The 72,089-nt window shown below is 38.4% G+C and overlaps 1 protein-coding gene across 1 annotated transcript; it reads left to right on the top strand.

Annotated features, from left to right (window-relative positions):
- The first annotated feature begins 8,403 nt into the window (after window positions 1-8,403).
- Window positions 8,404-59,682, top strand: LOC109408266 (uncharacterized). The gene is made up of 5 exons (XM_019681529.3): window positions 8,404-8,862; window positions 8,941-9,004; window positions 26,208-26,318; window positions 58,669-58,979; window positions 59,064-59,682. The coding sequence occupies exons 3-5, from the start codon at window positions 26,249-26,251 to the stop codon at window positions 59,178-59,180; spliced, it is 498 nt and encodes a 165-aa protein (XP_019537074.2). The 5' UTR covers window positions 8,404-8,862; window positions 8,941-9,004; window positions 26,208-26,248; the 3' UTR covers window positions 59,181-59,682.
- The last annotated feature ends 12,407 nt before the right edge of the window (window positions 59,683-72,089 follow it).

Raw genomic sequence — 72,089 nt, forward strand, 5'->3', positions numbered from 1 at the left:
TAGAATACTAGAAGACTAGAAGACTAGAAGACTAGAAGACTAGAAGACTAGAAGACTAGAAAAATAGAATACTAGAAGACTAGAAGACTAGAAGACTAGAAGATTAGAAGACTAGAAGTCTAGAAGACTAGAAGACTAGAAGACTAGAAGACTAACTAGAAGACTAGAAGACTAGAAGAATAGAAGACTAGAAGACTAACTAGAAGACTAGAAGACTAGAAGACTAGAAGACTAGAAGCCTAGAAGACTAGAAGCCTAGAAGACTAGAAGACTAGAAGACTAGAAGACTAGAAGACTAGAAGACTAGAAGACTAGAAGACTAGAAGACTAGAAGACTAGAAGACTAGAAGACTAGAAGACTAGAAGACTAGAAGACTAGAAGACTAGAAGACTAGAAGACTAGAAGACTAGAAGACTAGAAGACTAGAAGACTAGAAGACTAGAAGTCAAGAAGACTAGAAGACTAGAAGACTAGAAGACTAGAAGACTAACTAGAAGACTAGAAGACTAGAAGACTAGAAGACTAGAAGACTAGAAGACTAGAAGACTAGAAGACTAGAAGACTAGAAGACTAGAAGACTAGAAGACTAGAAGACTAGAAGACTAGAAGACTAGAAGACTAGAAGACTAGAAGACTAGAAGACTAGAAGACTAGAAGACTAGAAGACTAGAAGACTAGAAGACTAGAAGACTAGAAGACTAGAAGACTAGAAGACTAGAAGACTAGAAGACTAGAAGACTAGAAGACTAGAAGACTAGAAGACTAGAAGACTAGAAGACTAGAAGACTAGAAGACTAGAAGACTAGAAGACTAGAAGACTAGAAGACTAGAAGAATAGAAGACTAGAAGACTAGAAGACTAGAAGACTAGAAGAATAGAAGACTAGAAGACTAGAAGACTAGAAGACTAGAAGTCTAGAAGACTAGAAGACTAGAAGACTAGAAGACTAGAAGACTAACTAGAAGACTAGAAGACTAGAAGACTAGAAGACTAGAAGACTAACTAGAAGACTAACTAGAAGACTAGAAGACTAGAAGACTAGAAGACTAGAAGACTAGAAGCCTAGAAGACTAGAAGCCTAGAAGACTAGAAGAATAGAAGACTAGAAGACTAGAAGACTAGAAGACTAGAAGACTAGAAGACTAGAAGACTAGAAGACTAGAAGACTAGAAGACTAGAAGACTAGAAGACTAGAAGACTAGAAGACTAGAAGTCTAGAAGACTAGAAGACTAGAAGACTAGAAGACTAGAAGACTAGAAGACTAGAAGACTAACTAGAAGACTAAAAAACTAGAAGACTAGAAGACTAGAAGACTAGAAGACTAGAAGACTAGAAGACTAGAAGACTAGAAGACTAGAAGACTAGAAGACTAGAAAACTAGAAGACTAGAAAACTAGAAGACTAGAAGACTAGAAGACTAGAAGACTAGAAGACTAGAAGACTAGAAGACTAGAAGACTAGAAGTCTAGAAGACTAGAAGACTAGAAGACTAGAAGACTAGAAGACTAGAAGACTAGAAGACTAGAAGACTAGAAGACTAGAAGACTAGAAGACTAGAAGACTAGAAGACAAGAAGACAAGAAGACTAGAAGACTAGAAGACTAGAAGACTAGAAGACTAGAAGACTAGAAGACTAGAAGACTAGAAGACTAGAAGACTAGAAGACTAGAAGACTAGAAGACTAGAAGACTAGAAGACTAGAAGACTAGAAGACTAGAAGACTAGAAGACTAGAAGACTAGAAGACTAGAAAACTAGAAGACTAGAAGACTAGAAGACTAGAAGACTAGAAGACTAGAAGACTAGAAGACTAGAAGACTAGAAGACTAGAAGACTAGAAGACTAGAAGACTAGAAGACTAGAAGACTAGAAGACTAGAAGACTAGAAGACTAGAAGACTAGAAGACTAGAAGACTAGAAGACTAGACTAGAAGACTAGAAGACTAGAAGACTAGAAGACTAGACTAGAAGACTAGAAGACTAGAAGACTAGAAGACTAGAAGACTAGAAGACTAGAAGACTAGAAGACTAGAAGACTAGAAGACTAGAAGACTAGAAGACTAGAAGACTAGAAGACTAGAAGACTAGAAGACTAGAAGACTAGAAGACTAGAAGACTAGAAGACTAGAAGACTAGAAGACTAGAAGACTAGAAGACTAGAAGACTAGAAGACTAGAAGACTAGAAGACTAGAAGACTAGAAGACTAGAAGACTAGAAGACTAGAAGACTAGAAGACTAGAAGACTAGAAGACTAGAAGGCTAGAAGACTAGAAGACTAGAAGACTAGAAGACTAGAAGACTAGAAGACTAGAAGACTAGAAGACTAGAAGACTAGAAGACTAGAAGACTAGAAGACTAGAAGACTAGAAGACTAGAAGACTAGAAGACTAGAAGACTGGAAGACTAGAAGACTAGAAGACTAGAAGACTAGAAGACTAGAAGACTAGAAGACTAGAAGACTAGAAGACTAGAAGACTAGAAGACTAGAAGACTAGAAGACTAGAAGCCTAGAAGCCTAGAAGACTAGAAGACTAGAAGACTAGAAGACTAGAAGACTAGAAGACTAGAAGACTAGAAGACTAGAAGACTAGAAGACTAGAAGACTAGAAGACTAGAAGACTAGAAGACTAGAAGACTAGAAGACTAGAAGACTAGAAGACTAGAAGACTAGAAGACTAGAAGACTAGAAGACTAGAAGACTAGAAGACTAGAAGACTAGAAGACTAGAAGACTAGAAGACTAGAAGACTAGAAGTCAAGAAGACTAGAAGTCAAGAAGACTAGAAGACTAGAAGACTAACTAGAAGACTAGAAGACTAGAAGACTAGAAGACTAACTAGAAGACTAGAAGACTAGAAGACTAGAAGACTAGAAGACTAGAAGACTAGAAGACTAGAAGACTAGAAGACTAGAAGACTAGAAGACTAGAAGACTAGAAGACTAGAAGACTAGAAGACTAGAAGACTAGAAGACTAGAAGACTAGAAGACTAGAAGACTAGAAGACTAGAAGACTAGAAGACTAGAAGACTAGAAGACTAGAAGACTAGAAGACTAGAAGACTAGAAGACTAGAAGACTAGAAGACTAGAAGACTAGAAGACTAGAAGAATAGAAGACTAGAAGACTAGAAGACTAGAAGACTAGAAGACTAGAAGACTAGAAGACTAGAAGTCTAGAAGACTAGAAGACTAGAAGACTAGAAGACTAGAAGACTAACTAGAAGACTAGAAGACTAGAAGACTAGAAGACTAGAAGACTAGAAGACTAGAAGACTAACTAGAAGACTAGAAGACTAGAAGACTAGAAGACTAGAAGACTAGAAGACTAGAAGACTAGAAGACTAGAAGACTAGAAGACTAGAAGACTAGAAGACTAGAAGACTAGAAGACTAGAAGTCTAGAAGACTAGAAGACTAGAAGACTAGAAGACTAGAAGACTAGAAGACTAGAAGACTAGAAGACTAGAAGACTAGAAGACTAGAAGACTAGAAGACTAGAAGACTAGAAGACTAGAAGACTAGAAGACTAGAAGACTAGAAGCCTAGAAGACTAGAAGACTAGAAGACTAGAAGACTAGAAGACTAGAAGACTAGAAGACTAGAAGACTAGAAGACTAGAAGACTAGAAGACTAGAAGACTAGAAGACTAGAAGTCTAGAAGACTAGAAGACTAGAAGACTAGAAGACAAGAAAAATAGAATACTAGAAGACTAACTAGAAGACTAGAAGACTAGAAGACTAGAAGACTAGAAGACTAGAAGACTAGAAGACTAGAAGACTAGAAGACTAGAAGACTAGAAGACTAGAAGACTAGAAGACTAGAAGACTAGAAGACTAGAAGACTAGAAGACTAGAAGACTAGAAGACTAGAAGACTAGAAGACTAGAAGACTAGAAGACTAGAAGACTAGAAGACTAGAAGACTAGAAGACTAGAAGACTAGAAGACTAGAAGACTAGAAGACTAGAAGACTAGAAGACTAGAAGACTAGAAGACTAGAAGACTAGAAGACTAGAAGACTAGAAGACTAGAAGACTAGAAGACTAGAAGACTAGAAGACTAGAAGACTAGAAGACTAGAAGACTAGAAGACTAGAAGACTAGAAGACTAGAAGACTAGAAGACTAGAAGACTAGAAGACTAGAAGACTAGAAGACTAGAAGACTAGAAGACTAGAAGACTAGAAGACTAGAAGACTAGAAGACTAGAAGACTAGAAGACTAGAAGACTAGAAGACTAGAAGACTAGAAGACTAGAAGAATAGAAGACTAGAAGACTAGAAGACTAGAAGACTAGAAGACTAGAAGACTAGAAGACTAGAAGACTAGAAGACTAGAAGACTAGAAGACTAGAAGACTAGAAGACTAGAAGACTAGAAGACTAGAATACTAGAATACTAGAAGACTAGAAGACTAGAAGACTAGAAGACTAGAAGACTAGAAAACTAGAAGACTAGAAGACTAGAAGACTAGAAGACTAGAAGACTAGAAGACTAGAAGACTAGAAGACTAGAAGACTAGAAGACTAGAAGACTAGAAGACTAGAAGACTAGAAGACTAGAAGACTAGAAGACTAGAAGACTAGAAGACTAGAAGACTAGAAGACTAGAAGACTAGAAGACTAGAAGACTAGAAGACTAGAAGACTAGAAGACTAGAAGACTAGAAGACTAGAAGACTAGAAGACTAGAAGACTAGAAGACTAGAAGACTAGAAGAATAGAAGACTAGAAGACTAGAAGACTAGAAGACTAGAAGTCTAGAAGACTAGAAGACTAGAAGACTAGAAGACTAACTAGAAGACTAGAAGACTAGAAGACTAGAAGACTAGAAGACTAACTAGAAGACTAGAAGACTAGAAGACTAGAAGACTAGAAGCCTAGAAGACTAGAAGCCTAGAAGACTAGAAGACTAGAAGACTAGAAGACTAGAAGACTAGAAGACTAGAAGACTAGAAGACTAGAAGACTAGAAGACTAGAAGACTAGAAGACTAGAAGACTAGAAGACTAGAAGACTAGAAGACTAGAAGACTAGAAGTCTAGAAGACTAGAAGACTAGAAGACTAGAAGACTAGAAGACTAGAAGACTAACTAGAAGACTAGAAGACTAGAAGACTAGAAGACTAGAAGACTAGAAGACTAGAAGACTAACTAGAAGACTAGAAGACTAGAAGACTAGAAGACTAGAAGACTAGAAGACTAGAAGACTAGAAGACTAGAAGACTAGAAGACTAGAAGACTAGAAGACTAGAAGACTAGAAGACTAGAAGACTAGAAGACTAGAAGACTAGAAGACTAGAAGACTAGAAGACTAGAAGACTAGAAGACTAGAAGACTAGAAGACTAGAAGACTAGAAGACTAGAAGACTAGAAGACTAGAAGACTAGAAGACTAGAAGACTAGAAGACTAGAAGACTAGAAGACTAGAAGACTAGAAGACTAGAAGACTAGAAGACTAGAAGACTAGAAGACTAGAAGACTAGAAGACTAGAAGACTAGAAGACTAGAAGACTAGAAGACTAGAAGACTAGAAAACTAGAAGACTAGAAGACTAGAAGACTAGAAGACTAGAAGACTAGAAGACTAGAAGACTAGAAGACTAGACTAGAAGACTACAAGACTAGAAGACTAGAAGACTAGAAGACTAGAAGACTAGAAGACTAGAAGACTAGAAGACTAGAAGTCTAGAAGACTAGAAGACTAGAAGACTAGAAGACTAGAAGACTAGAAGTCTAGAAGACTAGAAGACTAGAAGACTAGAAGACTAGAAGACTAGAAGACTAGAAGACTAGAAGTCTAGAAGACTAGAAGACTAGAAGACTAGAAGACTAGAAGACTAGAAGACTAGAAGACTAGAAGACTAGAAGACTAGAAGACTAGAAGACTAGAAGACTAGAAGACTAGAAGACTAGAAGACTAGAAGACTAGAAGACTAGAAGACTAGAAGACTAGAAGACTAGAAGACTAGAAGACTAGAAGACTAGAAGACTAGAAGACTAGAAGACTAGAAGACTAGAAGACTAGAAGACTAGAAGACTAGAAGACTAGAAGACTAGAAGACTAGAAGACTAGAAGACTAGAAGACTAGAAGACTAGAAGACTAGAAGACTAGAAGACTAGAAGACTAGAAGACTAGAAGACTAGAAGACTAGAAGACTAGAAGACTAGAAGACTAGAAGACTAGAAGACTAGAAGACTAGAAGACTAGAAGACTAGAAGACTAGAAGACTAGAAGACTAGAAGACTAGAAGACTAGAAGACTAGAAGACTAGAAGACTAGAAGACTAGAAGACTAGAAGACTAGAAGACTAGAAGACTAGAAGACTAGAAGACTAGAAGACTAGAAGACTAGAAGACTAGAAGACTAGAAGACTAGAAGACTAGAAGACTAGAAAACTAGAAGACTAGAAGACTAGAAGACTAGAAAACTAGAAGACTAGAAGACTAGAAGACTAGAAGACTAGAAGACTAGAAGACTAGAAGACTAGAAGACTAGAAGACTAGAAGACTAGAAGACTAGACTAGAAGACTAGAAGACTAGAAGACTAGACTAGAAGACTAGAAGACTAGAAGACTAGAAGACTAGAAGACTAGAAGACTAGAAGACTAGAAGACTAGAAGACTAGAAGACTAGAAGACTAGAAGACTAGAAGACTAGAAGACTAGAAGACTAGAAGACTAGAAGACTAGAAGACTAGAAGACTAGAAGACTAGAAGACTAGAAGATTAGAAGACTAGAAGACTAGAAGACTAGAAGACTAGAAGACTAGAAGACTAGAAGGCTAGAAGACTAGAAGACTAGAAGACTAGAAGTCTAGAAGACTAGAAGACTAGAAGACTAGAAGACTAGAAGACTAGAAGACTAGAAGACTAGAAGACTAGAAGACTAGAAGACTAGAAGTCTAGAAGACTAGAAGTCTAGAAGACTAGAAGACTAGAAGACTAGAAGACTAGAAGACTAGAAGACTAGAAGACTAGAAGACTAGAAGACTAGAAGACTAGAAGACTAGAAGACTAGAAGACTAGAAGACTAGAAGACTAGAAGACTAGAAGACTAGAAGACTAGAAGACTAGAAGACTAGAAGACTAGAAGACTAGAAGACTAGAAGACTAGAAGACTAGAAGACTAGAAGACTAGAAGACTAGAAGACTAGAAGACTAGAAGACTAGAAGACTAGAAGACTAGAAGACTAGAAGACTAGAAGACTAGAAGACTAGAAGACTAGAAGACTAGAAGACTAGAAGACTAGAAGACTAGAAGACTAGAAGACTAGAAGACTAGAAGACTAGAAGACTAGAAGACTAGAAGACTAGAAGACTAGAAGACTAGAAGACTAGAAGACTAGAAGACTAGAAAACTTGAAGACTAGAAGACTAGAAGACTAGAAGACTAGAAATCTTGAACAATAGAGGCTAGAAGGTAAGAAAACTAGAAGACGGAAAGACATCTCTCACTTCAGGCATCTATATTCAACTTCTGCATCTATGCTTTGATACTGTCTTCTGCTCATATCTTCTACTTCTGTCACTTATTTAACACTTGTTGTCAACATTTGCATTTGACTTCTGTTTCTGTCTTCTTTCACTGACATTTTCGCATCTGCTTGCAAGATATGCTTCAGGCTTCTGCTTCCGATGTATTCTATTTTCTTTAGGTTTCTTTGTTCTACTTTTGAACTTTTGTTGTATTTCCTAGTTTTGCTTTTGACTTCCTTCTGGCTTCGAGCTTATCGTTTGGATTTCAACTTCTGTCTTTTTTTTGCTTCTGACTTCTACTAACTTCTGCTTTTGATTTTGGCTTCTGTCTCTGTTATCCATTTCTTCTTCTGAATCTCACTTTTGTATTCCACTTTCAACTTCTGCCCTTCTGCTTTTCTATTGTTATTCTCTGACTTCTGTTTCTCCTAACGTGGTTTCTGCTTCTTGTTTCTACTTCTGATTTCTTCTTCAGACTTCAACTTCTGACTTATTTACTCGACAGTATTCGAATCTATTAAATAGTTTTTTTTCTGCATATTTATTGCTCAAAAGTTCCATTATTTCTTCTATTGATATGTAATCCCAGATAGAAGCTATATATTTTCCCACCGCATCCAATGCATCGTCAACAACCGATGACGCCACCCAACCCAACAAATCGTCCCGATAACTGGCGGCGTGTTGCATTTTCCCACCGCATCCATCGGTCCCGAGTGTTTAATATATGGCCGGCGTCAATGGTGGCGTTCACCGTCCGTCCCTCCTGTGTTGTCTCTGTTTGCGCTGGAGAGTTCATTCGGTCGCAGAAGGTTGCCAATTTGGGGAAACCTCTGTGTCTTCGGTTGTTGCTGCTGCTGCTGCTGACTGCTACTATCTGCCACCGCCACCCACCAGATAGCAGGAGCACCCCAACAACCTCGGTGCTATCATCATCGCCGTCGTCGTCGTCATCGTCATTGCGTACCAACGGCGAAAAGAGCGCCCAACCTGACTAGGGGCCACCACCGCACCGATATAAAAGGTTCAACATTGTCTTCAGGTTCAACCATTTGTTGCTCCAACGTGCTCCCGGCAGGATCCTCCCGAAATTCGGTGGTGTGCAAGGCGACCAAGGGTGTGTGATTCGTGTGTGCGCGCGCGATTTGTGTAGTGTAGTGTGCTCAGAGGAGAATTTCCAAAGGGACTAAGTGATAGCCAACTCAGACAGAACCCCGAAGAGGAGGCCGTTGGGAAATTCTGCGGTGTCGCGCGTTCGGGTAGGAGGCGCTTCTTCCGCCCGCGTTTAGTAGTTCAAGTGGCCCATAAGTGAACGGGCAGATTTATTAGGTTATCGTCGATTGGCTGCTGCGGCGGTGATTCTAAGTGCGGAAGATAGTGGCCAATAAAGTGGTAAATCTCGGTCGCATCGTGATCGATAAGTGCATTTAATGGGCGATTGAATTTTCATGAGGAACAACCTTATCCCAGCAGGAAGGCAAGGATAAACCACGTGCTCGGCTCAACAAAACCGCTGATTTCATTTTGATTGAATGTAAGTGCACCAAGATGTATGAGAAATCATCTAGATCATAACTATGCTTGTTGTGTAATGGGGTTGTGCCCTTTGGTGAACTATTAGTTTGACAGCGGTGTTGTAAACTGTGGCATAGCCGGGTATTAATATAAGCTTTTGAAAATATTCTATTGCTCTCATAATTGCTTTTATTTTTAAATATAGGATTTATAGCATTTAAGTTTATTATGATACTTATTTTAAACAACATCCAGTTCTAATAGGAAAATTAGTAGGAACCTCTGAATTTTTATATCTGGATACATTTCCTCATATTTTGAATTGTTCTTGAATAACGGAGGAATATTTTCAAAATCGGATCATGGAATATTCTGGTTTTTAAACCTGGTGGAAAATGTTTTTCAGTTTACAGAAATTATATTGAAGCAAATTAAAAAAAATGTTTCTGGAAAACTGATAAACATTTTACACCAGGAAAAACAAACACAAAATACCATGATCCTTACTCTAAATGCGTGTGGAGAACGATTTTAGCAATCTTGCTCCAGCATTTAATAAAAAAAATCTCTAAAACTAAAAAAATGAGAAAATACATCCAGTTTTGCCTTGAAAAAAATCTCAAAGGTCATTCCACAGATTTCCGCACGATTTATTTTCAGAAACCTTTTTAAAAAATTGTCTTGAGTTAAAAATAAAACTTTCTGAAAATAGGTTTTGACTGGATGGTTGTTGGTTTTTATGGAAAATTTCGGCTTGCAAGCTAACAAATTGTGTTGATTAATAACCGACACTTCGGTTCGGCTATTGGACTATCTTCAGGACCGTTACACAAATCAACAAGTCACACAATTTGTGTTTAATTTTGGCCCATTCGTTCTGGTGGTGCTGGTGCACAAATGCCTGCGATAGTCTCATATGCATCACAAGCTTGTTAGTAAACATACATGCGAGGATTTGTTTTACAAATGATTTTTTTTTAGAAAAGCTTTGATATATCCTTAGAGAAAACTTTTGTTAAAAATCCTATTTTCTGATAGACACGCTCCATATTTTTTGTTGAAAATTCATGTGAGAATCTGATATGATGCTCTGTTCAAAATTATTAAAAAATATTTATTTTGGGTATTTCTCCATTCAAGCAAAAACAAAAAATCGATAACCAAACTTGATATATTTCTTAAGGTGCCATTACACTGTTTGTCATTATGCCAAATATTTGTCATTGAAGCCCGACAGTCATTCAAGGTTTCTATGATTCACATTGTGTTGGTCATTTGTTAGGCTTGTTTGGCCAAATATTTGTCATGTCTAATGGGACCTTTATATTTGCACCACATGTTGTTTTAGTCTTGTTAGAAACAGAACTAAAGTTATCTTACTTTAAATTTATATTTTTTAGAAAAAAAAAATGAATTAGAAAACAAATTAATTTAAAACATTGTATAGTTTCAGAAACAAATTGATTATGAAAGTTTTAAAAATTGTAGTGAAATCCACATGCCATTCCCCAAAAATCCAACTTCAACTCACATTAGATATTTTCGACTCAAACACGATTCTAAAAATAAACATGAATACCGTAATTAAGCAAATTTCAGAAAAAAAACACTGGTCAAAATAAATAAAAAGGAAACGAATCCAATCTACCTTTTATATATTAACAAACTTTAACAACGTGACTTATTTATAGCAAGTTTTCATCAGCCTTACAAAAAATATCTAGACCATTGGGCTGGATTCCCTAAAAAGGCCTCCAAATGGGTTTTCCAGAAATTCTGCTCAATTAAATATATTTTCAAAATTTTGCATTTTCATATAACTCGACTTACAATCGACATTAAGGAATCAAATGCAATCATTTGGTGGAGCCTCGTGGCCGTGCGGTTTGGGTCACCAAGCTTCTAATCGCACCATGCTATGGGGTGAGGGATCGATTCCCGCTCCGGTTGATGAAACTTTTCGTGAGAATAGTTTCATCTCCGTATCCACTGGTGCATGCTCCGTGTGTCCCTTGTCTCATGTTATGTTTCATTCAGTCTGTACAGCCAAGGGCTGAAGACAATGTCCGCGTCTTTTTTTTATCTGGATGCATTTCATTCCTGATATCACACTTGCACAATTTATGCTATTTCGTCTGAATATTCTAGCACAGACAATCAATAAGGAGATTTGCGTCAGATGTATTGCGTTATAAGAAATTTACTTTCATTTTCTCAATAAATGCCACCTTGTTATCTATTTTTTTCCAATTTCAAATTGGGCTCTCCATTTAGAGACAAAATCTCATTTTTATTGTATACGATCTAAAGAGAGTCCCGACTCAAATTGCGAATTGCACGGAATATTGTGTAAAACTTTTGACTGCATGCATAAAAATGGCTGACTTTTCAACCAGCAACAGCATATTATGTGTAGATGATCCCATGTAAGCCTAACACGTGAGTATCGATATATTGTGCGCCCAATGGTCATGATAAAAAATAATTAATATAGTAAAAATTTCAACTTTAATGTGATGAAAAATCGAGCCAAAATAATCCAGAGCCATGGAGTATCACCTACTAGATAGAATCATTACACATATGTAATGATAATATAGAGAAAATTAAATTATTCATTCTATCAGACACGAAATTTATCGACCTGTTTACTTTTCAGTGGTTTGAAAATTTAAATTGTCTTCAGTTTCAGGCGCCGTCTTGTAAAGGCTAGTGACAGAAATAAAAAAAAACTTTCAATAATTTGTCAGTTAATAACTCTGATAATAACAAGATCATGGAGCGTTAAAACATTGATTGGTAAACGTCAAATGGAAGAAAATGAGGTTTGAGGTTGAAAAACATTTTCGCATTTTTTCCTGCACAAACTGTACATCTATAGAGGAGTTTCTATGGAAATTACTGGATAAATTCCTGCAAGTATACCAGTAAAAAAATGTGGAGGAATCCAAGCAAAATTTCTCGAAAGAATCCATAGGAAAATCCCTAGAGAATTTCTTGAAAAAATACACGTAGTAATTCTAGGAGGAATTTGGAGAAATCCTTAGAGAAACCTCTGGATACATTGTTGTAGGAGTTCATGCCCGAGCAAAGGCGGATAACTAAATGATATCACTTTGATAATAAACTATGTTATCGGTATTAACATCTTGTTACTTTTGTGATCATCTTTTCCAACTGATTTCAGATGATAACAAATTTAGTTATCAATAATTGTGGTCTATCACGATAACATAAAAATACTTAATAATAACAAAATATGTTATCAGTTTCAAACGCGCATTTCAAAGCTTTTCCAGAACTGAGGGTCTGGCGGACCTCGAATCTAAAAGTAGATTCCGCTTTCCATCTTCAATGCGACTGCAGTACGAAAGCGTAGCCTTCAACCACTCTCCCTCTCACTGAGTCCCGTTGGTATACGGGCTATCGGCTGTGACCGACAATCACTCGATCAGGGTTCAAGACCCGTCTGGGCGCAATAGTTGAAAACATTGTTTGTAAATTATAAGAAACTTTTTGTCTAAAAAATTTCGCTAGAAATTTGTCATAGAATTCGTTTAGGTATATTGCCATGGGTTCCTTCCAGAACTCCGCCAGGGATTGCATTAAAGAATTTTCTAGAGATTTGTTAACAAACTCCTTTGGAAATATCTGCACGGACTCGATTCATTCAGAATTTTTATACTAAGATTCCTTCGGAAATTTTTTCACTGACTAGAATAATAAATTATTCCAGTAGATTTTTTCAGAAAGTCTAGCAGAGATTCCTTCAGACATTAGTACAGGTATTCCTTCGAGAAGTTAACCAGTGATTTTTTCAGGAATTGCTTCAAGGATTCCATTAAAAATTCCCATAGGAATGTGTCCAGGATATTATTCAGGAACAGGGATGCCAGATGATTTTTTGAAAAATCTGTATCAGTTTTTTTTTTAATCTGTAACCGATACAAACATAAAATAGCTTCTCTAGATCAATAATCTGTATTTCACATAAAACGAAATCTGTACGCATGTTAAAAAATCTATATAAATTATGCAGATAAATCTGTATGGCATCCCTGTTCAGGAAGTCATCCCAAAAATCTGGCAGGAGTTCCTCCAGGAACTCCTGGAACTTTTCAGGAAATATCTCTCGGAATTCTTTCAGGAATTTCTTAAGAAAAATCACAAGAGCTTTTGCTAGGGATCCTTGCAGATACTTATTTAGGGGTTTCTCCTAGTATTCTTACAGATAATTGTATTCGACTATTTATTCAGAAATTTTCCTAAGAATTTTCCGAAGAATTTCTACAGGAAGTTTTAGGAGTAATTTCTGAGATTTCTACAGGTATTCTTCAGAAATTCCTGGTCGGATTGTATCTGGAGTGTCAGGGGTTCTTTCAAAAAGATATTCAAAAACTTTTAGAGATTTTTCCATGGATATCAGCCAAGCTTTAAAGCTCTTTTTGGGAGTTTTCAAAAATTCCTTTAGAATATTCCTAAAAAATCCAACAGTGATTTCTTTGTACTTTTTTTCCCCAATATTTCACCAATAATTTCTTGAGCAAATCCTATATGAATTCCAGCAGAAATGCCTACAAGGGTTATATTTAGAAATTGTCAATGTTGTTCCCTCAAGAATTTTCCTGTGATTCCTTCAGAACATTCCACCATAAAAAATTGATAGGGCGATATGCGTCAGAAATATTCCGCTTCAAAATATTCTCTTTCGTTTTCTCAATAAATACTGCCTTATATTACAATTTTTCCAATTTCAAATTGGGCCCTTGAATAAAAGATAAAATCTCATTTTTATTGTATACCATCTATCATGATATTCTGATGGCAACTGTACTATATCAGGAGGAATCTCTGAAGAATTTCCAGGTGGAATCCCCGAAGGACTTTCAAGAGGAATACCGAAGGATTTCCTGGAAGAATCCTTGTAAGATTTTCAGAGGAAATCTTCATAGTATTTTCAGGTCGAACCCCCGAAGGAATTCTAGGATGATTCCTCAAAGGACTTTCTAGAGGAATTCCCGAAAAGATTCCTGGAGGAATACCAAAAGGAAAACCTAGAGTATTCCCTAAAAAAAATCCTAATGGAAATCTTGTGCAACCAATTCTTTTTTGTGGACGAATATTTACGAACATCATACGACAGCGTAACTAGTCGGACATTGTCCCGAAGATGGGCAACATCGCGTCCGAAACCGGTCGACAGAATAGGTATTTTTTTAATCTTTAAAACAATAAGAGTTATGTAAGAATGTAAGAACAATAAGTGTTATGTCTTGTCTCGCGTCGCGTATTGTGAACGCTTGTAGGAACTCCTTGAGGAAATTCTGGAGATATGCCTGATTATACTCCTTAAGGAACTTAGGGAACTCCAAAAAGAATCCATGAAGGAACATCTGTAGGAGTTGTTGAGGCAACTACTAGTGAAATCTTCGATCCACTTGGAGGCATCCCTGAATCCTCCTGGAAAAATCTCCAAACGAACTCCATGTATGAATTCCTGGAGGAGTCCCTAAAGGAACTCTTTGAGAAATTCCTGTATATATGAATCTTAGAAGAAACACTTGAACTAATCCCTAAATGAAGTTCTGAAGGAATCCATGAACTAGTTTTGGGAGCTATTCTTGGAGAGTAAGGTCTGAAGGAAATCCTGGAGTTACTGCTGAAGAAACTTCTGAACGAATCCCTGAAAGAATTCCAGGTGAAATCTCTGAAAGAACTCCTGGACTTATCCCAGAATTACCTGTAGGAGTTGCTAAAAGAAACTTGTGGATGAAATCCTAATGGATTTTCTAGAGGCGTCCCTGAATCTTCCTGGAACTATTGAGGAGATCCCTGACGGAACCCATGGAGAGATCCCTGAAGGAACTACTACGCTGTAGGAATTAACGAAGGGATTCCTGGATTAATCCCTGGAGAAACTACTGTACGAATAACTGAAAGATCTCCTAGATAATTCCATAAAAGATCTCCTAAATGAAGGTATCCCGAAGGAATTCCAGAAGGGATCCTTCACAGATCGAAAAAAGAATGTAAAATTCTGTGACATATGATGCACATGATTGGAGCTTAGGATATCACAGAAGTTTACATGACATATCATGTAAGAGTCATAAAATATCATGTAAACTTCCATTATATGTCATGTAATTCAGCATGACTCTGTGTGTTTACATGACATATAAAAATATGTTAGACCAACAGGTCTTAGAAAAAAAATATTTATTTGAACTAAAACTTAATTACATTTGAACATTATAGTTTTAACTCACTAAACCGATATTGAAAAGAGTCGAACGCGTCACGATCTAGAAACTGAATGAATTATGATACCGAGTTGCCTACCAACTGTACTCAATACTCCTAACTGCTGACTAAGCTGGGTAAAGTCCACCGGTCGGATTGCTGATGTCTGCAGTGGCGCGATCGAATAAATTGGGCCATTGGTTTAGGAATGCTGAACTTGCTGTTATCCAGTGTGTAACTATATAACACAAATTTACATGATATATCATGTAAACCATCATAACACTAAGTATACATGACAAAACTGAAGCTCACATGACGTGTAAGTCTCATTATTTTTATCTGTGTTGTCGAAACTACAATTTGATGCCTTATTAGATGATTTTATTTTGTCTATATGATGGTGTTTGTAATCTCTTCGAATCTACTCGACTTAAAAATGTCACATAGGTGTTGATTTTCCAGAAGGGAACCCAGAAGGAACTCCAGGAGAGAATTCCAGGGGAAGTCCTTGACAGAATCCTGCAAAAATTACTGAAGGAGTTGCGGGGATAATTCCCGATGGAATTTCAGAAAGTATACCTATCCCTAGATTCCTTGGGATTCCCTGAGGAAATCTTGAAGAAATTCTAGGAAGCAACTCCTGTAGGAACCCTGAAGGAACTCATACAGCAATCCCTGAAAGAATGCCAGGAGAAATCACTGATTGGAATTCTGGAGGAATCCCTGAAGAAATTCCTACAGTAATCTCTGAAGGACCTCCTATGGGAATCCCTGAAGGATCTTGTATATAAATGACTGATGGATCTCCTGGAGGCATCCCCGAATCCTTTTTAAAGAATATCTAAAAAAACTCTCGGAGTAATCCCTGAAGTTAACCTGAGAGATCTTCCTAAAAAACAAATCCATGGTGTAACTCCCAAAGGCATCCCTGAATCCTCCTGGATGAATCTCTGAGGCAACTCCTGGAGAGATCTCTAAATGAACTATTGGAAAAATCTCAGATTGAAATTTTAGAGGAATATCCGAAGGACCCAGGTAACCAAAGCAGTTAAAATTGCCTTAATGCTAATCAGCCGTATATGCGCCATAAGTGCTAACTAAATGCAGGTTTCAACCCGATATACGGCTGATTAAATGCTAATCTCTCCTAACCCCCCCCCCCGCAAAATGTTAAAAAATGAAATCAAAAATTTTCCCTGCCCATTTTACGGCTTTTCCTTGCTCTTCTATTTTTTCTCACTCCTGTGGAACTTTTGCGGCTCGGAGCACGTTCTGAACTGTTGTTGTTGTTCTTTATTTTTGCTGATTTCAGCCAAATTAGGATTCAATCCCTCAATCCTCGGGTTGACGCTACACCGCGCTTCAGGGTAAGCTATAGATGATTAGATAACACTAGTCGACAAAATTGAAACTTTTTTCACGCACTTTGACCATTTGTTCCATTTCTATTGGAATTTGACCCGCTGATTTCGAATCTGACTTCAAGAATTCCTGTAACACGTACAGTTTTTGAGAAAAATAGGATTTTATTAACAAAATTTAATATGTCATAGAAAATAAAATATTGGTATTTTAACTTTAAATTTTTCATCTGCTCATTATAACTAATATTTATATTCAATAGATTTTGATCCACAGATTCTTTATCTGACTTAAGAATTTCAGTAACACGCAAAATTTTCGAGAAAATACGGTTTTATTCACAAAATTTTATATTTTCTATTTTCAATGAACTATTGTCTTTATAATTTTATTTTTTTTCATCTGCTCATCAGCAATATTAATATTTATTAGATTTTCATATTCTGACTCGAAATCTGACCTAAGAATTTCTGTAACACGTATTTTTTTTAGAGAAAAATAGGGTTTTATTCACAAAATTTCATATTTTAATACAAAACAAAATCTTGTCTTTATAATTTAGAATTTTTCATCTGCTTATCATAACCAATAGTTATACTCAATAAATTTTGATCCACTGATTCAGAATCTAACTTAAGAATTTCAATAACACGTAAAATTTTGAGAAAATAAGGATTTATTCACCATATTTCATATTTTCATGGAAAATAAAATATTGTCTTTATAATTATGTATATTTTATTTCATCTGCTGATCATAATCAATTTTTATATTAAATGGATTTTGATCCACTGATTCATAATATTCATAATAATATTGTTCATGATGAGCAGATAATAAAAAATAAAATTATAAAGACAATATTTCATTTTTTATGAAAATATGAAAATTTGTGAATTATACCCTATTTTTTTCAAAAAAAAATACGTTTTACTCAAATTCTTATGTCAGACTACGAATCAATGGATCAAAATCCAGTAAAAGTAATTATTGTTTATGATGAGCAGAGAAAAATTTAAATTATAAAGACAATATTTCATTTTTTTTAAGAAAAAATGAAATTTTGTGAATAAAATTCTATTTCGCTCAAAAACTGTATGCGTTTCAGAAATCTGAAGTCAGATTCCGAATCAGTATACGAGAACCTATTGAATATGAATATTAGTGAAGATGAGCAGATAAAAAAAATAAAACTATAAAGACAATATTTTATTTTCTATGGAAGTTTTAAATTTTCTGAATAAAAATCCCTTTTTCTCCAAAATTTTACGTGTTACAGTAATTCTTAGGTCAGATTACGAATTAGTGGATCAAAATCTATTTAATAAAAAATATTTGTTAAGATGAGTAGAAAAAAGCTTCAAATTTAAAAAGAGAATAATTTTATTTTCTCTGAAAATATGAAATTTTGTGAATAAAACCCCATTTTTCTCAAAAACTGTACGTGTTACTGAAATTCTAAGGTCAGATTCTTAATCAGGGGATCAAAATCTATCGAATATAAATATTGGTTGAGATGAGCAGATTTAAAAATAATAATATAAAGACAATAGTTTATTTTTTATGAAAATATGAAATTTTGTGAAAAAAAATCCTATTTTTCTCAAAAACTGTACGTGTTACAGCAATTCCGAAGTCAGATTCGGAATCAGCGGGCCAAAATCCATCAGAAATGGAACAAGTGGTCAAAGTGCGTTATCCACTGTCGACCAGTGTAATTTGCACTGGAATTTTGATCTATTTGAGGCTGACACCGGCAGTTGCTTCGTTATGATATGGGTTCGCCAGGTGCTGATAATAAAATCAATCATAAGGAACCACCAATGAAATTCATTTGCCAAAGCATGCTATTCCCATTGATTTCCTTCGTTGTTAGCATTACATATCATTATTAGAATTAAGCAAGTCGCACAGATTCGTAGGTGGTACAGTCTTGGACCGCTGTTATGAGGGTTGCCTCCTTCCCGTCCGTTACCAAAGCACAGAAATTTGGGGCTAATTACTGACTCTTAGACGAGATTGACACAATCCTCCAACGGTCAAGAGCTGTCCTGGCCAAGTCCTTGCGACAGCTGAGTGATGGGAAAGGAAGATTAGTTGGACACCTATGAAAGGCGTAGAGACCTCTACGTCCTCTCAGGCCTAGGTGTCACGGGAATTGGAATGTTGTTAATGGAAGGGTAAACTCCAAAGGATACGTTTGGTTAACGTTCAGGCACCCCATTTTGAAAACGATATGCAGGAACAGACTCACCAAATTATACGACTTCCAGTACTTTCAAGGCTTCCATTAGGATCTCCCGGTCATCCAGCAGCGTCGCCAAAAACCACTCACACATCATTAAATTTAAAAGCTTTAAAAGCACAACCGCCACAATCATACAATCACCCGCGAAGTAGATTTTCCCGGCAGCGGAAGTCTTCAATATAAAAGCCTATTTCTCCCCGTCGAAGCAAAAATAAAGAACATCACTGAGCTTTTTTCAGTTTCACACGAGAAAACTTTGGTAAAATCTAAATTTACTTTCTAGTAACACAAAAATTATAGACTTTTTATTTTGAAATATTAAAACTTGAGCACCCCCATTGATTTCCTTCGTTGTTACCTATGAATTGCGGTACATGCGAATGATAATGGCTTCTACAGCTGTGGGACGTACATTAGAAAGTGGAAATGTGTTGTGGTCTTAGCATCACTACTCTCTTTGAGCAGTTTTATGGCAATAAACATGCCTGGGAACCAAAACTTACCGTGCATTTGAAATGCTATGCAACTGCTGTCAGATTTTAAGTAGCATTTAAATTGTTAATATAGGGCAGTTTAGCAGTCGAACTGATGTGATACGGCAGTAATGCAGATATTAAACAGAAATACAACTTATTCAAATTCTTATTGGTTACCTGGGGAAGGATACATCGTTCGGCGTCGGCGTGGAAGATGAATGTGAATATCAATCGTTCCCGTAACTTTAATCTGAAAATGCTCGTGATTCAGGCAGCATATGCGCTTCTAATTTTGACTCTTCATCTGAGCAATCCCATGTTTTCCCAAGTAACATTTTGGTCAGGAATTAGTCTTGTAGGGACTTTGAGAACCGTCATAAAACTTATTTTATTATGGTTTTATGTGAGTTCTAAGTACCTCTTTTTTAGACTATTTGACTAAACATTTTAACTGAAAAATTGCAATGATTGATGCTTTAACCCGTTTGACCTCAGGTAAAAAATAAAAGTTCAAAAAATCGCCAACAGCCCATCTCTCAACAGAATTTAACCAAATTTTGAACACAAACTCGCACAACACCATAGTTTTGGAAGCATACGGGATCAACATTTTCTTTGACTTCAGGACGAAGTAAGGCCGGTGAGTCACTGGATCAAGTCGGGCAAAAAAAAAAAAAAGGCCACGATTTACACGCCCATAACTTTCTTCTCAACGAATTATTTCAATGGGAGTTTGCACATTCCGTTGTCTAACGATAGTTGATGTTTTTTTTTTTACTATTTCGTTTATTTCAAGGCTCACCCGCCAAATTTAGCTTAACAGAGCCGGTTTTCATTTTCTATTTTGTATAGGATAATTTACATCGTTAATAAATTTATTTTTTGATGACCCTTCTTTCTCATCCGGTGATAACGTTTGTACCGCATGATCAGCGTTTGGGGGACACTGATCAGTGCAAGCCTTTTTCGTTGCAAGCTGTGCATTGTTGCGCCTCGATCGCCGTCGCTTGTTCGATGCACTATTGTGTTCGGTGGATGAGCTCGATGCTTTGTCATCATCAGTCCAGTCGTCGTCATCAGTCTTCTGTTGGTTTGTTGTTTCTCTGCGTGCTGTTTTGTTCACGTGAACGGGTGATGATGGCGTTTGCCACTCTTCGTTTATCGGTGGGAAATCATCACAATTGAATAACCCGCCGAATGACTTTGACGTCGTCGAAGTTGGTGTTCTCACATTTTGAGGGGAAGAAACGACGTTCGAGTCCGGGCATTTTCCGCCAGAGTGAGACGGTTGGCCGCAGTGGCGACATGATTTCGGTTGATCGATGTAAGAAACCATGGTTTCGTGAGTTTCGATGGTAATGAACGAGGGAATGTGACGGAGTAGGTTCATTCTCAGTACTCGCACCCCGTTGGGTATACCAGGAAAGTAGTGCTTCCACTTCTCATTCCTGATGGATATTACCTCGCCATACTTTAATATATGGTCAGCGATTGTGACGTGGCTCATTGACGGGGGAAGATCGTGCACCCGTACCGTCACGGCATCACAATCCACGAAAATCGGTATGCGAAACTTTACGTCTCCACAAAGCATAACTTTCCTCCAGTTATGCTCTTTTTGATAGCGAACAGCAATTTCATGAGAAATCATCTCAATGAACACGCAGTTGCGGGTATGGTGCAACTGTATGCTCCGAATGTCCGAATATTGAAGCTTAATTTCATTCTTTAAAAAATCTCGCACTTAAGCAATTTCAGGGCGAAAGCAAGAAAGACAAAGAATTACGTCTGACGCGAGCAATGTCTGGCTAGCAACTGATAGTTGATGTTGCTACAGGTTCGAATATGAGATTTTCCGATAGGTTTCTTTTGAGTTCTTCAGATATTTAACATTTCTGAACCATCCAAGTCGTCATTTGCGTTTGTTGTTTTCAAATGAAATTAAACACGAGATATTATTCCCTTATTGACCCCATAGATCATCGGAGACATCTTTAGAACATGTGTTACCCTTGTAGTACTGTTAATATTTCCTGAATATCTCGATGGATTGTCCAAATCCGTCCTTACAAAACATGAACACTCGAAATAATCACCAAGGATTATTTTCAATTATTTTTATCGCTTTTATTTGCACCAATACTTGAACATCTGTATAATGTTTGTTATATCAACGAACAGTAGAAATTTTGGACGATCTGATTGAAGTCACGCCTTGACTACAGACAACCATAGATGGTCTACAATTGGACCTATTTGCATGCGGAAAAAAACCGTTAGCTCCAGAAACCAATACTACATCGAACAGGAGTAAGTAAAAGCCTCGACTAGAGGCAAACTCCCATTGAAAAACTTCATTAAGAAGAAAGTTGTAGGGGTGCAAAGCGTACTTGGCCTTATTTTTGCCCGACTTGACCCGGTGACCCACCGGCCTTACTCCGTCCAGAAGTCCAAGAAAATGTTGATCCCGTATATTTCCAACACTATAGTGTTGTGCGAGTTTGTGTGCAAAATTTGGTTGAATTCTGTTTAGAAATGGGCTGTTGGCGATTTTTTGAACTTTTATTTTTTACCTGAGGTCAAACGGGTTAATCAAAACTCAAACTGTAGCTAAAGCAATCTAAGTTGGAGTGAAATTTTACAAATAAATTATATATGGGCTACATTGTCAATCTAAATAAATTAGATCATTGATACATTTTTTGCGCGATTTGGTAGCGTTTTTGGCAATCGTTATTTTTTATTGTGACTGGCCATCCAGATCCAAAGATTGTTGAATAATTTCAAGAGAACCCATCTTAAAAAGTCCATCGTAAGGTTTCATGTAATTCATTACTAACACAAAACTTTTAGAAAATATAAAAAAAATTGGCCAGAAAAGAATAATTCTACTAGACAATTCTTATGCGCATTAGCCATTGTACATGATTAACTATATTGGTAATCATTAACTCATGCAAGGCCTACTGAGTGCGTCATGTTTGCATCTTAGGTTGGATTCATTTTCATAGAAGGAAGACGAACATCAAGCTGTGCAGGAAGTGCATTTCCTTGTATGTACCAAAAGGATGCCACCTTATAACAGCATGGTCCAATCTTGCACCGACAGCTACCACACACGTGAAAAGTCTTTTCGGCCATCTTCGCAAGAAGAAGTGCTAAATAATTGAGAACTCTTTTGGTATGATGCCGTCCCCCAAAGCCATCAGATTGGCAGCCAAAAACTGAAATTAAGTTTGATTAAGGAAAATGAGAAATCATGCCTGCCAGGAGAAAGAGAGAGACTATCTTGTCAAACACGTGTGGTGTAGCACGACTGGCTACTGCTGCCCGTTGGAACGTTATGATTAACGTGCGTTGGTTACGTTCTAGGATGAAGATTAGGAACCTTTTGGCACCACATCACCTCACTATATGAAGTAATGTGTGTAGTGACGTTGTTTGACGATAGGCTTATACTTGAGAAAAGTTTTCGACAAGTGAGAATGAGTACGACCTACCTACGCTAAATTCAATAGTGCCGTACCTCTTAGATTACACTAACTAAGTGAGACGAGATTAAATTTAAATTTGATTTAACTCAGGTAGTAGCTTTTGATAGTGAGATATGTGTTGAAAACGACGGTTTTGTAGTTCCAATCTCGTACTAATTGACGAACGAAGATTTTTCAAACAGTTTCAAGTAGTTTTAGCTCTTTCTAATTTTAGCCGTACTTTGTATAGTCAGCAATTAGGATAAGGCAACTGCATATACTAAATCAGCATGGAAAATTGGATCAAAGTACAAAATACTTGCGTACATTTCGGAAGAGTTTCTTCAAAACTCTCAACTTCTATTATGAAGAAACCACAACTCACGCATTCTGGTGAATATGTTATTTCAAGGTTGCGCCTGCCTAGGCTTTCAGCAGGATTAGACAAAGATGACATCGTCATAAGCGCTGGTTTTCTGCCAAGCATACACCACCAGTCTGTTCTAATTCTGATTCATAAATTCCACACATCAGAACATGACCATCTTTTTGCAGAATTTCTTCTGAAACACATTAGCTTCACCGGAACTGAATAATTAATAACGGAGAACGCTTTTATACGCGAGCTTTGGATGGCAGGAGACGTGTCTCCACAGCACTTTCAGTCAATTCCAGCCGCCAATTCATTAGACAACAGCTGAGCTGAGACCTTTTTTGTCCCTTGTCAAGAAGTCACGTCACACCAACAGCCAACCGTTCGTTGTCAGAATGTGACCCAGAATCTTCAAATCAAGATTTTTAAAGGCTCTCCGGGGAAATTTTTGCTTACGTGCAGTTGCACATTGCCTCGGTACGACCCCGGTAGACAAATGAAGGAACGAACGAACGGTGTGCTGCCAATTATTCACCTGGGACGAGAAACAAACTCGGAAAACAGCGAGAGCTACCGACATTTATGAATGGAAACAAGCGACTGGAATGCTAACACGATTTATGCAATATTAAAAACACTTTATAAAGAGTGTTTCTTTGGGCGGACTTTGAAGTTTGTGGTTGGTGCAGTGGCGTATGATGGGTGAAGATAGCACGAAGCTTCCTTCTTTTTCTTCCATCTTTTGATTTCTATCGTCTGTTCTTTATTTTATTTTCTTGTTTTTTTATTTGCTCTTTTTTATCATCTATTTTCTATCTTCTAGTCTTTTAGTATTTTTGTTTTGTAGTCTTCTAGTCTTCTAGTCTTCTAGTCTTCTGGTCTTCTAGTCTTCTAGTCTTCTAGTCTTCTAGTCTTCTGGTCTTCTAGTTTTCTAGTCTTCTAGTCTTCTAGTCTTCTAGTCTTCTAGTCTTCTAGTCTTCTAGTCTTCTAGTCTTCTAGTCTTAGTCTTCTAATATTCTAGTCTTCTAGTCTTCTAGTTTTCTAGTCTTCTAGTTTTCTAGTCTTCTAGTCTTCTAGTCTTCTAGTCTTCTAGTCTTCTAGTCTTCTAGTCTTCTAGTCTTCTAGTCTTCTAGTCTTCTAGTCTTCTAGTCTTCTAGTCTTCTAGTCTTCTAGTCTTCTAGTCTTCTAGTCTTCTAGTCTTCTAGTCTTCTAGTCTTCTAGTCTTCTAGTCTTCTAGTCTTCTAGTCTTCTAGTCTTCTAGTCTTCTAGTCTTCTAGTCTTCTAGTCTTCTAGTCTTCTAGTCTTCTAGTCTTCTAGTCTTCTAGTCTTCTAGTCTTCTAGTCTTCTAGTCTTCTAGTCTTCTAGTCTTCTAGTCTTCTAGTCTTCTAGTCTTCTAGTCTTCTAGTCTTCTAGTCTTCTAGTCTTCTAGTCTTCTAGTCTTCTAGTCTTCTAGTCTTCTAGTCTTCTAGTCTTCTAGTCTTCTAGTCTTCTAGTCTTCTAGTCTTCTAGTCTTCTAGTCTTCTAGTCTTCTAGTCTTCTAGTCTTCTAGTCTTCTAGTCTTCTAGTCTTCTAGTCTTCTAGTCTTCTAGTCAACTAGTCTTCTAGTCTTCTAGTCTTCTAGTCTTCTAGTCTTCTAGTCTTCTAGTCTTCTAGTCTTCTAGTCTTCTAGTCTTCTAGTCTTCTAGTCTTCTAGTCTTCTAGTCTTCTAGTCTTCTAGTCTTCTAGTCTTCTAGTCTTCTAGTCTTCTAGTCTTCTAGTCTTCTAGTCTTCTAGTCTTCTAGTCTTCTAGTCTTCTAGTCTTCTAGTCTTCTAGTCTTCTAGTCTTCTAGTCTTCTAGTCTTCTGGTCTTCTAGTCTTCTAGTCTTCTAGTCTTCTAGTCTTCTAGTCTTCTAGTCTTCCAGTCTTCTAGTCTTCTAGTCTTCTAGACTTCTAGTCTTCTAGTCTTCCAGTCTTCTAAACCTCTAGTCTTCTAGACTTCTAGTCTTCTAATCTTCTAGTCTTCTAGTCTTATAGTCTTCTAATGTTCTAGTCTTCTTCTGGAGGATCGACTGAGGATTTTAATCTACGATTTAAACGGTTACGCAGTCTTTTAATTTGGGAAAACGAGGTTTATTATTTGCCCGACGTTTCGACACTGGGGTTTTGTGTCATCTTCAGGGGTAATTAATTAACGAAACTGCGTAGCCGTTTAAATAGTAGGTTCTTGTCTTCTAGTCTTCTAGTCTTCTAGTCTTCTAGTCTTCTAGTCTTCTAGTCTTCTAGTCTTCTAGTTTTCTAGTTTTCTAGTCTTCTAGTCTTCTAGTCTTCTAGTCTTTTAGTCTTATAGTCTTCTAGTGTTCCAGTCTTCTAGTCGTCTAGTCTTCTAGCTTTCTAGTCTTTTAGTCTTCTAGTCTTCTAGTATTTAGTCTTTTAGTCTTCTAGTCTTCTAGTCTTCTAGTCTTCTAGGCTTCTAGTCTTCTAGTCTTCTAGTCTTCTAGTCTTCTAGTCTTCTAGTCTTCTAGTCTTCTAGTCTTCTAGTCTTCTAGTCTTCTAGTCTTCTAGTTTTCTAGTCTTCTAGTCTTCTAGTCTTCTAGTCTTCAAGTCTTCTGGTCTTCTAGTCTTCTCGTCTTCTAGTCTTCTAGTCTTCTAGTCGTCTAGTCTTCTAGTCTTTTAGTCTTCTATCTTCTATTTTCTATCTTCTTTATTCTGCCTTCTGTCGTTTTAATTTCTTTTGCCTTTTTCTTTCGTCTCTCATCTCTTGTTTTCTATCTTTAATTTTTCGTCCACTACCTACCATTGTTTTTTTTCGATTCACTCCCGATTGCTACACCCATGAAAGAGGAAAAAATCAGAAAAGTCGTTGTTTTCATAATGAAGATATATGAGAGTACGACGACATGCAGATCTGACCATATTCCCACGCTAATTCTTGAATAAGAGATAAAGGCAGGGAACGAACCTGACACTTGTTCCTGATTTTTTTCACAGCCCAGATGTTTCGCTATCCAATTATCAAAACTTCTGACTGAAATTCTCTTCTTCTTCTTCTTCTCCCTTTTTCACAGATTCGTCGCAGGAAAACAACCTTCAGCGCCCCACAGCCAAAATGCCTCACCTGTCAGCAATCTGCATCCTGGTGGTTGTTTCGGTTCTGGTCCACAATGCCAACGGAAAGCGTGAGTAGTGGTTGTTTATATAGCCCATTCCAATGAATTACGTCAGATTAGTATATGACGCCCATCGTCAGTGTAGGTCTCGTGGGATGTTGAAGATTGCATTAACCGAACAATTCGTCGTCGGGAATAATTAATTTCGTTGAATTGGTTGTTGGGGTTTTCCGGAACACGTGCAGCCACGTGTCCTCACACGGCTCGTTACAAATTTATGTATGAATTAATATTTGTCGATAAATTAACGAGCGAGTACCCTTGGTGATTATCGGTCAGTAAAGTGGGTTAAGATCATTATGTCATCGCCTACTTTAACTCTCTTCTGCTGTTAAACATTCGGGAAACGAGATGCATGGGAGATAATCGTGGAATTTAACGAAAGTCATTAGTTGATATTACCACTGCATTGGGTGTCAACAGTGAGTGTTATGGGATTGACTGCAATCCGAGGCATTACGTAGCTGCAACCAATTGTACAGTAATTGGTGGAGAATCGATTATTTCAATGTTATTCTTTAACAAATAGTTCCTCTGTTATTGATTGTTTCCGGTCAAAATTCATTTTTAGGCGGAATTACTTTATATTTTCCAACGTTTCGGCACTTGGTGTGGGCCTTCCTCAGGCGCACCTCATGGTGCATCAGGCCATGCGACAAACCAATCAGGTACTAAGGTAAAGAATGTGCTAGGATAAACATGAAATACTTAATAAAAGCGAACCAGCAGCGTGGTTCGCCCTTTTTCTTTCTCGGCATGTGTTCAAAAATAAAAAATGTAAAAAAAAACCAAAGTTAATAAATTCGCCAGTTTGCAACATGTCGTCTTTCGATCAAATGTGCACCCTCAATTTTTACTTTATAGGAGGTTGTTCTGCAATTTCAGCTACATCACATGAGATAGTTTATCATTTAATAATGTTCACAGGGCAATTAGGCGATAGCTCTGCCTTGTGAGCTCGATCGATGACACTGATATCTCCTCTTTGGAGCCACCATAGTAAAAAGTAAAATAGGCTAGAACCGAAGACGATTAATAATAATAGGGCACTACACGCCGCGATTGCTAAGTTATTTTTTTCCAAGTCTTTTCATGGTCTTGTTGTTTACGGTTCTGACTTGAAACAAAAAAATCGTTGAGGCGGTTTGATGTAATTAAAAATGTTGCGTTCGCTTGCATGGGTAAGTGTGCTGATTTATGACTTCATGGTGGCACGGTGACACCCCTCCAGGTGTCCTTCTAGGATTCCACAGAAGTTCCATCCGGAAACTTTCAGAGACATTCTTCGCTGTTTCTTCACAGATTTCTTCCAGTGCTTCTCCAGGAGTTTCTTCCGAAATTTCCAGGGAGTTCTTAATAAGATTGTCTTGGGGGTTCATTTAGGATTCCTTCTGAAGTTCCCTGTGGGATCCTTGCGATTCTTAAAAGGCTTAATCTGAGATTCCTCCAGGAACTCCTTTCAGGATTCCTTCTGAGATTTGGTACTATAAGAGACTTTTTCCGGATTTCCCATGGAATCCTCCAGGAATTCCAGCCAAAAATCTCATAAAAGTTGCTTTTGGTATGTCTTCAGATTTTTTTCTGACTTCAAGAAGGTATTCCTGGAAAAATGGAATTTGGGAAGGATCTGTTGGAGGAAAACCAGAAAGAACTTGTTTTTTGGGGTTTCTTAATAATATTTTCCTGAAATTCCAGCAATTTCACTCGGGATTTCTTTGGAAGTTCTTACGGGGATTTCTTCAGGAGTTCCTTTCGAGATTCCTTCAGGAACTCCTTCCAAAAATTCGTCAGCGATTCCTCCTGGAGTTTTTCATTGATTTTTTCAGAAAACATCTCCTGGATTCCTCCAGGAACTGCAACCGGGATTATATCTGGAACTATTTCTGGGATTCCTTGGGTAATTCCACTGGACATACATTTCCAGATTCCTCGAGGAACTACTTCAGGGATTATTCTGGGATTTCAGGGATTCCTCCGGAAACTTCTTCTTCCGGGAATTGTTTCTGGGATTTTTTCAGGAACTCCTTCGTGGATTCCTCCGGGAACTTCTCCTGGGATTCGTTATGGAACTCTTTCCGGGATTCTAGAATTTTGGATTTTGTAATTTCATTCGGAATCGTTCAGCGAACTTCTTCTGGATTTTCTTCACAATCTTTTTAGGGATTTCTCCAGGAACTATTTCCAGTACTCACCTTTGATTTCATTTTCTGGAATCCTGTAGATCCTTCTGAAATTCTTCCTGGTAATCGCTTTGGAATTTTTTCAATTGTTGCTAATGAAAATCCTCCAGGAGTTTATTGGTGAATTCCGTCAGTAGTATTTTGAGGAATTCATTCAGCAGTTTTTGTAAATGGAATTCCTCATGAAGTTCCTACAGGAGTTCCTTGAGGAAATTCTCCAACGAATTTCGTCTGGTTTCTTCCGACAGCTCCTTCCGGGATTCCGTTTTTCCTAGGAAGTTCAAAGAAACTTCTGAAGATATTCCAAAAGAAACTTTATTGGAATCTTGGATGGAAGAAAGGTTTCCCAGAACTCCTAGATAATACCCGGAAGAAACCAAATCGCAGAAGGCATCTCAGAAGGAATTGTGGAAGGAGTACAAGAATTTCAGAAGAAACTTCTGGAAAGATCCGAGAGGGAATGAAGGAATCCCAAAAAGAATCTCAGATGGAGCATCCTGGGGCATCACAGAAGGAAATTGTAGAGAAATTCTAGAAAGCGGGGAAACCACGGAAGGAATTCCTGGAAGAATATTAGGCAAAATTGGTGGGGTAATCTTAGAAGGAAGTATTGAAGAAATCTCGGCATAAATAAATAGAGAAATTTCGGAAGGAATCCAGGAGTTTCCGAAGTAATCTAAGAAGGTATTCCTTAAGAAATCCCAAAAGGAATCTGCGGAAGAAATCCGGACTACTTCCTGGTGGAATCTTGGCAAGAACTCTTGAATAAATCCCAGGCGGAACCTCTTTAGAAATCTCAGAAGAATCTCCTGGAAGAATGCCAGAGGGTACTTCTGAAGGAATTCTAAATAACTCCCCCGGGGAGAATCTCATCAAGAAATTCCCGGGAATTTCACACTTAGAACAGTGTAAACATTATAGTTTCAAAATTACGTAGTCAAATATGATCGAAAGTACCATAGAGAAATCAGCTGTGATTTGCACAATTGAAAAATTTTCAATGAGGGTAATGCGTTTAGTAACGAAGATGTTATAAAACTCTATTCGATGACAACAGGGGTCCGAGAAGCACTCACCTGACCTGAAGCAGCTCTGACCTATTTGCAGTTTGATGAAAACCACATTTACTGGATTACAGCTCTATTTCGCATGAATAATGAAGTACAAAATGTTAGATTATGATGGATAGTCGCTTTATTAAACTTTCAAAACCACACTTAAATGCACTTTTCGCATTTCCACTAGTTTTTCGGGAATGCAAACTCGTGGGTGTTGTTGCTTCGTACTAACAAAGCAAGCAGGTACATTATTCACTCGCGATTTGCTTCGTGATGCGAACATTTACATCTCTGCTTCTGGGTTCGTTCGGTGAGAGTGACATCTCTTCTCTGGAGCCACCATAGCAAAAAGTGAAGTAGGTTTAAAACCTGCCAACGTTGAAATGATTCATTATATCGCAATTGGCGTAGCTCGATTTTTGAAACCTACAAGCTACTTCCGTAGTTGTTAGTTGTGTGATATTGAGCAATATTTACTATACCCAGACAACCAATTTGCACGTATAATGAAGTTTATGTTCATGTTATACGTACTTTTATGCGGTAAAGCTACATCGCATAAGATTCAGTAAAAGTGCCTTATGCGTACAAAAGTTGAGGCGCTATACGTGCATTGACGGAAAAATAACGCTATATGAATTCAAGTGATATCTTATGCGATGTGCGGTGTGCACTATTGTGACGTAATATAGCGTCTTATGCGACTTAATAATATTCGAAAAAAAAAACAATTCTTGTCACCTCAGTATCGAACTAAGAACACCAAATCAATCACCAAACACCACTTATGAAACACACTGATTAATTGCCATGACATTCTAACTCACCTCAGTGTTTGTTGGAATGCACTTGGTTTCCCTGCGCTGTACATGTTCGACAAGCTATGTGGAGCTCAAAATGACGAAGCATGATTTCCCGCACAGTTATCACTACCCCTCTCTTGCTAGCACCACCCATTGTTAATTATCAGGTCAACAAAAATGATGACTTAGTAACTTGTTTTGTAACCATAATGATGACTGTTAACTTTCTTGTAGCTTTTTGCCACTCCAACGCACCTTTTTCAATGTTATCATATCACATCGCAATATACCAACATTAACGATTCTATCTTATGCGAGTTTGTATGCACATTTTAACGAGTTTATTTTTAGTTTTATGCGATTTAGTTTGTACACCAATGCGAGTTTAACTGACCTAATAAGAAAAGTACCAAGCGAAGTCGTATAATCATCGCAGTGCGTAATTATGCGAATTCAATTAACACTTTGCGAGTCCGCTCGAACTCTTTTGCGAATAAGTAAAGTTCGTCGCAATAAAACATCAGAATATCGTCTACTACGATGTAGTTATACATTAAAAAAGTTAATTTGCACTCTTATATGATTTTACCAGATGCATCGCAATAAGTTCAAAAAATAACATCATTTGCGATGAAAATTGTCCCTCAGCCGTATATGAATGCGATAGTGAGTAAAAATAGTGCTTTATACGATGTACAGCGTACATCCTTATGCGATTTCTGGTTGTCTGGGTATCTCATGCTGATCATGAGAGTGTGATTCAGAGCAAAGCATTAAATCGAATAGTTTATTTATTTATTGTCGTCAATCAATTTGTAGACCTTTACAATTATATGTATACTATATTCCAATAGTTGCTTAAACCTATCACCTAACCCTACTTGTCTCAAAAAATGCCTTTTTAAGCATATCTCTACTCATAGTCATATCAATTCTGTCACTATGTGTATTGTAACAAGACATCATTCTATTCAATGGCCCATGTTTTGCATAGTCTGTTCTGTGGTAATTAATTAAAAATAAGTTTCTATTCCTTAATAAACGAGTGGGAGCAGAGAAATTCAAATTTTCCAATATTGTGGGGGAGCATATTCTATTTGATATAACATCATTTATAAAAGCAATCATGGCAAAATCTCTTCGATTTTCGAGGCTATCTAAATGAATCAACATGCTCCGTGCCGCATAAGATGGTAGCGGTAAGTGAGCCCAGCCTAGTTTCCTTAAAGCAAACAACAAAAACTGTTTTTGGATCGACTCTATCCGGTTAATGTGTGCAACCTGATATGGAGCCCAAACAACACTACAATATTCTAGAAGAGGTCTTACGTATGTCACATATAGTGTTTTAATTGTATAAGGATCATTAAAATTAAAGCTAAATCGTTTGATGAACCCGAGCATGTTACTTGCTTTATATGTAATATTGTTATAATGATCAACAAAAGTTAGTTTCGAGTCCAGAATAACGCCTAAATCTCTTACCAGATTACGCCTTTCAACAATTTTCTCACCTAGAGTTACCTCTTTATGAGTTATGTTTAATTTTCTCGTGAATGTAATTGAATTGCATTTTTTAACGTTAAGTTCCAACAGATTTTTGCTACACCAGCTGAAGAAAATATCGATTTCATTTTGAAATATTTTTTTCAGATAGATGGTCTACTCTTGCATTACACAACAGCGGAAGGAGTGGACCTACTTGGCACTTGTAACAGACTTGACAGAAATACTGAAAGAAATCATAATTTTACAGCCGTGCTCCATGTTTGACGTAGTACTGCTTCCACCTGCCAATCACCCATATCTATAGACTGTTTCAGAAGTTATAAATACACTAACGATTAACTGCCATTTCAATTTGAGCACAATATCCAAAAAAGTTTCTTCGAGCTCTTATAGTAAGCATGCCAACGAAGCAAATAATACCAATTTTGTTGATGTTTCTGGTAAAAGTTAAAAAATAGGGCTCTGTAAATTAGATGATCAAAATTTGAAGTTGCACAAAGTGGTCAAAAAATGTAGCATAGTAGAAGAGAAAAAAATCTCACAGACAAAATATTTAATTTCCAAACACAATAAAAGTGGCTGTATCGATAATAAAAGATATTTCTCGATTGGTAAGAGTTATTTTTACAGGAATATATGATCAAGAACCATCACTACAGGCCTTCACGATACATTTTTTTTTGTTTCAACTTTCTCAACAACACCAGTAGCAACAGACGTTAAGCAAACGAATATCTTAATTACTGCTTACTGCATTCGTTTTTATGGTATGACAGGCTTTACCATCTGAAGGATCGAATGAGCTGAAAAAATAAGTTTGTTTAGATTAAATGCGTTCAGGAAAGCTAAGAAACTGTGCGGTAGTTCTTATGTTCCGTAGAAAACCTTAAAAAATAAGAAACTTGATCTCCGTAAAAATGTTGTGGAAATGCCTTTATCGATTTTTCCGAAATATTGATCAAGGCATTCCTTAGCCAACTTGTTGAGAAAGCGAATGTGATAAAAATTTAGAAAATTATTGGTATTTAGTGATAAATAATGTTGAAAATATTAAAAAACACCTTTGTGCAAATGCAAATTTGAAAAATTATTTATTTGTTAGAGAACTCGACTGTTTTTTAAAATATCAATACAATTGGAAGGAAATACAAAAATATGTAGTACAATATGCTATACTCTGAAAGAAGTTGGTTGAAATCATTAGAACAGTTCATTTAATTTAATAAATAAAGTGTATTTATAATTTCTGAAACAGTCTATACCTGTGAAGAAGCTTTTATCCTTATTTCAGATCTTCTCGACGCGTGCGTGATACGAAGTCTTTGCGGTATAAGTCAAAGTTTTCACGTTGCATTTTTGATAGACGGCAAACCGAATTTGGACATTTTCAGACGGAGCACGGAAAGAAACGTTTCTGGAGCATTGGATCCAGGCTGCGTGTTATTTAACGTTCGATTTAACCGATTTGCTGCAATGATTGCGCAATGCGCATGTACTGTGTTCTTCTCTTTTTAAGCTCTTTTACAGCACTCAGAGGGTGAAATGCATAACTGTTGTAAATATAGACCTGAAGTTATTTCAGTCCAACTAATTGCAATTTTGTCCCCATCTACAAGCGCAGTTACTAGTGCATCTGCGAGGTAAGTATGCACATCAGCGAAAAATTTCCACCTAATTCCAGTTACGAAGATGCACGCCAAATTGCATAACCAACCTTGCGGCAGAGAGCAAGCGCACACACCATTCCATACATTGTGATCTCTTCGTTGGCAAATTGCGGAACAAAATTGATCGAATTATCCGACCCGACCATACCGTGTGGTGGCGGAACTGTTGTAAAGCAGCACCGGGAACAGGACCAGCGTGTAAACCTTTACCTGGTAGGGAGTTGTCTTGCTTTGTTGCTGCTGTCGGATGATGTTATTATGCTTCTGGAAGCGCGTTGCTAAAAGAACTATCGCGCGAAAGTGGCCTTCTCCGCATAGAGTTTGTTTGGTCATGCCACGAAGAGCGCAAATCATTCCCTGTTGTGCATTTGGACGAGTCGGACGTGTGCTCCGTATCTCACCACGCGATAGACCTCGTAGAAGTAGAGTTTTTTCCCCCGCAATTGCGGAAGGTTTTTTATATCGTGCGTTCTCCTGCTTGTGCGAAGTGTAGTGTCGCAAGGTGGTATCCAGCGCAACGCGGAAGCGAGGTGCTTGCATCATCGTACATCAAGGTCAACGAATAATCGCATCCAAAAGTCATCATTATCGCCATCATCAGCCCCTCCGTCAACAAAGAGGACGGCGGCGACGGGTGCGAAGGCAGACGCGACGGACAGCTTTACCATCTGCCTGCCTGTGATAAATATCTACCTGCTCCGGTCAGATAAGTATCACTCTTTCGATACACTCTTTTGTCCGCCCAATCTGTTTTGATCGCTTTTGTCTATTGTATCCCCAGTCCACATTCGACCACGTGCTTTTTTTTTGACATCCATAACAGTGGTTCCCAAACTACTGTATACGGGTAAGGGTGTACAAACTGTAAATAACAGAACATTTTTTTTTGTTTTTTTTTTATTAGCTATTTTTTCTTTTTTTTTCAATACCGTTTTTTTGCATCCTACAGGGTGCGCTAAAACAAACATAAGAATTGAATTCGTATATTATTAGTACAAGTTTTTTTTTTTTTTTTTGCTTTATTTTTTTTTTCTACATATTATTAACATTGTTTGGTTTACAAACCAAACAGTTGTCGTCCTAAGGAAGAAAGTGCACTGTAAATACTTTAAGGTTTTTCTCTTCCTCTTTTGCACTTTTGAGTTATCTATATATATAAAAATGAGTTTGAAGTCCCTTTGAGGCAACAAAACTCACGAATGGCTGAACCGATCGGGATGACCCTTGCACGGTTCGGTTTGTATTCGTGGTGGCTGTGTTTATATGTACAAAAAGTTACAAATATCAACTAGAAAAGTAACAAAATTGATAAAGAACTGATTTTCCATGAGCGGGGAAGGAAATCAACACGACCGAAATGAAATCAATCTAGAGTGCGGTGCTATTTTGAGCTCAACAGTTGTCAAACCACCACAACCAGGCAAGACAAAGTTTGCCGGGACAGCTAGTTTTCCATAAATTTGTTTCCACATGGACGATTCGATTGGAGGCGAAACGCCTCCCAATGATATCATTGCTCGTACGCGGTTTTATCAGCCATCTTCGCCTGGACCTTGGGTTGTCTATTTCCGGCGCAAATGCAAACCATTGAATATGCTTTCGATTTCTCGAGAGCTGACGCGTAAGTATCCTGGGACCGTTATTCACCAAGTGAAAGCATCCAAGCTGCGTGTTACCGCACCTAGCTACAAAGCAGCAAATGAAATTGCTCAACACGAAGCGTTTACTGTTGAATACGCCGTCTATGTGCCAGCACGAGAAGTGGAGGTGGAGGGGAAGATCCTCGACGAAATGCTGACATGTGAGGACATCAAGACCGGCTTTGGTCGATTCAAAAATAGGTCAATTCCTGATGTGGCTATCCTAGACTGTAAACGCTTATCTAAGGTTTCCATGGAAGGAAATAAAAAGGTGTACTCGCCTTCAGCGTTTTTTCGAGTGACTTTTCCAGGTTCCGTCCTCCCGGAATTTGTTGTAATTGATGGTGGTTTTTACCCAGTGCATCTTTTTAGGCCGAAGGTTTTTAATTGTACCAAATGCAAGCAGTTTGGTCACAGTGATAGCTTTTGCGACAACAAGCCCCGTTGTGGCAAATGCAACCAAGCTCACTTGGAGGACTCTTGCACACAGGAAGCGGAAAAATGTAGCTACTGTGGCGGAGATCCACACGACTTGCAAGTTTGCCCGGCTTACAAAAGACGCATTCGAAATGAGAGTCGCTCTATCATAAAGCGCTCCAAACAGACATATGCGGAGATGGTGAAATCTTTTAAAACACCAGATTCCGTGTCTGAATCAGCTGTCCCAGTTGAAAATCCCTATCAGGAGTTGTCTTCCGATGATCAGGACGATGGCGAAACTGATGAGGGTGGATCTCTTTCGGAGGTACACGCACCTGGAAAAAGGAAGTCATCATCTTCCCCGGGATTGCGCCGAAAGGTCTTTTTAAAGTCTTCCCTCAAAAGTTTGCCTAATGATAAAGGAGACGGGGTAAACTTAAAAACTCCGAAGAATCAGGTTCCTCTAGCTTCAGCTCCATGTTGTAGCAAGAACCTGTCACCCCCGTCTCCGCCTGTTAAATACACTTCAAAGAGAAATAATCGACAAGGTAGCAAGAAAAAAGCTACCAAAGTTCCTCGCAGTTCAAGCAAGCCTCCTAGACCCAAGCGAGGACTGTTTACTTTTAGGGTTCTCGTGGATCGCTTATATAATGCCCTCAGCCTTCCAGAAACATTAAGAGGCATTATTGATATGTTTATACCTACAGTAGAAGAATATTTTCGGAATCTGACACAATCATGGCCCCTCCTTGCTGCGATCATATCTTTCGATGGATAATTCATCAAGTGAGGTACAAGATATGATCACTGTGCTACAGTGGAACTGTCATAGTCTGAAACCTAAATTAGACCTGTTTAAGTTTTTGATTCACAACTCTGATTGTGATATTTTTGCCCTTTGTGAAACATGGCTTTCTTCTGAAGATGAACTCAACTTCCACGATTTTAACATTATACGCCAGGATCGAGATGACCATTATGGGGGAGTTCTTTTGGGGATCAAAAAGACTTACTCATTTTATAGAATTCCAATCGCGACTCATCCTGGCGTAGAAATCGTCGCTTGCCAAATAAACGTAAAGGGTAAAGAACTTTGCGTAGCTTCCGTTTACATTCCTCCAAGAATTTCAATTAACCGCCGTCATCTTTGGAATGCGGTTTCTGCACTATCACATCCAGTTTTAATTCTGGGTGATATGAACGCGCATGGTACAGGGTGGGGCGAACCATATGACGATAATAGAGCGGCCATTTTCTATGATTTGTGCGACGATTTCAATTTGAACATTTTAAATACAGGTGAAGTGACACGTATTGCATCTGACGGCAAAGAAAGTCGTCTCGACCTATCACTGGGGTCAAGCTCACTATCATTCGATTGCTTGTGGAAGGTAATCGAGGATCCTCATGGTAGTGATCACTTACCCATTATAACCACCATAAAGCATAATAGTGAAAGGTCAGACCATCCAATTCAGGTTCCTTTTGACCTCACAAGGAATATCGATTGGCAAAAGTATGCAGAAGCGGTATCTTTTGGCATCGAATCATTCAATCCCCTCCCACCTTTGGATGAGTATCGATTCCTGTCTGAACTGATATATAAGAGTGCATTAGAATCACAAAAACGACGTGTTCCAAGTGCAACCTTCAAAAGAAGACCAGCCACATTAGGTTGGGATGATGATTGCACCCAGTTGTATCTTAAAAAATCTGATGCTTTCAAAACTTTTCGTAGGCACGGTACCTCAGATCTTTATCAAGAGTACGCAAAGCTCGAAAGACAGCTGAGAAACCTGCTGAAAGCGAAGAAGCGTAGTTATTGGCGACACTTCATTGAGGGTCTCTCAAGAGAAACTTCAATGACAACGCTTTGGAGAGTGGCTCGCAACATGCGAAACCGCTCTTCTTCTAATGAGAGTGACGAATACTCCAACCGTTGGATATTCAGCTTTGCGAAAAAGGTCTGCCCAGACTCAGTCCCAGCACAACCGATTTCTTGGGAAACATCCCCAAGAGACGGTTCTCTGGACAGACCCTTCACTATGCTGGAACTTTCTATGGCTCTTCTTTCATCAAACAATTCCGCTCCGGGACGCGATATGATCAAGTTCAATCTTCTAAAGAATCTCCCAGATATCGCGAAAAGACGATTACTGGACCTGTTCAACTCATTCATGGAGAACAACATCGTTCCGCATGAATGGAGACAGGTCAAAGTAATAGCTATTCAAAAGCCTGGTAAACCAGCGTCTGATCATAATTCATACCGCCCAATTGCTATGTTATCATGTTTAAGGAAATTGTTGGAAAAAATGATCCTATCACGACTCGATCATTGGGTCGAATCGAATAACTTGCTTTCAAATACACAGTTCGGGTTTCGCAAGGGCAAAGGAACAAACGATTGTCTAGCGTTGCTTTCAACAGATATTCATTTGGCCTTTGCGGAAAAGGAGCAACTGGCTTCAGTTTTCTTGGATATTAAGGGCGCCTTTGATTCAGTTTCCATAGGAATATTGTCAGAAAAACTGCACAATAGTGGACTTCCAGGAATTTTAAATAATTTCTTGTATAATTTGTTGTCAGAAAAACATATGAGTTTCAATCTCGGACAACTGACAACTTCCAGAATTAGTTACATGGGCCTACCCCAAGGCTCATGTTTAAGTCCCTTGCTTTATAATTTTTACGTGAAAGACATTGATAGTTGCTTGGAAGGACAATGCACGCTAAGACAACTTGCAGATGATGCTGTGGTTTCTCTAAAAGGCCCACATGCAGAAATGTTGCAAAGACCATTGCAAAATTCTCTAAATAATCTGTCAATCTGGGCAAGAGATTTAGGGATCGAGTTTGCTCCGCAAAAAACTCAATTGGTTGTGTTTTCTAGAAAGCGGAACCCAGCCCAACTGAAACTCAATCTTTTGGGAATAGAAATCGACCAGTCTTTGACTTCGAAATACCTTGGGGTCTGGTTTGATTCAAAAGGCACTTGGGGTACCCAAATTAAGTATTTGGTGCAAAAATGTCAACAAAGGATCAATTTTCTACGCACAATTACCGGAACATGGTGGGGTGCTCACCCGGAAGACCTTATAAAACTTTACAAAACGACTATTCTCTCTGTTATTGAGTATGGCTCTTTCTGCTTCCACTCAGCAGCAAACTGCCACCTAATAAAGTTGGAACGAATTCAATACCGTTGTTTGCGTATTGCTCTCGGCTGTATGCACTCAACGCATAATGCGAGCCTTGAGGTCCTGGCAGGGGTGAAACCTCTCCAGAACCGATTCTGGGAGCTCTCGCTAAGGTTACTTATCAAGTGTGGAGTGAGCAACACACTTGTCATTGAAAATTTCGAAGAAATGCTCAGTCTGAACACTCAATCAAAATTCATGAGAATCTATCTGTTCTACATGTCATCTGATATAAGCCTACCAAGTTATAATCCTCCCCGTGTACACTTCACTAATGACAGTTCCTCTGTTAAATACGATCTGTCCATGAAACAAGCTATTCATGGAATACCAGATCAACTTCGATGTATATCTATTCCTCGCATTTTTAACGAAAAGTACCAAAATGTCAATTCCTGTAAGAGATTCTTCACTGATGGGTCTCGCATAAATGGATCCACTGGTTTCGGTGTTTTCAATGAAAATTTCACCGCCTTCCGCAAACTTCAGGAACCTTGTTCGGTTTATGTTGCTGAGCTGGCAGCAATCAACTTCGCTTTGGGGATGATTTCCAACATGCCCGTAGACCATTTCTTCATCTTCTCGGATAGCCTTAGTTCGATTGAGGCACTCCGGTCGATGAAACCTGTAAAACATTCATCTTACTTTCTTACAAAAATAAGGGAGCAGATGGGTGCACTGGTCGAAAGATCATACAAGATTACCTTTGTATGGGTCCCCTCACATTGCTCAATTTATGGCAATGAGAAGGCGGACTCTCTCGCAAAGGTGGGCGCACAGGAAGGTGAGATCTATGATAGAAGAATTTCACATGATGAATTTTTCCATTTTGTTCGCCAGAGTTCTCTTCAAAGTTGGCAAAATGATTGGCGAGATGGCCAGCTGGGACGGTGGTTACATCCCGACTAGATGAACATAACAAGAATCTATCATAATTATATCTTAATGTGATATAACTAACAAATTATGTTATAATTTTGTTATGACATGGACTGTTTATTACTTTTTCAAACTAAATTATAACAAAATATATTATAATCTTTTGTAACTAGTTTTGTTACAAATAAATCAGAACAAACTCTGTTATAACTTTGTTATTTTTGCAACTGAACAAAACGATCAGTTGAAAAAATAACATAATTATATCAGAATATGAAATTATTTTAATTTTTAGCTATATTACAAAAATAATAAATTTGATTGTGTATTCGTTTTTTTTTTCATTGCTTGTAGAGCAATAGGTCGATGGATGCAGGTAACAGATCAAAAAATGCTTATAAGAAAACAGCTTAATTCTATGTAATTGAAAAATTTATGAAAAAACATTCAATTGCTGTTGTGAGGCTGCAGTTTTGCTTGATTTTTATTGCGTAGAATGCCGGAAGCGTATCCGGCTACCCTCAAAACTGAAACGTACTCATATTTTTTCAACTTTGAACCGATTTAAGTGAACTTCGACTCGTTTGAATAAGAAATCTTTTTTTTCATTGATTGGTTATGCGAATAGAACGATTGGGTTACGCGGTGTTCCCAAAAGTCCACATTTTCTGGAACATGTTTTTATGCTATTGAGGGGCCCAGATGCAAAGAGGTGTAAGTGACCATTTTGTCGAGTTTGAGCTGAGCATATCAAATAATCTTAAGATTTCTAGCTTTCAGGAACATTTTAAAGATTATTTTTATGATGATTAGAAAAAAAATACAGTAATCTGAGAAAATTGGGTTGATATTGAAATTCCATACATTTTGAATGGGATGAAAAACTGGTGAAATTCATTGTGAAGTCATTGTTGGAGTTAGCGTATTGAAAAGACATGGTCTCTCGTGAAACATGCTTCGTAATGATTACTTTGAAGTCAATACTTTGGGCCTAGGCTGAGCAGATATGCTATTGCAGCTGGTCTATGGAAAATTTCACGCGTATGGCAATTCGGGGTTTCCTCAACCCACGATGACCAGATCAGTTCAGTCGGTTTGGTTTAGATGGAAAAAATAAATCTGTATTTAATGAGATCAATATTGTCAAAATCGGAGAAAATTTATCGCAGATATAACCATTACATAGTATACCTTCTTTAGTTTATTGACTGCTGTTTCATATTATGAAGTAAAAAATAAAGACATTGCAACTTCTAGAAATTTTATCAGACTCTTCCGTATTTTTTTTATTTTATTCATTGGTTCAATTTCAGTTTTGATATGTTTATCTAAGTATTTATTTCCTTCTTTCAATATACCAGTCCCGTCCGTTACGGTGCCAAAATCCTATCACTTTTCTACGATTACCAATTCTTATAGGTTAAGTAAAATTTTAGCTTCAAAAAGTAGATGTATCACTTAATTTTTTTTTAATCTCAAAATTGAGTAAACTTAATTGGATTTATATGTCATTTTAACAGTGCTGCTATTCCAACTTCTAATTATAACTTCAAGAAGTACCGAACAGACTATGTATTATGAAGTAATGAATGTTAGTGAGCGTGGAGATAGCAAATGTGATACCTGTAGGAACAACAATTTATTTTCATTATGGATGTTATTTTTTCGTAACTACTATTATTTTTATAAATTGTTGTTCCTACAATACCTACTAAATAATTCTAATCAATAAAAATGTCAACTATGTATACGGACAATTCTGCTCAATTGATGATTGCATTTGTCTATTATAACTTTTTTTTCTTTCGATCTATTATTATTCGACCATATATTGTTTGATATTATATCATAAATATCTTTTTTCATTACTAAAACAATCTAAAACAGAATAAAACTAAACAGCATCTGCAGAAGTAATCATATCGGCATATGATATAATTATGATCAATTAAAACAAAGCCACATTTTACCTTCGCTCACGTAGGTACGTGTATGATCGCCGTTCTCGCAGCGCGAACAAAACAAAAAATAAAATAAAAATCATCTCCGTCCGGAAAGAATCTTTGTCGCCGCCAAAATGCACCCCACGACGAAGCTCAATCAACTAACAACTTTTTCGTCGTTCTCTTTGTTCCTTGATGGAAATAGCCGACGACGGGCCATGCGAACGCCACCACTGTTATTAGTGTTTCAGTGCGCATGTCTGCGCACCGCGATAGCGCTGTTGGTAAGAGAGAGAGGTTCATTGTTTGATCTTGCATTCAAATCTCTGTCTATTTTTGTCCTGCGACTGACAAACAAGAGATGGGGGAACAGGGAAACTGGCAATACGTAGAACCAGTAAAGCTTCTTTCGTCGCTCACTTCAAGTGCTGTGATAGCCTCATAGGTAAAGGCGACTGAAAATTTACGATGGCAGGATTGGTGGTTCAAATCCCGTCCATGTTTGTAGGTTTTATAATCAACTCGAAAGTTTTTTTTTATTTGACCTATCATTTTCTAAAAATAGAATAACACACTTAAAGTAATTACCCAAAAAATGAGTAAAAAAATAGTTTTACCCTATTTAATTTTTACCCTAATATCAAACTGTATTATAATTTTGATATATTTTATCAAAAACTTAGAACAGGGCTTGATATATTTTTGATGTATTTGTAACAAACTCTGATACACTTGTGTTAGAACCCTAATGATTTTTAGTTAGAATGTTTGTTATTTTAACAACATCCTGCATCTAAATTATAACTGCATATGTTAGAAAAAATCTGTATAACATAATAACATATTATGATATAATTTTGTTATGATCGGCTAGTCGGGATTCCATTATTCCTAATGTTTCTTTGCGAGTGTGGTGGTATGGTCTGGATGTAAGTCGCAATTTCATTCGCGTGATGTCAAGACTTATGTCCAACCATTACTCGCTAGACGCGCATTTACACAGGATTAACCTCGCGTTGAGCAATGTTTGTACTAAGTGCGGTTCCGGTTATGATGACATCGACCACGTAGTTTGGCAATGCCCGGATAATGACGCCTCCAGAACGCTACTTTTGGATACCCTTGAGGCCCGAGGTAGACAACCCTTTGTTCTTGTGAGAGATGTGTTGGGGACCCGCGATGTCACATACATGGGATGTATTTTCGACTTTCTTCGCTCTGCTGGTATAAAAGTTTAATTTGCTTGTGTTTTCTTCTCCAGTTTTTTTTTTCTCTGTTTTGTCCTCTTTGTGTTACCAAGCTGCTCCTGGCCATCCGGAAAACCAAGTCCCACAACAAGTTGGTACCAACACCACAAGGCACCGAATACGCTAGCAAGATGCGATTCACCCCCGGATGAGCAGCAGTGAAACCTTTGGCCCAATCCTTACCCTGTCCATCCCTCAAAATGTGACCTTCTAACCTCGAGCTGCCACGAGTTCCCTGGCTTCCACCCATTACTAACAGATATCATTAAAAAGTTATTACTCTGTATAATGTATACTATTAAGTACAAAGAAAGATCCTTGGCTCCGTAAAGCGTTATACGCGATTGAGCCCCAAATAAACGAACTAGTTAAAAAAAAAAAAGAAGAGCGCAAATGCTATCTAGTGGGTGTGCTGGGCAGCCCCGGAACAACTAAATATGTTCCGAACCACCAGGTCCGAAAGTTAAACATAAATTGCACTATTTATCACACGTATGCGAGGTAGACCAATTCTGTGTTGGTTAGAATTTGGATTAGCTTTCTGTGGTTGTCGAATTCGAATCTCGAATGCAGGTGCACATTTCGGATGGTTGGTTTTGAATAGCGGCATAAGATAAGGAATTGAGTTGCTACTGGTAGCTTAAGGTCCTCTGTTAAGGTTCATCTTTACAGCGTTTCATTTCAGTCAACGTCCACGACCGAAATAGATAAAGCAACTAGTGCTGTCCTTCTGGACCATTTTGACTAAAATGGTCCACTCCCCACAGCTGACTTTGGGCCACACTCATTGTCTCTTATTATCGTCAACGGTATTATCACAGAGAACAGACATCCAAGTCCAGTTCCAAAACTGTGTAAGGAATTTAACGGCCATTTGAAATCGGCAACACAAGTGGCAATAGCGTGGCGCTGCAATCGGTTAATTTCCCATACTAATTTAATTCACCACTTGAAATGTTTCAATTCACCACTGACTGTGGCAATATGGTGTTTGGTGGCGTTAGTGTGTCATCATGTATTGGTTTGCAACCATACTCAAGTAAAGATTCAAATCCTTACACAACTTTCCGAATGAAATTTGTTCTTGCCTGGATGTCTGTTCTCTGTGGTATTATTGTGATGTGATGTGTGTTTCATATACTGCTACTAGTCTGCCACAACCTAGGTATCGTCGTCGTCGTCGTCGGCGATGAACGACGTTTGCATTGAGAAGGAAATTGATTTTGAAGCATGCTTCTGCACCCACATGCCAACAACGACGCTACCGGTAACAAGTCGCACACATGTGAGGGGAGCTGCACCAAGACCCCAAGTCGGTTGATAGATACCTGGGTTGTGGGGATTGAACCGTTCGAACCACAAGCGAACCCCCCTCATGGAATAATGATTCAAACGAAAAGGGTATGAATGTCTTCCTTATCTGACTAGAGGCAAAGGATTTTTGCTTCTATCTAAACAATGAGCAACAGAGATCCGCCCAGGAAACCGTGTCAACGATGGAAAGTGCTAGAATAAACTGGTTCATGGCGGAAACATTATTGAAAGCAAGCAGATGATGCGAATGTTTTCAATTGTTGATGCTTTGTGACATGTGTGCGCTGTTAATAAAATATCAAATGAGGGATCATTCATAATATTCATTGTTGTTCGATTGCAGCCGTGGAATGAAAACCCGATGTTGATTGAATATTTTTTTATTAATAGCTCAAGGTATTGACCTAGATATCAGTAAAAACATAGATAACAGACATTGAAGCTCGAACAAAATTTCATTAAAAACGTTTGTATAGAATTGAAGTGTACCTCAAAGCCACCAGCGGAAATTGCTCAACATATAAACTCGTTTTAAATACATGGTGGCGCTGTTAGTTGATAAAATGCCCTAGCGATGCTAGCGCTTCAATGACAAAAACGGCAAATCCGAGAAACTAAAATGACAACACGTTACTTTACATGACCATTGCAAAGTTTTACTCAAGGGAGACAATGAAGATGAACGTCTGTTTTCTGAGAGTAAAAGTTTGCTAAACATAAAACTTGATGTAAATTTAATGACCGAAAGTAAGAAATATGGTGCTGACCTGGTGCGATGGTTAGAGCACAGAGAACAGACGTCTATCTTCGCTTTCTGCCTTGTGTAAAACTTTGTAACGGTCATATCGGAGTATGTGGTTATGCTCCCGTTGCGCGGCGCTAGCGTCCCATCACTTTCATTGCACTAAGGGCCAGAATCGCAATCTAGCGGAACTAAATTAATTACTCTTAAACGAAGCATTTCTGACACATAGTGTCTTCGACAAAGTTGTTTGACATCAGCAGGGGCATCTATTGATGAGAACGTAGTAGTTCGCAACTCGTCCGCATAGGTGGCGCCACCATCCAACTTATTTGTTTTACGTCCTAGAGACTTGGCGTCTTCGGCAAAGTTGTTTATATTGGCAAAACAAACAACTTCTTCTCAGACGTCAAAATTCCACAGCCTACTGTTTTCAAGTTATTTAAAAAATAAAAACAAATCAATGAAAAAACCGTTTTTTAAGCTAATTTTGACATTTTTACCAGAAACCATGTGAGTTTAAATTTTTTCCTAATGCATATGTGTCAAGCAAATCACATTGTACGGGAATATGTTGAATATTATCATTAAAAATTTAAAATAAAAATACAAATTCGAAAAAATAGTGTGAATTTCAACCCTTAATATCTCACGAAGCGCAAAAAATCGCAACATAAAATTTTCAGCAAATACGAAGCAATACTAGGTGAACATACTGCCAAAAATTTGGAGAGGTATTTTTTGGTGTTTTTTAGATAATATCTTTTTAGTAACAGTATAAATATAAGTAATGTCAGCATGTAACTTTTTACTGTTACACATTAGAGAGTTTATGTCTTCGAAAAAGTTGTTCATTTTGACTAAATAAACAACTCTTTCCTAGACGTCAAAATTCCACGGCCTACTGTTTTCGAATTATTGCATATAAACTAGATTATATTGATAAAAAATGACAATAAAACACATTTTGATGCAATACTATGAACTATTTTTTAATGTTTTTAATTTTACGATACATAGAAGTTCAAGCAAATGCCAGTTTACTATTGTCAGCATGGGTCAAGATATCGTTTAATTGTTTGCATGTTAAGTGTTTTAAGCTTAACCTATTTTGTCAATCATTTTTAATTTTAGAGCGCGAAATATCTTATCGAAACCTTGTGGATCTGTTTCTGGATGGAAAGGACGTTGATCGAAGATTGTGGAAAAGAAGCTCCACGAAACTGACATGTTCATGACCTACTATGTATCGTAAAAGTAAAAACAATAAAAATAGTTCATAGTATTGTATCAAAATGTGTTTTATTGTCATTTTTTTATCAATATAATCTAGTTTATATGCAATAATTCGAAAACAGTAGGTCGTGGAATTTTGACGTCTAAGAAAGAGTTGTTTATTTAGTCAAAATGAACAACTTTTTCGAAGACATAAACTCTCTAATGTGTAACAGTAAAAAGTTACATGCTGACATTACTTATATTTATACTGTTACTAAAAAGATATTATCTAAAAAACACCAAAAAATACCTCTCCAAATTTTTGGCAGTATGTTCACCTAGTATTGCTTCGTATTTGCTGAAAATTTTATGTTGCGATTTTTTGCGCTTTGTGAGATATTAAGGGTTGAAATTCACACTGTTTTTTTCGAATTTGTATTTTTATTTTAAATTTTTAATGATAATATTCAACATATTCCCGTACAATGTGATTGGCTTGACACATATGCATTAGGAAAAAAATTAAACTCACATGGTTTCTGGTAAAAATGTCAAAATTAGCTTAAAAAACTGTTTTTTCATTGATTAGTTTTTATTTTTTAAATAACTCGAAAACAGTAGGCTGTGGAATTTTGACGTCTGAGAAGAAGTTGTTTGTTTTGCCAAAATAAACAACTTTGCCGAAGACGCCAAGTCTCTAGGACGTAAAAGAAAGAAGTTAGATGGTGGCGCCACCTATGCGGACGAGTTGCGAACTACTGCGTTCTAAGAAATAGATGCCCCTGCTGATGTCAAACAACTTTGTCGAAGACACCATGTGTCGGAAATGCTTCGTTTTGGAGTAATTAATTTAGTTCCGCTAGATTGCGATTCTGGCCCTTAGTGATTGTTGTATTGTCATATTTGTTTCCAGTGCTCGCCGTTTTTGGCCGTTTGGCGCTCGTGTCGCTTTGTGGGCTAGTGTATTTTAACGATAAACACTGCCATCGTGGGGTCAAATCGACTTTATATGTGGGGCAGTCTCCGTTGGTGGCGTTGAGGTACACTTAAATCCTTTACACACGATTTCGACGTATTTTTGTTCGAGCTTAAATGTCTGTTCTCTGTGGTTAGAGTACTTGACTATCACGCCGAGGACCTGGGATCGAATCCCACTCCCGACAAACTCGCTAAATGTGAGTTCTTCCTTCGGAAGGGAAGTAAAGCGTGGGTCCCGAGATGAACTAGCGTAGGGCTAAAAATCTCGTTAATACAGATACAAAAAAAAAAGAAATATGGAGATCTGCTATGAATCGTAAGCCAAGCCTATCTGCATTTTGGGCAAAATTGCGTTCATGGTTGTTTTGGATCTTTCTTTTGATGTGTCAGATCACGTGAATAATAAATATAATTTGTTCTGTAAAATCGAAAAACATCACTGCTACCACAGAGACTAGACGTTTAAGCTCAAACAAAAACACGTCGATATCGTGTGTAAAGGATTTAAGTGTACCTCAACGCCACCAACGGAGACTACCCCACATATAAAGTCGATTTGACCCCACGATGGCAAAGTTCATCGTTAAAATACACTAGTCCACAAAGCGACACGAGCGCCAAACGGCCAAAAACGGCGAGCACTGGAAACAAAAATGACAACACAACAATGTAAGTGATGGGACGCTAGCGCCACGTAACGGGAGCATAACGACATACTCTGATATGACCGTTACAAAGTTTTACACAAGGCAGAAAGCGAAGATAGACGTCTGTTCTCTGTGCTAATACAACGATTTTTATTAACATTGCTATTGAATGGTTCCAGTTGGCTCCAGCAGTGAAAAGTGTAGTCAAGAACCTTTACTTATATCATTCAGTTTCCAGCGCTGGAAGTCCGGTAACGACTCCATCGTTTGTATTCAACCCGTCGTCTCTAGTACTCGAGAGTCAACATTCTGAAAAATTCATTGCAAGCTCACGGAAGAATAGTAGTCAAGAACTCTGAAATCGTATGGAAAATCGCGTAGAATGTTAATAGATCGACATTCCAAACTAAAAATGTGTAGAACATAATATCATCACAGAGAACAGACGTCCAAGCTCATACCACAGAGAACAGACGAACATGCTCGAACAAAATTGCTCTAAAATCTTGTGTAAAGAAAAAACAAGCTCAGTAGCGACATCGACGGTGACTTTCCCACTCAAAAACTTGTTTCGACACCATGATGGCGCTTTCTGAAGAAATATTTCACTAGCGCACCTTTAAATTCTCCTACTCAGATTCTGAGTTGTATTTGCTTAAATAAGAAGAAGTTTATGATTATTTCACTAATTCAGCAACAGAATTTGAGCAACTCATTGATAATTAGTTTAATTATTTTCAATAAGAAACAAGTTGAACAAGAATTCAATTAATGTTTTCCAAGTAAAACCAACACATTCTCTTGGTGGAACTATACTAGGGTGTACACTTGGTGACACTAGCGCCAAAAGGTAAAACAACAACAAATTAAAAAAAAAAACAATTCACACCGTCTTCAGCCAGAGGCTGCACAGATTGAACACATTACTTACACTAGACAGCGGACAACACACAGAACACCCAGTGGCCCAGTGATGAATTTTTCGTTTGACGAAAAGTTTCCACCGACTGGAGCGGGAATCGAACCCACACTCCGAGGCTTACGATACGCCTAGACGACTGCCGCCGCTAACCGTACGGCCATGAAGCCCACAAATTTGTACCCCGATTCGAAATTTGACAGCGCCGCGTAATGGCCACATTCCCAGTTATTTCAAAACAACCGTTGCAATGCTTTACACACCCAGACAACCAGTAATCGTATAAGATGTTGCATAAGATGATTAAGTGGAGGCGATATGCGTACACTTTACATGCGCCTAAATGGAGGCATGCACGTATATGGCCTCCACTTTATCATCTTATGCAACATCTTATACGATTACTGATTGTCTGGGCAACTACACTACATGAGCTTGGACGTCTGTTCTCTGTGCTCATACTGCGCGGTTGTGTAAAGCATTGCAACGATTGTTTTGAAATAACTGGGAATGTGGCCATTACGCGGCGCTGTCACATTTCGAAAAGGGGTACAAATTTGCCGTTGTTTTACCTTTTGGCGCTAGTGTGGCCAAGTGTGCACCCCAATATAGTTCCACCGCGAGAATGTGTTGGATTAACTTGGAAAACAATAATTGTATTGTTGTTCAACTCACTTCTAATTGAAAGAGATGAAACAAATTATCAATGGGTTGCCAAAATTTTGTTATTGTTAAATTTTGAATTAGTGAAATAATCATAAACATCTTGTTATTTGACCAAATACAGCACAGTCTCTGAGTAGGAAAATTTAAAAGTGCGCCAGTGAAATATTTCTTTAGTAAGCGCCATCCGGATGTTTAGCAAACGCCATCTTTGCAGGGTTGTTGTCCGGCATTCTTGCAACATGCCCTGCCCACCGTATCCGTCCAGCTTTAGCCACTTTCAGGATGTTGGGTTCACGGTAGAGTGCAGCGAGCTCGTGGTTCATCCTTCTCCGTCACACACCGTTCTCCTGCACGCCGCCAAAGATCGTCCTGAGCACACGTCGCTCGAAAACTCCGAGTGCTTGAAGGTCCTCCTCGAGCATCGTCCATGTCTTGTGTCCGTAGAGAAATACCGATCTTATTAGCGTCTTGTACATGGTACATTTGGTGCGGGGGTGAATCTTTTTCGACCGCAGTTTCTTCTGGAGCCCATAGTAGGCACGACGGCACGATGCGCCTTCGTATTTCACGGCTCACGTTATTGTCAGCCGTTAGCAAGGAACCTAGGTAGACGAATTCTTCTACCACCTCGAAAGTATCCCCGTCTATCGTAACATTGCTGCCAAGGCTTGTCCTGTCTCGTTCAGTCCCACCTACCAGCATGTATTTTGTTTTCGAGGCATTCACCACCAGTCCGACCTTAGCTCCTTCGCGTTTCAGGCGGGTGTACAGCTCTGCCACCGTTCCAAATGTTCTTGCAATAATGTCCACGTCGTCCGCAAAGCACACAAATTGACCGGATTTTTTAAAAATCGTTCCCCGGCTGTTGAGCCCGGCTCGTCGCATCACACCTTCCAGAGCGATGTTGGAGCGTAGGCATGAGAGTCCGTCACCTTGCGCGGTCCTCGGCGAGATTCTAATGAACTGGATATTTAGTTCACCCGAAACCCTTATGAAGTTTTCAGTCTAGTCAGCTTCCCAGGAAAGCCGTTTTCGTTCATGATTCTCCGTAGCTCTGCGTGGTCGATACTGTCTTATGCCACTTTGAAGTCGATGAACAGGTGATGCGTTGGGACCTGGTATTCACGGCATTTCTAGAGGATTTGCCGTACGGTGAAGATCTGATCCGTTGTCGACCGGCCGTCGATGAAGCTGGCTTGATAGATTCCTAAGAACTCATTAGTTTTAGGTGACCGACGACGGAAGATGATCTGGGATAGCACTTTGTAGGCAGCATTCAAAATAGTGATTGCCCTGAAGTTCTCAAATTCCAAATGGTCACCTTTCTTGTGAATGGGACAGATTACTCCTTTCTTCCACTCCTCCGTTAGCTGTTCGGTTTCCCAGATCCTGACTATCAGCCGATGCAGACAGGTGGCCATTTTTTCTGGGCCCATCTTGATGAGTTCAGCTGCGATACCATCCTTACCAGCTGCTTTGTTGGTTTTGAGCTGGTGAATGGGTTCCTTAACTTCTCTCAGCGCGGGAGTTAGTGCATTTCCGTCCTTCGCTGCACTGGCGTCGTCATTTCCTCCGTTGCCGTGGTCTCCCGTGCCTACGTTCTACACGCCATTCCGGTGCTGATCGAAGTGCTGTTTGCTCCTTTCGATCACCTCGCGTTTGTCCATCAAGAGGCCTCCGTCTTTATCCCTGCATACTTCGGCTCACGGCACGAATCCGTAGCGGGATGCGTTGAGCTTTTGATAGAACTTCCGTGTTTCTTGGGAACGGCACAGCGGTTCCATTTCTTCACACTTCGCGTCTTCCAGGCGGAGCTTTTTCTCCCGAAAGAGGCGGGTCTGCTGTTTCCGCTTCTGTTTGTAACGTTCCACGTTCTGTCAGGTCCCTTGCTGCAGCATTACCGCCCACGCTGCGTTCTTCTCCTCCAAGATCGTTCTGCACTCTTCGACGAACCATTCGTTTCGTCGATATCGTTCCACGTACCTGATGTTGCTGGCAACGCGGCCTCGAGATTCTGCGCGTATGCTGAGACAACATCCGGTTGTTTTAGTCGCTCTAGGTCGTATCGTGGCGGTCGCCGGTACCGTACATTGTTGATGATGGAGAGTTTTGGGCGTAGCTTGACCATCACTAGGTAGTGATCGGAGTCGATGTTGGCGTTCAATAACTTTTGCTTCTTCGTATGAATGTGATCTTTGGTAAAGCATGCACAAATGATGAGCATGAGCATGAGCATGAGCATGAGCATGAGCATGAGCATGAGTATGAGCATGAGCATAGATGACCGCACAATTCGTAGTTGCTACTCCGTGATTGACCAGAGCACCAAATTGCACAAGGAACCAATGAATAGGGCTTGGGACTAGTTTACTATTCTCAATGTACACAGTTCGAGAGCTCTCAACTTTATTAAGGTCAATAACGGCGCCGGCCACGTCCTTACGGTCATCGAGGAAGGGAGGGAGTGTTAGTAAGACAAACGTTGTTAAAAAGACCGCGAATCGCTGCATCTCCACGTTTGTCTCAGGAAGGATTTTTTTGTTAGTAGGGTAAGGTACATTGTCAGTCCGGGAGTCACCTATGGTTGGTGATATGATTTGACAATGGATCAATATACACAAACCGCCGTTAACAACCGACCACTTTTCGACGCAAAAACTATCCAAAAAGAAAATTCTATCGCGCGTCTCCACTCCACTAGGGAGCAGAAACCTTTAGTCTATTCCACATAGAAATACACTGAACGCGACTCACTTGTCGGCGCCCGGATTTTTTCTCGACCGGCGAGCCCGAACTAACACTTTTCACTCTTTTGTGTGAATGCAAACAATGAAAGAAAATATTTATTATGAACTTAAAGTGTATTGGGAACTAGCGCCGACGGGAAACGAAAAATTCGGGACCGACTCGATCCACGACGCATCCACCGCACACTGAATTCGACCGCATCCTAAAGCATGCACAAATGATGAACAAATATTTGGAGTTCGTCAATTGTCCTTTAAACCGCAGGTGTTTGAAAATTGACCCATTCTCACACCTTAGAGGGGGTAAGAATGGGTCAAGGAAACCGATTTTTTCCGCATTGACAAGAAAGCAAGTTAATAAAGTTCTGGTGCAGGTTGATACTACTTAGCAATACTGTATTATATGGTACATACTCCCGTCAAAAGTTTGGGGTCATGGTCATTCCTTCAAAAACATGTCATTTTTTAGGCCCATATCTCCACCAATTTGCGTCCAATTTCAAAACTTAAGATCTCATTCAAAAGATAATAAGTCAAAGATACTTTGAGCATTATTTATGTGAAACTTTTACAAAAATATTTATATGTAAACTTAACCCCAAGTTGCTTAATTTTCTAAAAAATGAATATAAACTTACGGCAGTGTCGCTGGAAATTGGGTCGCCCAAATTTTATTATGAGAGCGGTTATATAACCTATTTTCTATTAGCTTTCATCTGTTTTTTGCCGAACTTGTCTTAAAAATCTAGGAAAAAGTTATTAAGTAAATTACTTCTTAATATCATTCACCAAAAGTTTGGGGTCACCCCTCAATATGATGTGTCAGCCAAAAGTTTGGAACCACTTTCGTAAAACATGGAAAAGTGATTTGATGATATCTTCGTCATCTATAGTTCAAGTTTTTTTTTCGATGATTTATCAAAAATTAACTAATTGCTCAACAATCTAATTTTTTGACAGGAACTGCTGGCAACTACGAGTAGGACAATATACAATTTTTGATTCGATATTCGCAATATTTGATGAAATATGACCCAATCTCGCCCCTCTGACACATTGTCGATGGTAGTTAAAATTGAAAAACACTTTACTATTACTTTACTTTTGCAAAAGTAAAACTAAAACATGAAACTTTTAAAGAAAAACTAGAAAAAGACGAGCAAATTCCTTTGAAATCTACTACTTTGCTTATCTTCGGACAAATAGGCCTACCCAAGTAACACAGAAAACATCTTTTAAAATCAACGTATTAAAAGATGTATTATAAATGTCGTATATCTGTGTTTGAAAACAACTTGTGTTAATATTAAGCTCCATATATGTTTGTGAATTACAAACAACATAAATACAATTTGTTTTCCTCATCGACTTCAATATGTATAAAATGAAGCGATTTTACTTGTAAAAAACATTTCTAGAACACAAACAAATCGTGATAAAAAAATCATTCTTCCAACATTTAACTTGAACAACTTCAGGTGTACTCTGCACTCTGCTCCAACTGCAAGGCCAGAACGGCAGTAGAACCTAATCGCTGATCCACCCGCGTCAACTAAAGTTATACACATTACAACGAACTTTTTGGCTGTAATTCTCTGATGGTAATGCTCTTTTTCTCCCCTCAGCATTTCATCAGCACCGATAATAGCTGCTGGTTGCCGATTGTTGTACAGGATCATCCGCCAGCGGGTTTGCAGAGGGTTCTGGGGTTCTTTCGCAGAGATCCGATGCACTCAATCGTCATTTCAAGTATACTCGTGCTGCTAGCCAATTGGCCGATTGGAAATGAATTTCCTCACTCGCGAAATATTCTGTACGCGTTGACCCATACGCTGACCAGGTTAATAGTCCACGATTATGCTAAGAAAGCTCGCGGAAACCAAAAATTGACGAGGGTGATCACCATAAACAATATTTTGACATTTGGCTAAGCTCTAACCTCACTAAAGAATAAGTTGTAATGTGGTTATTCCAATGTTGTAATGACATCCTCAAAACAAAATTAATAGGGGGATTCACTTAACAGCGTAAACCGCTTATTGAAGTTTATTCTGATTAAACGTAGCGATCACCAAGGCAATCTTTGATTATTTCATTCGCAAAATCATGAAACATTTCAAATAAGCAGAATATCATGGCTTACGCAGCAATTTAATCTGTTTAGTGAGTCCCCCTAATATTTTGATATGCGCGTGTTAAATTAACGCTATAAAGACGTATTACAAAAGTTGATGACACATGCCCCCACAATTCATTATTTGATTGCTATCATAACGCAATTTCAACGTTGTTTCAACTTAACAATGATAATGAAAATGTATAGAAATGAATATGTTTTTCAGCAACAGTACCGGTCACAAACAAGTCAACATGTTCTTAATTGAAAAGAAAATGTTAAACAAAATTAGCCTTATTATTTCCTTTTGTTTGCGAAAAAACTATTTTTATCAGTTCTAATGTAAAGTTTTGATAATGGAATTTCATTAGAGACATTGTCTGTGATAATCATCGTAATTCAGATTGAAAGTTTAATCAAAATTGTGATTATAATAGTTTATAGCATTTTGAACGGCACTGTAGGTCTTTCGAAAAGTCTGCCATATTGCTTCTGCGTGTGGATTTACAATTGATATTAAAAAATCAGTATTATTTTGTTGGGACATGCTATGTTTTCAGTTCAATTCAGTGGCGCATAATTTACGGGTGACTAAAAGCAATGATTCCACAATAAATCTTGAATCGCATGAAAAACATCTGTACTACCATCGATTAATGCCCATTTCAGAATTTGTTAACTCAATAGTTATGAGAAGTCAATGAATCCATCACTTAGAATTTGTTTTGAGATTGAAGAAATTAAATATATTCATAAATATTTATTTTTCTGACATGTTCTACATTTAACATTGGTGTTTTTCTTGATTAGTTATGATCGTAATAACTCAGAAATAGCTTAGTCTCAACATCTCCATATGGTATGAAATATAAGTGTATTCTCTCAGTTATATCACTTGAATGCTGCCTATTTTCAACTACTTAATATGATTGTATTATGATCGTATTTTATAAGTTTGAATTGCAAACAAATAACTGAATTACAACTAATAATTACTCAAGCGTATATTTGCACATACTGCGGACGTCATTTTTGGTACTATAAGTGTATTCGAATGCATATTATACAACTTGTGAGATGTTTTATAAGCCGCCATTTTTTGCGCTGTTTTGATGATATAAGTACACGAATTTAAGTAAATTTAACAAGAATAATACTTCTCAATAAGCATTAAAAGTGAATTTTTGACTGTTATATAACAAGTTGTGTTACTTGGGTATTTCGTCTGCTACTTAGAGTAAGGTGGGGACAAAAGTTGGTTTCAAAAAACCAATGCAGATAATAAATGAATACCGTTTGGTGATTGGAGAATGAAACACGCGTGTGCTACGTTCTACTAGCTTTATTACACTGACTGGTTTGACAAAAGAGGTTGGAGATAGAGATGTCCAAGAATTTCGTATTTACTGATTTAGAGCATCTCCGCCGGTGTTCTCAATATCATAACATCTTCCCTTCATTAAAAGAAATATCTCAGAGCTAATGAAATCATTTTTCAACAATATAATCTTTGAATCTAATCGGTATCTTCGTATTACGCTTCGGGCACACAACCGCCGCTAGCAGCGGAGATCGGAGAGACGTCATTGGTGCAACTTCTCTCGGAGCCGAATAAAAAAGATTCGCCGACGAAAACATGTTTAGATCGATTTTAGATTAGCATTAGCATTACGCGAGTCGCACAAATTCGTAGGTGGTACAGTCCTAGACCGCTGTTATGAGGGTTGCCTCCTTCCCGTCCGAACCAAAGCACAAAGATTTGGGACTAATCTCTGACTCTTAGACAAGACTGACGCAATCCTCCAATGATCGAGCACTGTCCTGGCCACGTCCTTGCGACTGCTGAGGGATGGAAAAGGATGGTTAGTTTTGGACACCTACGAAAAATGTAGACAACTCTACGATCTCTCAGGCCTAGTTGTCACGGGAATTTGGGTGTTGTTAGTGGAAGGGTAAACTCCAAAGGATACGCTTGGTCAACGTTCAGGCACACCATTGTAAGTCTTCTTCGAATCAGTTGTCTGCCCGATTTATTCTGGCTTCCTCGTCGTCTTGATGGCATTTGGTTGAATTACTAGATTCTTCGGTTGATAATCTGAAATATAAAATAATATTGATATCGTACGTCAAATAAGCTACATATTAGTGATACGCTCGCCACAGTTGCATACTTTTACAATATTATTTATATCATACGATAAATTTACCTCAAACCTGCTGAAATAAAATGTTGATTAGCAGTACATTTAAACAAAATTAACTACAAAACACAAAAAAGCATCAAACTTTGATCTTGGAATATTTATGAATACGGTAAATATCAAGATCAAAACTTGATTTGGTAGAACTTACACCGCAACGCACCATTCTAAGGTGATCTACCCACGTTACGGGTTGTGTTTAGATCGATTTTAGATGATAAAAAAATGGTATTTAGATCAAAATGTAAATTTAGACTATTAGAGGGTTAAGTCCATGAGTGTTAATGCATTTTGTTAAAAGATTTTTTTTTGTTACCAGGAAGTGGAACCATTCAGGCAGGCCTGCTATTTTGGGCACTTTTCTGCTATAACTCAGTCAATTTTAAACCAATTGACAGAACTTTTGGAACGCGGTGAGATACGTAGTATAGGGTGCTAATGAAAATCGACTCTTCGAATTAAAAAAGGGTAGTGCTCAAAAGAGCCGTCTCCTAAAACAAGTCATCATGCAAAATTTCAGCTCAATCGGACTTCATTAAGAGTTTGACCAAAGCGGTTAAAGTTTGGCTGGTACATGAAAATTTCAAAATCGATATTTTTTATGCCAAATGTCTTAGAAATGCATGAAACGTCCAGATCTGGTGTTATGGCGAAAAAAAACAAAAAATAAAAAACTTTAGGATTTTGGACAGCTGAATAAACGTGTACCGTGATTCGGGTGAAATTGATCACTTTCACAGTTTTTGGCTTCTAATTTTTGAATAGTCATCGATATGGTGAAACTCAATGCTTTAAAACAAGTACGATCACGGGTTTCATCAGTCAACGAGATTGAAACTTTTACTGCAAATCATTTTATTGCAATAAATATCATTTAAATTAAAAAATAAGAAATTTTAGTTTCGGGGTGAAAATGATCAGTCAGTGAAATGTCTTTGTAAGTGCTGCAAATAAATTTTCTATCTGAATTATCCACCCCAGAATGCGAAAAGCTTTGTAAAACTTATACAAGTTTAGTAAATTCCTTATTATTCAAGTTTAAAATTTAATAAATCTAAAGAAAACGCCTAAAAGTATGCAATTTTCATACTAAACAAGCCATTACTTTAGCAAAAGTACAATTTTATGCATAAATATCAATGTTTATAGAACTTTTGATGACGAAATCAGGTTTAGCGAACACTTGACAGCTATAAACATTCATTCGAATATTTATTCCATGCGCGATATAGCTATGGTAACAAAAGTGTGAAAGTGTCCTTGAAATTCGCCAAACACGCAGTTTCGGAAAATATTAAATTTAATACAGAAATATGTGACTAATTAGCTGTAAAACTTGTAAACTCATCATTTAATAACCCTTGAGCCAGATTATGGTAATTTTCTACAAATTGTTTTAAGTTCAAAGCTTTTTTTTGACAAATAAAAATTGCCCTCACGTCGATCAATTTCACCCGAAATCACGGTACTTTTATTTAAGAACTTTTATCGTGTTTCAAAACAGCCATACTTTGACCACTTTGGTCAAACACTTAACGAAGTCCGATAGAGCTGAAATTTTGCATTGTGACTTTTTTGAGGAGACGATACTTTTGAGCGCTACCCGTTTTCGAAATTCGACGGTCTGGTTTTTCCCATACATTCTATTATAGGCATATAGGCAGTATAGTATCTAGCCGTGTACATAATTACAAGTCAATTGGTTTGGATTTGTCTGAGTTATTGTGAAGAGTGCTCAAAATACAGACCACTGCCCCCGTGGATTGCTACCCTATATTTCCTTTGCCAGTGCCTGTGGTGCAGTGGTAATACGATCGCTTCATAAGCGGATAGTCATGGGTTCGAGCCCGGGACTTGCAATTTTCCGTCAGTGGCTCTTCCCCCTGAGAGCGGATGACACTGATTCTCTACTGAGTCCATGGATCTAACGGATGATATCAACGAACGGCAACTTCTAACAGACCCTCAATTGAACTGAAAAAGGAACATCAGCGACACAGAAAAAACCTTGGGCTCGTCATGTTACAATGGATAGACTAGAAAAAAGAACCAGCTCGAAAGCAGAATAGCAGTAAATAAAACACAAGTGTAACTTTGCACAGCCCATCAATGTGTTCTTTTGTTCTGCAGCTGTCAGGGGGCCAGGTAACTGAGAACAAAATTATATAAATCAAAACGCAATACGTACGGATATAACAATTGAAGTAATTTATGTTCAACGCAAAGTCAATTAATTTGGTTTTGTTATGTTTTCATTTCCTACAGGAGGCTGTGCCGCATTCGGTCACGCCTGCTACGGTGGCCACGGTAAACGATCGTCGTCGTCATCATCGCTATCGGAAAACCAACAATACCCCGGAGGGAGTGCCAGCCAACTGGGTGGCATCCCTCCTCTGCCATACGCAAAGCTTGCCTTGATCAACCGAAGCAAAGCTTTTGACGATGCGTCACCTTCGGAACTACGACTAGTGAACCCGGATAGTGACAACACCGATCAGATGGAGGATTATGGCGCGCGACAGGACAAATTCGAACGGGCTGTGCAATATGCCGTGAATGCTGTTCTCCGGCAATTGGTAAGCAATATACATGCTGGTATTCCACTCGGGATAGAACCTTTCATGGAACACTACTTAATCAACTTATTTTTCTGTTAATAGCTGGAAGAGAGCCAACGTCAACCACCGATGGATTCCAGCAACTTCCAACCCAGCGAAGCGGGCCAACAACAACCACAAGTCGCCCCTGGGTTGCTAATGGACAACGAGAAGAAGTAAAATTCTTCCCAGTTTCGATACCTACGCACCTGCAAAGCAGAAACTGTGACTGATAAACGAAACGAGGAAATGCGGTGCTTTTTCCAGTGTGAATTTCCGGTTCATTCATCGAAACGTTACTAATCCGAACTAATCTACAGCTGAGCAGCGAGTTTCATTTTTGGATTTTTCGTTCGAATCTGGTTGTGTTAAACAAATCCTGTGTAGGTATTTTAAGCTGCAGTAAGCAACTATATAAATCGACAGCTGGTTTATGCTCTCCAAGAAAGATAGTCTGGTACGTAAGACTAGTTACGAAGAATAAGAAAAGTTTTCCCCTTTTCCCGTCTTCTCACTGTTGTTTCTATGCCGTTGTAAAAAAGAACTTAAACTTACCACTATAAGGAAAACTCAAACACAACACGGAAGGTTAGGGAAATTGAAGGTTTGCACACGAAGAATATAACTGAACAAAACGAAGTAACTTCAGATGGAGAAGTGAATACCACGACTCATTCTCCCAGTGGAAAACCAAACAAACATGTAAAATATGATGAAGAAGAAGAAAAAGAAAACTATGTCAATATGCAATAGTTGTTGTTGTTGAAATTCAAAACCGTAGGAACGATAAGCATAAGCTTGATGAAATCTAACACAAATGGAGCAAAGTGCACTATAGAAGTGATATGTACACAAAGCAAAACAAACAAAAAAGCACGAAAATTGAAATCAGAAAAAAAACTGTATCAAATAGTTAAATGAAACTCGTAAGGCTGGAACAGTTTTATTTAACTATTACACAAAAAAAATCAACTGACTACCTTGGTGTCAAATTTGCCTTCTTCGAAAATCCTTGTGTTATCTAAATCCCATCCGTCGATTCGGTGGTGGTGCTGGTACTGGGACACTGAGCGGGTTTCACACAACTGCCATTCGGGTGGCGAACGAATCCTCGCTTGCAGGTGCAACCCACGTGGCATCCCGAAGGACAATGCGATGACTCTTTGAGCGGGTTGCTGCATTGGGGCTCACATCGGCTACTACATAGCGTGAATTGTTCGTTGCGGCCGCGGCAACATGCTGGAAATTTGGTGGAAATTACATTAAATGGATTCGTTGAACTGAGTACAGTTCAGCTAGAGAAACTACCTTTGGCGGATTTTGCTTCGTCAACGTTAAAGAGAACAACTAGCAATAGAACAGAGAATACAACTTTTCTTTTCATCATTTGATCTTCATGTGTGAAGTCTAATTGAAAACTGAAGCGCAGTTCGGTAGAATAAACTGCTTATATTCGAATAGCTATTTTACACTTGTCCTTAGCTATTGCTTTTATTGTCGCCAGTAAACGCGTAATTTTACGATGTGTTGTTGGAAGCATCATGGTTGGTAATGTCTCATCATAAATGCCTCGATGAACTACATTCTACTTAAAAAGTAGTAATGAGCTTAGTACTGCATTCTTCCGATTTGCATTGTACTACACATGAATGTTTATAACTCGTTTATACATGGTTTGTATTATTATTGATACTGTGTTTCTGAGGTATTGCAGAGGAGTTTCGGAGGCTTTTTAAAGGCGTGTGGGACTTTCAGGAGATATTCAGTGAGATTTGAAGGCGGAACGCCTCTGAAACATTGTGGAACGCCTCTGAAACCCATTGAAAGCCACTGGAACGCATCCGAAAGCCTCTAAACCCTCGCAGATCCCTGGCACAGCTCTGGAACGCCTCTGAAACCTCTTGAAAACTCCTGGAACGCTCTAGAAGTCTTCTGAAACTCCTTGGAACACTTCTGGGACACCTAACCGCCTGAGACCTCATGAAGCCCCCTAGAACTCCACTGAAACTTCCTGGAATACCCGTGGAACGCTCCTAGGACCACCTAAGATCCACTGAAACCCCATGGAACGCAGAAATCCTTTGGTTCCCTGGAATTCCTTTGAAGCCCCTTGGAAAACTTCGGGCGAGCTCCTGAACCTCATGAGACCCCTTGGTTTGCCCTTGCAACCGCTTTAAGCCCCATGGAATGCTTTTGAAATCCCCTGAGACTTCCTAACTAAGTAACATTTTGATAACCAATTAGTTTTGTAGAGATTTTGATACCGTCATAGTAACTTAATATCTTTTGTTTTGGTTTTATGGTGGTTCTTAGATCATCTTCTGGACTATATGACTAACAAATGTTAGTTGGGTGGAATACCCCGATCCCCTGAAACTCTCGAAATGCATGTAAAAACCCTTTTGAAATACACTAAAATGCCCATGAACTAACCGTAGCCACTACCAAAACTAGACAGTATTTCTTTACAATCACAGCAGCAATACAACCAGATAGGTATTGATTAGAAACCGCCAAAGATGAGGATACACAGAATACACGTATTTTCGGCCATTTTGTTCTTTTCGTCATGGGAGGTTTTTTTAAATCTGTTGAACTCAAAGTTGGCTTTTAGCCTGTCCCTACCAAGTTTCAGGCAATTTGGCCGATAAAAATCCCTCATGACGAAGAGAAAAAAAACCCGCCGATAACCCTAAGTAACCCTAGGTAAAACTTTTACTTAATCAACAACATCCTCAGAATCCTGCCGATATTAAGGCGAAACTGGAAGCATTTCCTCACTTTTTGGTTTTTGATTTTTTTTTATTAAATAACGAAGCAATATTTTCAAAATCGGTTTTCGTACACATGTAGAGTATGGATCAAGGTATGTTCTGATTTTTTTTTGAGGTGGAAAATGTTTTTCGTTTTTGCAGAAACCATTTTTGAACAAAATTTCACAAAAAATGGTTTCTGCAAAAATGGAAAACATTTTCCACCTCAAAAAAAAAAAAATCAGAAGTTACCTTGATCCATACTCTACATGTGTACGAAAACCGATTTTGAAAATATTGCTTCGTTATTTAATAAAAAATCAAAAACCAAAAAAAAAAAATGAGGAAATGCTTCCAGTTTCGCCTTTAGTCTCAAGTTTGAGACTAAAGCAGGGCAGCTTGTCTCAGAGAAACACAAGGTCCACTGCACCATTGCTCCGGTTTGCGCAGTATGGACAAAATACTGTGGTGGATGGCGCCCAGGTACTCCACAGATTCCATTAGCTGTTAGCTTTTTATTAGGCTTTCATAGCCATTAATTCCTTGGCACGCTATGTGTAAAGCCGCATCACACCCTGAATTGGGAGTCACCTGTTTAGTGAACTTTCACCACTGGAAAAAGCTGTCTATAGAGTTACTCTTAGCCAATTGAGACAACCGCTACCGACGTTATACAGCTATCCAGAATGATCGAGAAAAGAAGTTGATATTGATGATGTACTTCATACGGGCTCGGACAGTCGGAGTTCTCAGGGGCGTTCCAGGGGGTTTCAGAGGCATTCAATGGGGTCCGATGGGGATTCAGGGCCATTTCAGGTAACCTCAGGTGCGCTTCAAGGGGTCTCATGGGGTTCTAGAGAAGTTCTAAAGGGTCTAAGGGGTGTTTCAGGGACGGGCTTCAGAGGCGTACCCTGAGGTCTCAGGAGGCATTCGAAGGGGTTTTCGAAAGCCTTCAAGGGAGTCCGAAGAAGTTTCAGGGGGACTCATGTGGGTTCCAGGTGGCTTCTGGGGAACTTCAAGGAATCACTGGGGAGTTCCAGAGGGTCTCAGGAGTGGTTTAGCGACATTCAAGGGTCAGGGAAGTTTAGGGAGTGTCTGAAGAAATCAGGGACGTTTCAAGAGAGGTCCAGGGCGCTTCAAATAGACTCAGGGGGTTCCATGGAACTGAAGGGGTCTCAAAGGGTGCTTCAGGGGCGCTTCAGGGGAGCTCAGGGTTGTTTCAGGAGATTATGGGGGGGTTTTAGGGTGTACCATGAGGTTTGGTGTTTAAAGGGGAACTCAAAAGGTTTAAGGGGCATGCCAGAAGGTCTCAGGGCGTTACAAGAGGGTCCCAGGGGGAGTTGGGATCTACTGGTACCACCTGAAATATCCCTGAAACTCACTGAGCCCTTTGGAGCGTCCTTTAGGCCCCCTTGGAACCTCTCTGCCACTCCCAGAAACGCCCCTGAAGCCCCATGAGACAACCCTGAGACCCAATTGTAAAACCCCTGAGATCACCTGGTAGACCCTGAAACCCCTAGAACGCGTCAGAATTGACCTGAGACCCTTTGTAGCGTCCCTGAGGCCACATAGAATCCCCCTAAGATTCATTGAAGCGGCTCTGCGGCCTCTAGGTAGCGCTTGAAACCTCCTGAGTTTACTAGTACTCCTGAGTAGAGATGGGAAACTGAATCTATTTTGAGAGTGAACCGCTTCCGATTCACTCTAAGAAAAGAATCGACTCTTTTGATCGATTCAGTAACTCATTTCTGTATCTTGAAGAAAAATGTAATTTTGCGATGTTAGCCAACTCCTTTCTTATATGTCCAGTTTTCTAAAAAAAAAATAGCTCGCAAGATGACGTCGCCATCTCAGCATAACGCAGTAAAATGCAGAATACACAGATTTAAGTTCTTTTAACTAAAGAATCGAATCACTAGCGCGAACCGGCCATACAATATACAAATGAAAAATGATCGATTGGCAATGATTGCGATGTTCGGTTCTGTCTTTAATGATGAAGTGAGCATCAATCCAACTCTTTTCGACAATTTGTTGAATTCGTAATGAACTTCAGTGAATCGTAACTCTTTTGAGAAGAATTATGGTTCACTCACTCGGTTTCGCGAATCGGTTCTTTGAGTCGATTCGCGAGTGAGTTACCCATGTCTACTCCTGAGATCTACTGGTACCCTTTAAATCCCCCTGGAATGCCCCTAAGACTTTCCTGGAACCCCCTTTGAAGAGTACCTAAGGCCCCCTGAAACTCCTCTCGTGACCGTGCAAACGTCACAATAAAATATTTGGTGGCAAGGCCAGTTTAAGGTTGAGAAAATAGATAAAAGAGACATAAATATTCGTGTTGTCAAACCCTAAATGTCAAAATGTCAACATACGTCAACGTCTGTCTCCACTTTTATTAGTGTTTGAGCGACGTCTATTTTGTCAGTTAGTAGCCTCATGGTTGATGTCTATCTGTAATATATTTTTTGTTTTGTGTTTATTCCGACAGTAATTTATTAATTTTTCTATTTATTTATTTACTCATTTATTTATTTATTGCCTTTCTTCTACACTAAGGTGTACCGAAAGGCTATATGTTCACTCCAAAAATGAAATCTTGATAGAACCCCCGGAGGGCCAAGTCTTATATCCCAATCGACTCAGCTCGACGAGTTGAGATGATGTCTGTGTGTGTGTGTATGTATGTATGTATGTGTGTGCGTGTGTATGTGTGTATGTGTACAAAAATGTCACCTCACAATTCGATAGTAAATATCGTCCGATTTCAACGCTTTTGGTTTCAATCGAGACGATGAATCTGGTTGTTTCTTATTGAAAATGGTTCGGATCGTCCAGCCGTTCCGGAATTATGGCCATTTAGGTGTTCCGAATTGGTACCCCTGAAGGGGCCAGACATGAAAATGCACCAAACCCATATATGCGACACATCAAACTACGGTATTTTCGATAACTTGATGAACGGTTAGCAAGAAAATAGTCGCAGACCATATCTGAACCGGTAGTGTTCCGGAACCGGTTCCAGATGTCCCGTCGAAAGTGGCCAACATATAATAGTGAACCAAACCCATGCATCCGACACATCAAATCACAGCTTTTTCAATGGCCTGATGACCGGTTATTAAGAAAGATGGCTCAGACCACATTGAGGTCTGTCGATAGTATTCCGGATCAAATTCCGTGTGACCCGCCGGAAGTGGCCAAATATAAAAGTGAACCAAAGTTATGCATGCGATACATCCATGCGCGACTTTTTCGATAACCTGATGAACGGTTAGCAAGAAAATAGTTTCAGACCATATCTGAACCGGTAGTGTTCTGGAACCGGTTCCGGATGTCCCGCCGAAAGTGGCTAAATATAATAGTGAACCAAGGCCCTTGTATGCGACACATCAAAGAGCGGCTTTTTTGATATCCTCATGAACGGTTGGCAAGAAAATAGTCTCAGACGATATCTGACCCGGCAGTGATCCGGAACCGGCTCCTTGTGTCCCTCCGGAAATGGCCACATGTAGAAATGAACTAAACCCATGAATGCGACACATCACATCACGGCTTTTTTACTAACCTGATGACCAGTAATCAAGGAAGTAGGCTAAGAACACATTAGGGATCTAATTTAAGGTAATATGATGAACAGTTGGCAAGAAATTAGTCTCAGACCATATTCATGTGCTACGGACCCGATTCCGGGTGTCCTGCCGGAAATGATCAAATGTACAAGAAAACCAATACACACGATATATCAAATGATTTATTCGGTAACCTGATGAACGGTTAGCAACAAAAAAAAAAAGTCTCAGACCAAATTAGGGACAACAGGTCCTGTCCGGGAACCGATTTTGGGTGTACCGTCATAAGTGGTCAAACATAAAAGTCCGAACTTATGCATGGGACACATCAAATCGGGGCTTTTTCAATAGCACAATGAACAGTTAGTCAGCAATAAGTTCCAGGCCATATTTGGGAGAACCAGTAGTGTTCCAGAGCTGGTAAGAAGTGGTAAAATATAGAAGGGAACCAAACCATAACGGCTTTTTTGATAATCTGATGAACGGTCAGCAAGAAAATAGTCGCATGCCACATCTAAGACTAGCACATTGTGGTGTTCCAGAATCGGCTGCGGGTGTTCCACCAGAAGTAATAAAATAGGGAATTGAAGCAAAATCATGCATGCGACACATAAAATCGCGGCTTTTTCAATAACTTATCGAAGGGTTAGCAAAAAAATAGTCTCAGATCACCGGTAGTGATCCGAAACGGGTTCCGAGTATCCCACCGGAATTGGTCAAATGTCATCTCACGCATTCAACTTCTCAATTCGCGGCTTTTTAGGCGTTTTTTTTGGCAACCTGGTGAACTGACAAGAAACAGTCTGAGATCATAATTGGGACAATCGGTAGTGTAATGGAATGAGCTCCAGGTTTCCCGCCGGAAGTGGTCAATCGTAAAACTGAAGAAAAACCCGCATGCATGCTCATCAAATAGCGGAATCATGAAAGTGAACAAAATCAATGTTAGCGATAAATCAAATCGTAGATTTTTTTATAGTCTGGTAAACGTTGGGTAAGATTAAAAGTTAAGAAATTGTCGAGGTCTCCATATATGCAAGAGATCAAAATCGTGACCAAAGCGATCTCATCAAATCTCACCATTTTAGATTCCTGCGAGGTAAATATATAGTAGGATGGATAATGGGAAAATTATAATTTGATCGCATCAACACCAAATAAAGTTTTCCCAGTCCCTTTTGCGTTTAAAATTACTGCTCACAATTTGGGTGTGGCTGATTAAGCCCCCGCTCTTCTCATTGCGATTGAAATTTGAAAGGAAAATTTCCCTGTTCTCAATTTTTCTCATAAGTATCGAATTGTTCAGGAGGTAACTCGCTGGTCCTTTTCCCATAGAGGCACCCAGACTTCCTGGATCAACTTTTACATGAATCGTGTAACCAAGAATAATAAAACATAGCCTCAAATGTGCTGAAAAATACTTTGTCGAAGATCGTAAATGATCTGTAATTTTGAATAAAGTTAAGGCAGTCAAGTAGTCAACTGAGAGGTCTGATAATTGTCAGCTCTGTTTTGTCGTTGAACATAACATCGGAATGTGTGCCATCAATAAGCTTCCCAAAATCAATGATGGCTTTGTTAAAATTGTTGCTTTTCTATTTAAAGTGTTCGCAGGATTCAGGAACATTTCGGCTAACGTTGACGGAAAGATCATAGTAGGTTCGACGAGAAAGGCACTATCACCGCTAGGTGGATTAATTTAGGTTTTTTATTTAAATATCCCCAAAACATCTACATCAGATACACTGCAACTACCTCGGCTGCTCATCAACGGTCATCTCTCCCGTTCGTTTGAAATCCGACGATCGGTCCGGCAAGGGGACCCATTATCCATGCACCTCTTCGTGCTGTATCTGCATCCCCTACTGTGTCGGCTGGAACAAGCGTGCGGCAACGATCTTCTGGTTGCGTATGCGGATGATATTAGCGTAATCGTGACGTCATCGGCGCAAATCGAAGCGATGAAGGATATATTCACTCGTTTTGAAGTTGCCGCTGGTGCAAAATTGAATCTGCGGAAGACGGTTTCAATCAACGTCGGATTTTTCGAAGGCAATGAAATCAATACCAATTGGCTGCAAACAGCCGAAAAAGTCAAAATTTTGGGTATTGTCTTCGTAAACTCCATTCGACTGATGACAACCCTTAATTGGAACGCACTGGTGGCGAAGTTTGCGCAGCAAATGTGGCTGCAGTCGTTGCGCACACTGACATTACACCAGAAAGTCATCATGCTGAACACATTCGGCACGTCCAAACTGTGGTACGTGTCGTCGGTACTCCCGCCTCTTGGAATACACACAGCAAAACTTACGTCGACGATGGGTGCATTTTTATGGAGAGGAATTGCCGCTCGCGTCCCAATGGCACAGCTTGCCCGCCGCAAAGAACAGGGGGGTCTTAACCTGCACTTGGTAGCTTTGAAAGCGAGATCCCTCGCTGTCAATCGTCATATTTGTGAGATCGATTCCCTTCCCTTCTATAGATCCTTGATTTTCCACGCAAATCCCCGCCCAACAATACCAATAGATCTTCCCGATATTAAAACTATCCTTTCTAGCTACTCCCAAATCCCTCCCCTAATGCAAGAGAACCCCACCGCCGATCTCATCCACCGGCATTTCGTACAGCAGACCGATTTGCCGAAGGTGGAACAAAACAACCCAACTACCAACTGGCCGCGAGTGTGGAGGAATATAGCAGACAAGCAGTTATCTTCGGCGCAGCGCACTCAACTCTACTTGTTCGTGAATGGCAAAACCGACCATCGTAGACTGCTTTTCGTTATGCACAGAGTAGATGATGAGAAATGCACACATTGTGGGACACAAACGACCGAAACGCTTCAACACAAATTTAGTACCTGCGCTCGTGTCGACCCGGCTTGAACGGTCCTACAGCAGAAGCTCACAAGTACGATGAATGGATGGAGACTAGGCCGTTCCTTATTTTGCAAAATTTAGAAATGTTATAAGTTCGTTAGTGGAAAATGATCGTTTTAGCTAAAAAATTATCGTGTCAAAATTTGAAGTCCGTATCTCAAGGCTAAGTGGTCCCTCAAGGGGCCTAAAGTTGTCAAAAATTGTATGGGACCAAAAAAACATGAATTTTTTTCGACAAAAAAATACACTAATCTACTAAAACCGGTGATTTTAGGACCCAAAAGGGCCAAAAATGTGCTTAGATTTGCGATATCTCTACTCGTTTCCAAGATATTGACAAAAAACAACTGAAAAATCAGCATTTTTGTCCATTTTTTTTTAGATTCCAAAGGAAACTTACCCTATTTTGTTCAATAGCTCAAAAACGAGTAGAGATATCGCAAATCTAAGCACATTTTTAGCCCTCAAGGGTCCTAAAATCACCGGTTCTAGTAGAATAGCGTATTTTTCTTGTCGAAAAAATTTCATGCTTTTTTAGTCCCATACAATTTTTGACAACTTTAGGCCCCTTGAGGGACCACTTAGCCTTGAGATACGGACTTCAAATTTTGACACGATCATTTCTAAGCTAAAACGATCATTTTCCACTAACGAACTTATAACATTTCCAATTTTTGCAAAATAAGGGACGGCCTAATGGAGACGGCTTTCGTTTGAAGACTTGGCGCGACCTACCCTGCCAGGAATAGGGCGAACAACAAAAGTGAAAATTTTGAAATTGCTAATAAATTACATCAACTTTGTTAATGCATGAAACGATAGGATTGATGTTGAAGCATTGAAATTTCACATAGAACTAGACTTTTAAAAAGTATTTAATTAAATCGACGATAATAAACTAAAATTTTAAACAAAAAAAAAAAATTACTCATATTCTATTATTCTTATGATTGTTTGTTCAACCTTTATTCGGCTTAAATGTTTGTAGGGAATCACAAAAGTCATTGAGCAATAATTGCATTTTTGACCCATACTTGTTATGGTAAAAATCTTCTTTGTCATATGCGCTAGTTCCCGTCATATCGGACGGAAAATCGTCAATAATCACGGGTATTTTAACTTACCTTCGCACATGACATAATAGACGGAAGCACAAAGATGTGGATTATCACTAATCACTTTAAATCTCCTAAATTTCACATTTTGATTTCACTCCACTTACTTTTTCCACGGTGAAATGTAAATAAACGTTTTTACTTCGTCACATTACTATTTCCCTACTACAGATATAGTTATTTATGTAACGAGTTGCAAAAAGTTGATTTTTTCAGCACGAGTCGTAAAAAAATCGAGTTTTGCAACGAGTTCCATACAAAATTTTATGCAATGATTTTTTCATAATGCAACTCATTTGAGTTGTATAATATTCATTATGCAACTCAAATGAGTTGCATTATGAACATTATACAACTATTTTTCATTATACAACTCAGTTCAGTTGCATAATGAACCAGTTCGGAAAAAATGGCCATTATGATACCGAAATGGGTTAGATAAAATATAAATTATGATACTGAATAGCATATAAGAATTTTTCAGTGCATTGATGACGCGCTAAGATGTTGTGGTGAAATGATTGCCTTATATGCCCTGATTGTTATAGGCACAACTATTTTAACTCGAAGATTTTTGCATAGTAGCATTTAGCAAACCTTAGTTTACTAGGATTGCAAAGGTTTGACCGACTTTTTGAATACCGTAAAATGGGGTGTTAAGAACTCATGGGGTGTTAAGGGATTCATCTTCACACACTACTTTGAAAAAACGCCAAACCGTATAAAAATTGATGTACTTATTTCAAATTCGCTTCAAATGTGTGTTGGAAATAAAGGCATACTATAAGGATTACCACTCATGAAAATACGGTTTTAACTGGACACTAGACATAAAAAACAGAACGGCATTGCTTTTTCTAAATTTTGCTACCATTGAAACATTCATTTGTAAGGTCAGAAATATTATTAGGAAAAATATGTGAGTAATTGTAAGGTGTTCTACAACTCATTTCAAACAAAACTAGGGTAAAATATTTTATGTTACTTAGATGGTTTTCGAACACCGATAATTTTTGAGAAAAAAGTCTAGTTTCATAAACTGGTGGGGTGTTAGGGTATGAAATTTCTCACATAACTTTTTTATTTGTATCACGAAGTTTTGAGGCAATTGTTTCATTGTATAACAGTATTTTTTCTGAATGACGTATTACGGATTTCATTTTGGGTCATAAGCATCCCAACAGTTGCCATGGATGATAAATTCAACTATTACAATAGGAGTACTCACTAAACAGATTAAATTGCTGCGTAAGCCATGATTTTCTGCTTATATGAAATGTTTCATGATTTTGCGAATGAAATAATGCCTAGGTGATCACGACGTTTAATCAGTTTAATCAGTTTACGCTGTTAAGTGAATCCCCCTAATTTAGATCTTTAAAAACAAGTGTTAGATTGATACATATAACTAGAACATTGATTAAATGCTTATACCTAATACCGCAGTAGTCCTCTCTTTACAAAAGTTTGTGTTCTTTTGGTGTTATGTTATGTTTTAACAAAAACGTATTCTTTAAAATAGATTTTCCATCTGTTTGCTTATTTAAATATTATCAATTATTACCGTTAAAACGTAACAGTTTTTGAAAATGTGGAATATATATACTCACTTGTTCCATATATTATGTAAACCAGACTGTCACTAACTCTTGCAAAAGCAAGTATTTTTGAAGATGACGCATGGCTGCTAAAATATCTCAACATCTGAAATATGACCTATCAGCGATGCTACAGAGTAAAAATATAAGCATTGAATGCATAGTGTCCATGAAATGATGCTTGCATATAAAATGTTTCAATATAAATGAGTTTTTAAGTAAACAAAAAACTGTCAATACACATCCTTAGTTTATAATCTGTTGGTCTGTCTGAACTGTCTAATTGAATAGTAACTGTGAATAATATGTTTGTTATAAATTGAAGCCACTCAGGTACAATTGACGGTATTTTATCAGATTTCGAGGCTTAAACAAAAAAAAATCATATACAAAGATAGATGACAGTAAAACTGTTCCTGCACCTTCAGGAATATGATAATCTTTTTTGGTGATATTCAAGATACATTACAATCACTGTTTATAATTAATCAATTTCTATCTTGATTTGAAATGTAAGAACTTTAACATTTATTCCTTTAAGTTTCTTAAAACCCCATTTTCGTATTTTCTAAAAATTCGCACATTTTGTTAAATATCTTCAATTTCTCCAAAAAATCGGTTAATTTTATAATCTATATGCGTAGCAGGCAGCAAGACAATGATCAGATTGCTTTTCCTGAAAGTTTTAAGAAGTAGAACCCATGAATTGATGGGGACGAAAAATTTTTCCGTCCCTTAACACCCCATTTTACGGTACACAATCGAGGTTGTTTTTTAGTTTTTGATCATCCTATGTATCATAGTGTCCTCTTGAAGTTATGGAATAATTATTTATTCTTATTATTTTACTAGAAACTATTACATTAGTTGAAAGTTTATTTATGGATCAGTGTATCGGTATTGAATTGGCTTGGAAGTTTAAGGCATGATGCAAGAAAACATTCGATCATTATTGAACGTTGCTTCGTACCTCGAAATTTAGATAAAAACCCTATTCTGATGAACGAAGGTAAATGTTACTTCGATATGTATCCTTGTAGCTTTTATCCTGCGACTTTTATCCATCACTTGCCCTCGATTTGGAAACATTGTTGTATGCAAGCTTGACTCTTTTTATCTATCGTCGAAAGCTTTAAAAACAAACTAGTTACCATGCGTCTCCATTTACA

This window comes from Aedes albopictus, chromosome 1 (assembly GCF_035046485.1).
Source record: "Aedes albopictus strain Foshan chromosome 1, AalbF5, whole genome shotgun sequence".
Classification (NCBI taxonomy): Eukaryota; Metazoa; Arthropoda; class Insecta; order Diptera; family Culicidae; genus Aedes; species Aedes albopictus.

What these genes read in the sequence shown, in the direction of transcription:
- LOC109408266 (XM_019681529.3), top strand. Translation starts at nt 26,249, where the DNA reads ATGCCTCACCTGTCAGCAATCTGCATCCTGGTGGTTGTTTCGGTTCTG. An exon ending in CCACAATGCCAACGGAAAGC is followed by an intron (nt 26,319 to 58,668) that starts GTGAGTAGTGGT and finishes CATTTCCTACAG; the next exon opens with GAGGCTGTGCCGCATTCGGT. An exon ending in ATGCTGTTCTCCGGCAATTG is followed by an intron (nt 58,980 to 59,063) that starts GTAAGCAATATA and finishes TTCTGTTAATAG; the next exon opens with CTGGAAGAGAGCCAACGTCA.